Here is a 72,089-nt window from a genome sequence, read left to right on the forward strand (position 1 = left end):
AAATAAGTTGGAGTGAGCAAATCTCTAACATTTTGGTGCCGAAACCCGGGATCCTCATACCCACCATCTGACCGGCGAAGGAGGACGTGCTGCATTGTCGACAAGCCAGCGTCCATTAGGAGGACCTGGAAGAGAAAGTCCTGGGAAGAGAATTCTTCGCTGGGCCAGCATCTTAGGTCTGCCTTCGTCTGACAGAGGCGGATTGACGGGACCCGGCAGTGCAACGAACCAGGGGACAAGTAAGTTAAAGGCCTGAAGTTGTGTGATTGTGTTGTTGCTTGTGAAACGCGTAAAAAGGAAGAAGTGCACAGGAATAAGTTTTGTGGAAGGAGGGGGTGTTGTAGAGTCCCCCTCTGGATGAGGTGTCTCTTTTGGAGCAGTGGTTCTCAAACTGTTTTAAAATCTCAGTACCTCCGTGAATCATTATTTGACGACCACTGTTCTAGGGAGTACAACCTCGCGTTGGCAGGGCTGGGGACAAGGACTTTTGTCTTTAGTTCCCAGGGAAGGTGGGGGGTGTTGTAGAGTCCCCTCACTGGATGAAGCAGCTCCTTTTTTTAAAAAAAAAAGGAGGACTTCGCGTTGGCAGGGCTGGGGACAAGGACTTTTGTCTTTAGTTCCCAGGGAAGGTGGGGGGTGTTGTAGAGTCCCCTCACTGGATGAAGCAGCTCCTTTTTTTTTTAAAAGGAGGACTTCGCGTAGGCAGGGATAACTTGCGTGATTGAGTGTGTGACTGGTAGGATAAATTGACTAAGAAGCAGTTCTAGCGTTGATCCACGGCAATAAAACAGGCTAGTAATCTGTCGAAAGGTCAATTTAAACCTGCATTGAGGATCCTCAAAGAAAAAAAATTGAAAAAAAAATGTAAAACCTTAAACTACTGAAATTAAGATGGGAAAAAAGAACGGTAAATCTCTTGCTCTGCTCTTCTTTAAAACGAGAAGTTCATGGCAAGTAGATTTCTTAATTGTATGGAATACATGCTGAAGTGGTAGAAGTGCTAGAGTGTGGTTGAAATCTTCACAAAGAGATGAGAACGAATTCAAGAGACAAAAGCTAGAAAGATGAAAACTGATGCGGTCACAAGTGTTTGTCAGACCAGGAGACAATAAGGCCCCTGTGAGCAGGTGCAAGGCCGCAGCTCAAGCCGCGGCTCAAGCAAGGGGCAAGAGGAGTTTCCGGTCCTATGCAAATCATGTATCGAAATTTAAAAGATCTGAAACCTCTCCCATATGACAGCAAAACATGTCATTGTCAGGTTATCAAAAATCGTTTTAGATTGTTAGAGCCCCTGTCCACACAAGAAGTATGACAATGCTGTTTGTAGGCCCAATTACAAATGAATAGGGATCAAATTGTGTTACACTGAAGTTAAAATATGCAAATCAAGTGGTAAAGAAATGCAACTTGCTTCTAGAAGATAAATAAATAAAAGTAGAATGTGCTGTCCTCGTGTGCATGGGAGGGACCAGCTCATGATCGACCACAGGAAATGGCCAGCCTGTGACGAATCATTGGTGCTGGGAACTACATTTTGCATGCGAGAGCTGTGCATGTGTGTGCGTATATGTTAAAATGATGAACATTGGCTAAAGTTTTAGTATAAAAAAATTTGCTAGACTGTGGTCTATTCAATTTACACCGCAGAACAGAAACAATTTTGACAGATAAAAATGAAAGAAAAAGAGAGAAATCTGTTTGCGAACAGAAACTAATCCACACTAGTGCATGTTAGTGTCAAGCCCTCATGAGAAATTCGGAGTTAACAAAACAACAGAACATGCTTTCAGGAATTGGGAGAAGCTAAATTGTGAATTTAAGATTTTGCAATGCTACATTTAATAGGAATAATTGATTGGTTGTGTTATAAGATTATGCAAACTTTTAAATGCAAGCTAAATCTGAGAGATTGAGTTCTTCAAATTTAAAAACAAAGAAAAGAAATTCAGATTAATTTGCCAATTGTTTGTTTTAGTTAAGTTTTTTTGAATTGGTGGATTGTTCTACCAGGAAACCTGAGTTGAAAATGATATATGAATGTTGTGTGGTGAGCTTGGATGAATTGGGACCAATGTGATAGAAAGACTCCTTTTTGGAGACTGCGTGTGAGATGCAAATGAACATTGATGAATGATAGCCTGAATGAAAAGAAATTACAGGTTGAATGGTTGAAGTCGTTGGCGACTACTATAGAAAATTAGTAGAGCGACTTCGATGAAAGAGTGATTTTGAGCAGGTTGAATGTTAGAAAGAAACACATAGCTTTTGGATTGATAATTAACTAGAAGAAAAAAAACTGGAGAACCAGTAACACATGCAGAAGATGTGTGAACTGAGAAATTGAGAAGCGTTTTGGAAAGAAAGTCAACTTAAATGATGATGGAATCGTATGTAGTAAAGAACGCATTCTCCCAAAAAGTTTGTCAAGGTGTGAGGCATGGGCGTTGCCAAGCCTCAAAAAGGGGGGAGTGAGTAGGACAGATAGTGGAAGATAGTAATAATACAACACGTTATGACAATGAATTTTCGAATACATTTGGTGTTATATTGTGGTAATTTTTTTGTTCTGGTGTAGATAGGTTAGCAACACGAGAGATTTAGAGGTTCAAAAGAAAGACAGTTAAAAGAAAACATTTTTGATTTGGACAATTGCAGGCTAACAGGAACATGAGAACGATAAGAACTACGAGGTGGGATCCAATTTCATTGGGGAGATTGAGAATTCACAGCACCATACTCTAAGTCACATTTTTGAGCAAGCATGACAATAACATGTGAGAGGTCAAGACATACAGATCAGGGCTTGATGTGGAAAGCAGACCTCGATGAGTTGATTTTCAATAATGATACTGAAGACAACATACTGTCCGATTAAATTGGAACTATAGATAAAATGTAGCTCAAAAATAGGATGAGTTGCAGGATTTACGATATAAAACCGAGACCGCTGTTATTAGGAGAATTTGAAGTTTGGTAAATAAACGTTACCAGCAAATTGATGGAAGCAGCTACATTTGGAAATAGTCTTACAAGTTTGATGTCCCAGCCTGTCATTCTCAGTGTCAGAGTCCCTGAAACCCAATCCGAGACTTCGCCTGCAGCCGTGAACAACTACAAAATGGTGCCTGGCTCTGAAGCACCTTTGACCTTTGGCGAAGGACAAGAAAAGACTGCTGTTGTGCTTGGAGGAGGACAAGTACACTCCGGAGGACAGACAACATCCTCGGGGACGAGAAAAGACAGTGAAAAGCGGAGGAACTCACAATGATGAAAATTGACTCATTTGAACAATGGACTCATTCAAGAGTGATGGATGGGGTCGCTCTGAAGCAACAACAAAAGAACACCAACTTGAGAGGGTGAAGTGCGGCAAAAAGATATGGACTTGGAGTGTCCGACAACCAAATCGCACTCCTTGCTACGGCGTTCCCAAATTTGGTGAAGCTTGGTTCAAAGTGGAAGGGAGGTTCATTGTGCACTGAGTTTGACAGAACTGAGGAGATTTGATAAATAAATAAATAAAAATTTGAAAAATACGTAGGGCTACAGATTATAATCAGAGATTGAACAGATTTGGATAAAACAAATAGGCTAAAACGGTAGGAAACAAGAGCAAGATCTGATATTTTGGCTCATCAAGCTTAAAACGTAGAGGTCGAGTTATATAAATTCAATGACCCCCGCCTCCCCCGGGACGTGGGAAAAGCTCTGCCGGAGGTGGGAGTTGAAGCTCTTCCTGACAGGAGATTCTGCCAGACGTTCCCAGCAGACCCTCACAGAGTGTTTGGGTCTTCCAGGTCGGACCAGCATCTTCCCCCACCATCGGAGCCAACCCACCAACAGGTGGTGATCAGTTGACAGCTCCGCCCCTCTTTTCTCCCGAGTGTCCAAAACATGCGGCCGCAAATCTGATGACACAACTACAAAGTCCTGGTGCCATTGCCCACGTGAGCATTGAAGTCACCCAGTAGAACGATGGAGTCCCCAGAAGGAGCGCTCTCCAGCACTTCCTCCAGGGACTCCAAGAAGGGTGGGCATAGACACAAACAACAGTCAGGACCCGTCCCCCCACCTGAAGGCGGAGGGAAGCTACCCTCTCGTTCACCGGGGTGAACCCCAATGTGCAGACGCCCAGCCGGGGGGGCAATAAGTATACCCACCACATCTGCTCGACACATCTCACCGTGGGCAACTCCAGAGTGGAAGAGAGTCTAGCCCCTCTCGAGAGGGCTTCTACCGGAACCCAAACTGTGCGTGGAGGCTAGTCCGACTATATCTAGTCAGAATTTTTCTGCCTCGCACACCAGCTCGGGCTCCTTTCCAGCCAGAGAGGTGATATTCCATGTCCCAAGAGCTAGCTTCTGCAGCCGGGGATCAGACCGCCAAGGTCCCTGCCTTTGGCCACCGCCCAGCTCACACTGCACTCGACCCCTTTGGCCCCTCGCACAGGTGGTGAGCCCATGGGAAGGGGGACCAACGTTTCCTTTTCGGGTTGTGCCCGGCCGGGCCCCATGGGCGAAGGCCCGGCCACCAGACGCTCGCCTTCGAGCCCTGCCTCCAGGTGCAGCACAACCAACGTGTGGAAAAGATAATGCGCACGACATTTTTTCTCAAAAGCATGACTTGAAAGAAGGTCCAAACCAGACAAACAGCAGAGGATGGTTTTGATCTATCCACCTCTGGGTTATGGGCCCAGCACGCTCCCGCTGCGCCACTCTGCTGCTCAGTGCTAGCAATTCATCAAGTCCTCTAATCGGCTAACAAGCATTCGGTTCCAACTCGTAACTGGATTCTGACTGTCACTCATTACATTATGAACAAAGCTCAGTCGGGCAGCACTAACCTGGATGCTGGTGGAGAAACCAACTTTTTATCCACTTTCACATTTTATTAGAAATGTCAACAAAATTCAATGTTGAAACTGCAGTTGGTAGGTAGTGTCGCTGAAGCGCTGGATTTAGGCTCTCAGTCTCTACTAAGGCGTGCGTTCAAATCTTGTGTTAGTTCCGCTCTATTCTTCTGGCCTGACTCCTTTTGGCGCAGCCGTTGTACATATGATGACCCTGGAAAGTTCTTGGCAAATTCTCATTTGCCTTTCATGTTCATCGGGTCTACCATTTTAATAGGTATCTACACTGTGTATTTGGATAGAGACTGGTCAAAGGGGACACATATATGCCTCGTGAACTACTACATGCATTACTGCGGATGAAGAAGAGTGAACAAATAAGTCATCAGACAAGTTTGCCGATTTTTTAGTGCCCATTAGAGCAGCACTCTGTTCCGTACTGTAACCTGTTAGGTTTGTTCCCAGTTCTTTATCTTTAATGCTCGATATGCTAACAGTAATTACCAAGAGAAAGCCTTCACAGTTTAACTATTTAATGTATGCCAAAATGATTGATGCACAGCTGTGGAGCCCTTTCTGCGAGATGCAGAAGAAGGTTCCTCTCCCAGCGCCAAGGTTCCTGCTCTTATACTACTCTGGCCGCCTTCCTGCAAGGAGGCGACTGCCTAGCCTGTGTGATAATGTGTGACCTTGTCATCTTAACCGAGAGCGACTTCTACATATGTGCAAAGGGTTTCATAGAGTAGAGAAAGCTAATAAAGCAAGAGAAGTGTTACAGCGATATAATGGCATAGCTCAAGCTCCCTAGCTAATCACATGTGCCAAAGAGGCCTATTCTAACAAACCGTTGGTGAGAATGGGTAGACGGGGAAGCCTGTAAGCGAGTCCCTCACTCGCATACTCCATCGCTTCTCTGCCTTTTGGCTAAGATAAAGTGTAGTATCTGTTCTTGGGTTTGGGGGATTAAGAGAGCTGACCGTAGAAGAGAGAATTTTAACCATAAAAGTGGTGATTTTACCCTTGCTTTTACTAATCAGTTCTGTTTTCATCCCAGCAAGTAAGTTGCTTTTAGAATTGGACCGAGCCATTTTTTACTTCACCTGGAAATCCAAGTCAGAGGGACTGAAGAGGGACACCATGAAGAAAAAGAAAAAAAAACAGAGGAGAAGGAGTCCCGAACTTAAAACTCTTCCTCGGAAGCAGATATGTTGCCCTGCACCTGCGAAGCGCGCTCGTTACACCAAATGCATCGAAAAGCCAAGCAATGACACGATTCTGGATGGGCTCATACTGTCACGGTCGGGTGGTGGAGCATGGAGCAGGACGACCAAGTGCAGCTCGGACCAGGGTTTATTGAAGCAACTCAAAATACAGACTCGGTAAACTGACATGACTTAAACAATAACTTGACTGACTGACCGGGACGTGGAACAAGAAGACAGCAGGACATGACGGCACCAAGACAGGACGACACACCAAACGACAGGAACCAAAACCAATGACCAAAACCAATGACCAAAACCAATGATCCGACAGGGAGAGAGGGGCAGACAGGACTTTTATACACGACAGGTAACGAGAGGCAGGTGGGAACAATCACACTGATCATGGGCACACAGGAGGGGAGGGGCGAGCACACAGACAGAAACCAAGACAGACACATAGTGGAGCAGGGCGAGACGTGACACATACCTCCGGAAACTAAAGCTAATACCCATCGACCAATGAATTCCTGTGTCTTTTAACGCGCCACCTTCTTATTTCTTCACCAAAAAGTTTTTGAAGAACTTTAAATTAGAGCAAGAAAATAGTGACATTTTAACAAGTCACAGATCTATGATCTCTGTCGTACAGCGGGAAGTGGTTTGTCCAGTGCTCGGACCCGCATTCGGCGAGCCCACAACAGTTTGGCACAACGTCAACCACCCCGCCCTCTCGAAACAAACTTGTTGGGACCTGTCGTGGATGGTGGCCCATGATGGCCTCCCAGTCAGGTCCGTTATGCACTCCCGGGGCATATCAGCGCTCTCAACGTGCCCCCGACCTGGCTGTGGCGCCCAGGAGTCAGTGTGGCACCTGCTCAGGTAGTTCATGGCTGCCGTATACCTGTGGGCGACCTGCAGTTCCCGGCAAGGGAAGTGTTGAATGCAGACATCAACATCTCAACAGACCCTTCGCACCCAGGTTGCAGCCTGTTTGAACTACTCCCCTCCGGACGCCGTTATAGAGCTCTGTACACTAAAACCAGCAGACACAGAGACAGCTTCTTCCCCCAGGCTGTCGCTCTGATGAACTCACACCACTCTTAGAGTCTCAGAGTCATTACTGTGCAATAACATCCCGCTTTCCACACCTTTTTTGTTTACACTGTTTGTACTATGTGTCCTCTCTGCATCCATTGCAGCCTGGTCATCCTCGAAGAGGGACCCTCCCATCTGTGGTCTCTTCTCAAGGTTTCTCATTTCCCCTAGCTGGAGTTATGAGTTTTTCCTTGCCCTCTTGGGAGTTTAAGATCAGTTTAAGATCAGGGGATGTTTGAGAATATCTTTCATTTTTCACATGTTGTTGTTAGTCACCTAAATGTTGAACAGAGGCTGTGATTTACCGAAGTCAAATTCCTTGTTTGGCACGCTCAAACATGGCGAATAAAAGACTCTTGAATCTTGAATCTTGAACCTTGTACTCTATGGGGTGAGCCCGTTGAAAATCAAGCAAGAAGACTTTACAAAGCAGTGGCTCACTTTTGCTGCCATCAAAGACGCCAAGTGGACTTCCAGAAATTTGCTGGTAAGGAGGCACAGACAGACAAGGAAATGATGGAATTGGGCTAAAATGGTGCACGAAAACGGTGTGTATTCACCTTTATATTTTGCTTCATGTAGCCTTATCAAAATGAATAAAACTTCTCTCTGTATGTGCATTCACGTGTAACATTGAAGGAGGTAGATATTTTGTTTCAATATTTAAATAAATACCATCATTGTCTATTAAGACACTAAAGGTTGATGGAACATTTTTTGTAGGGCTGCTGTGTTTTAACAAGGAAAGACTCATGTGCTTATGGATGAAGACGACTTGTACTTGTGATTGTGCTTGTGAACAGTAAAGAGGAGTGCTTGTGCAATTGACAGGGTTGGTTATTGTTTTTTATTTAAAAACAATATTTTTTGCCAAATTACAATAGACTGGCATGTGCCAATTCAAATGGGTCCCACCAGAAGTTAAACTGCATTGATAAACGAAGCCCCTTCGTTAGTCATCACTTTACCGTGGAGGAGGGGTTTGCACGCCCCAATGATCCTAGCAGCCATCTTGTCTGGGGCTTCATGCCCCTGGTAGGGTCATCCATGGCAAACGGATCCTAGGTGAAGGGCCAGACAAAGCACGGCTCTCACAAGCCCCTTATGAAGAAAAACATAAATGGATTTTGTTTTCCCTCGCCCGGACGCGGGTCACCGGGCCCCACATCTGGAGCCAGGCGTGGAGGTGGGGCTCGAAGGCGAGCGTCTGGTGGCCAGGCCTTCGCCCACGGGGCCCGGCTGGGCACAGCCCGAAAAGGAAACATGGGTCCCCCTTCCCATGGGCTCACCACCTGCCGGAGGGGCCAAAGGGGTCGGGTGCAGTGCAAAATGGGCGGCGGAAAAAGGCAGGGACCTTGGCGGACCGATCCCTGGCTGCAGAAGCTGACTCTTGGGACATGGAATATCGCCTCTCTGACTGAAAAGGAGCCCGAGCTGGGCGTGGGAGGAGTTTGGCGAGGCCATGGAGAATGACTTCCGGATGGCTTCGAGGAAATTCTGGTCCACCATCCGGCGTCTCAGGAGGGGGAACCAGTGCACCGTCAACACTGTTTACACTGGAGATGACGTGCTGCTGACCTCGACACGGGACGTCGTGAGTCGGTGGGGAGAGTACTTTGAAGACCTCCTCAATTCCACCGACACGCCTTCCATTGTGGAAACAGGGCCTGGAGACTCTGAGGTGGACTCTCCAATCTCTGGGGTCGAACTCACTGAGGTAATCAAAAAAGTCCTCTGGGGCATGGCCCCGGGGGTGGATGAGATCCGCCCAGAGTTTTTAAAGGCTCTGGATGTTGTGGGACTATCATGGCTGACACGCCTCTACAGCATTGCGTGGACATCGGGGACGGTGCCTCTGGATTGGCAGACTGGGGTGGTGGTTCCCCTCTTTAAGACGGGAGACCGGAGGTTGTGTTCCAACTATAGGGGAATCACACTCCTCAGCCTCCCTGGTAAGGTCTATTCAGGGGTGCTGGAGATGATGGTCTGTCGGGAGGTCGAACCTCGGATTAAGGAGGAGCAGTGTGGCTTTTGTCCTGGCCATGGAACAGTGGACCAGCTCTACACCCTGGGCAGGATCCTCGAGGGGGCATGGGAGTTCGCCCAACCTGTCCACATGTGTTTTGTGGACTTGGAGAAGGGGTTCAATCGTGTCCTTCGGGAAGTTTTGTGGAGGGTGCTTCGGGAGTACGGGGTGCTGAGCCAACTGATAAGGGCGGTTTGGTCCCTGTATCACCAATACCAGAGTTTGGTCCGCATTTCTGGCAGTAAGTCAGATTCTTTCCCAGTGAGGGCTGGACTCTGCCAAGGCTGCCCTTTGTCACCGATTCTGTTCATAATGGTTATGGACAGAATTTCTACACGCAGCCAAGGCGTTGAGGGGGTCCAGTTCTGGGACCTCAGCATTGCGTCTCTGCTTTTTGCAGATGACGTGGTGCTGTTGGCTTCTTCAAGCCGTGATCTCCAGCTCTCACTGGGGTGGTTCGCAGCCGAGTGTGAAGTGGTCGGGATGAGGGTCAGCACCTCCAAATCCGAGGCCATGGTCCTCGGTCGGAAAAGGGTGGGATGCCCTCTCCGGATCGGGGATGAGATCCTGCCCCAAGTGGAGGAGTTCAAGTATCTTTGGGTCTTGTTCACGAGTGAGAGCAGGATGGAGCGCGAGATCGACAGGCGGTTTGGTGCAGCGTCGGCAGTAATGCGAACTCTGTACTAATCCGTCGTGGTGAAGAGAGAGCTGAGAAAAAAGGCAAAGCTCTCAATTTACCGGTCGATCTACGCTCCTACCCTCAACTATGGTCACGAGCTTTGGGTCGTGACCGAAAGAACGAGATCCAGAATACAAGCGGCCGAAATGAGTTTCCTCTGCAGGGTGTCCGGGCTCTCCCTTGAGAAGCTTGGTCATCCGGGAGGGACTCGGAGTAGAGCCGCTGCTCTTCTACGGTGAGAGGAGCCAGATGAGGTGGCTCAGGCATCTCATCAGGATGCCTCCTGGACGCCTCCCTTTGGAAGTGTTCCGGACATGTCCCACCGGTAGGAGACCTCGCGGGCGATCCAGGACGTGCTGGAAAGACTATGTCTCTCGGCTGGCCTGGGAACGCCTTGGGATTCCCCGGGTTGAGTTGGATGAAGTGGCTGGGGAGAGGGAAGCCTGGGAGTCCCTCCTAAAGCTGTCTCCCCCTCGACCCAACCCGGATAAGCGGAATAGGATGGATAAATGGATGGATGATAAACGAGGTTTTAAACGTGATTGTCTGTCTGCACTCGGCATAATTTCTCTGTTTATGTGAACATGTTCACACGTGCCGGTATAAATTATGTGAACGTATGATTGTTGCACGGAGTATGATATAGGCGGCTATCCGTTGCAATATTGATATTCTTTCGCAGAGCATCAACAAATTGAGATATACTCTTATTGTTCCTCTCCACGGAAATGGTATACTCTTTATTGTTCCTCTCCACAGAAATCTTTAGTAAAAGGCGAAAGATTTATTCGATCTGAAGAGAAACGAGTGATCTGAAAATCTGAGTCAAAACGGGCCACCCCACTGCTGGTCTCACTAAATTCACAGGCGGTCTCACACTCAAATTGCAGCAACCATTCCTTCTAATACAAACAATAGAAGTTGATGGATTTACTATACTTACAAGGACTCAAGCAAAATAGAATGTTTAAACGAGTATTTTGTGTTCATTAATGTCTCACTTACTTTAAACATTGTTGGCGCACAGGATTGTAGGTATCTGATCGAACACTGATGGCGCTCGTTCTTTCAATTATATTGGGCGTCTATTTTGATTATTGATGGTAAAAACAGTTGTATGTCTTGGTACGTGTACTTTTGGTCTGAGAGAACGGGAAATGATCCCATCCCTGTGTTTTATTTGAAAATTTGTAATTTCATAACTTTATTCAACACAAATCGGGAAACAAAATACGATCGTAATTTCTCAAATGATTTTTCAAACTTCGGAAATGCTCTATGTCTCCCTTGTGTCGCAAATAATTGAGGCTTTTGACGTTGCTGGCATGGTTTGGAGTGTAATTCACCTCCACTGCGTTGGTGGCGTTTGATATTTGACATTAGAAAATATTTCTGTCATTTTACTTTAGAAAGTAAAAGTTGTTTTCTAGAAATCCATACTTGTGATGTATGAGGAACAACAATCGGGCGCATTCTTAAAAAGACAGACCTACAGCCGACAAAAAGGTTTTGATACGTTCATATCATATGACGAGTCAGGAACGTGGTAATTACATATTATTTTGCATTTGCTAATTTGGTGAATACAGTTTAACGAGCAAATGCACAGTGTTAGAGATTCGCTCAGTCCAACTTATTTTGCAAGAACCACACGGGAGACGAGTAAGTCCCTTTAGACACCTGCAGGTGGAGAGTCCATTCGTCGCTGTGCGTACAGCGATGTTCGAATGGAGGTCTGACTCTCGCCTCCTGCAAGAGCATTTTTATTAAGAGAAACAGGGTGGGGGTAAGAGTGGACTGAATAGAGAAAGCCCTTGACCTCTAGTCAAAACATAGCAAGGGGTGTTTTACGACTTTGTGTAGGATGGGACACGCTAGGTGATTTATCACAGGTTGCATTCCAACATAAGCATAAAACTAATCTAGCTAGGTTATTTATTACAGGCTGCATTCCAACATAATCATACGATAAGAATAATCTGGAGAACCCTGACACACAGTTCCAGAGTACAGTTAATTACATAATCAAAAGCGTTCAGTGTGTCACAGCATCGCAGACTTAAACTCCATGTGCATACTACTGCGCTTAATTTTTGTTTTCATCAGAAAGACCAGAGGAGAGCGCGAACACAGTCCCCCACTACCAGAAATAATAGAGTCAAGATTCACACAGTAGGGGAATTTGCAGAGGTCAGCACAACCGTAGTGCAATGGCTGAGCCTCACATGGGGTGAACCACCTTCTTGATCATGGGCCGACGTCTTTACCGCACACGGCATTTTCAGTCACGGGCTTAATTGCTAAAAACGTGTGGCACACATACACACTCAGTGGATGAAACAGGATTCGTAGAACTGTTTAAGTCAAAGTCAAAGTCAAAGTCAGCTTTATTGTCAATTTGTCCACATGCCGAAGACATACAAAGAAACCGAAATTTCGTTCCCCCCTATCCCATGGTGACAAGACATGGCCCACAACAGACAAACAAGTAAACAAGTATAACAAAAGCGTGCTGAATAAATAATGAATAAATAACACAACAAATAAATAAATAAATAAGAGGAGCAAAAAAAGGAGCAAGTGTGCGTACAGCAGACATTCCAGAAAATAGCGCAACAGTGCCGCACGCTACGCAGAAGGGGGTAGCGAGTTCAGGGCCCTAACAGCCTGGAGAAAGAAGCTGTTGGCGAGTCTGGTGGTGCGGGAGCGCAGGCTCCTATACCTCTTCCCAGAGGGCAGAAGGTCAAACAAAGAGTGAGCCGGGTGACTCACATCTCTGGCAATCGAGGTTGCCTTGCGGGCGAGATGGGAGGTGTAAATGTCCTTCAGGGAGGGGAGCGAAGCACCAATAATCTTACCAGCCGTATTCACTATGCGCTGCAGGGCCTTCAAGTTCTGTTCAGTGCAGTTACCACCCCAGACAGCGATGCAACTGGTGAGGACGCTCTCAATGGTGCCACGGTAGAATGTAGACAGGACTGCCTGAGGAGCACATGCACGCCTGAGCTTCCGCAGGAAGTACAGGCGGCGCTGAGCTTTCTTTGCCAGTGACGAGGTGTTTGCGGACCAGGAGAGGTCCTCACTGATGTGCACCCCCAGGAACTTGGTGCAGCTCACCCACTCCACCACAGCACCGTCGATGATCAGCGGCAGGTGTGTTGTGTGACCCTTCCGGAAGTCAACAACGATTTCCTTGGTCTTATTGACGTTCAGCAGGAGGTTGTTGTCCCTGCACCACATGGTCAGAAGGTCAACTTCCGACCTGTACCGAGTCTCGTCGCCCTTCGTGATGAGACCCACCAGAGTCGTGTCGTCAGCAAACTTCACTATGCGGTTGTCGCTGTAGGTCGCAGTGCAGTCATGCGTCAGCAGGGTGAAGAGCAATGGACTAAGCACGCAGCCCTGGGGGCCCCCGTGCATGCATTGCCTTTTTTAACCTGAGAACCCTAAAACTGTATGAATTTGTATTTATTGAAAACGTCCAACATTACCACTGAATAATATTTTTTTTCCTGAACAAGTTTTGAAAATGACAAATATATCAAATAACAATAACATAAACAGTTCACCGCCACACAGCCCCAAGCACCGGCATCGACTTCCAGGCGTGTGGCAGCGTGGACTTCCATCCCTGGAGGTGGCACTTCCAGCCACAGAGGTCGAAGAGAGCTCCATAGAATAGGACCGGGTGTGCGTGAAACATATAATAGTTTTTCAAACCTTCTGTGTCACTCCAAATCATTAAATCCTTCAAACTAGTGGTAGAGTGTCCGCCCTGAGACTGGAAGGTTGTGGGTTCAAACCCCGGCCGGGTCATACCTATAAAAATGGGACCAATTGCCTCCCTGCTTGGCACTCAACATTAAGGGGTGGAATTGGGTGTTAGATCACCAAATGATTCCCGAGCGCGGCACCGCTGCTGCTCACTGCTCCCCTCTCCCCCAGGGGATGGATCAAAATCACACGGGGATGGGTTGAATGCAGAGGACAAATCTCACCACACCCAGATGTGTGTGTGATGATCATTGGGAAAAAAAAACTCTCCGTCCTCTGTGTCACTTACAAGCAAAGCCACTAAAGATGCCGGTAGTACATGGGGCCCTTCGTCATCTTCGTCATCCCGTGATCGAATCCTTTGTCCTTTAAGTAAACAACCGCCGCGCCGCTGATGTCACTTGCAGTTCAAACTACAGTAATCCCTTGCTACATCACGGTTCGTTTATCCATTTTTCGTTTTTTTTTTTATTTTGAAAATTTGTGACAAAAAATCACGTATAAGTTGCTCCTCAGTATAAGTCGCCCCCCCACCCAAACTATGAAAAGAAACGTGACTTATAGTCCAGAAAATACGGTAATGACAACACACAATACAACAAAACACAACACAACAATACTTACCTTTCCTTTAAAATCTTTTTCTCTACCTAACACAGACAGATAATGGGAGAATGTGTCACAATGTGAAGGAGATGTATTGGGTAATGCAGAAACAAAATAAAAACTATTATTTAATGTTAGACACATTATCCACTACTTTCCTCTTGACATTCATTAAATTGACAACGAAGGGACTTGAACCCCTTAATCTTCTGATCCAGTCAGTTAACTCCACTTGAATCTAGGCTGTAGATTTACTGTATATGCTCAAAAATCATTGCACTGCTATCACTTGTCAGAATTTCCTGTATGGCTATCTGGCCTAATGGATAAGATTTCAAATCTAAACAGGTATTCATGTCTAGTGTATCATCAAATTGAAAGAGGAAAATATGTCACGGTCGGGTGTGGAGCATGGAGCAGGACGACCAAGTGCAGCCCGGACCAGGGTCCACCGAAGCAACTCAAAATACAGACTCGGTAAACTGACATGACCTAAACAATAACTTGACTGACCAGGACGTGAAACAAGAAGACAGCAGGACACGACGGCACCAAGACAGCACGCCAACACCGAACGACAGCAACCAAAACCAAAACCAATGATCCGACAGGGAGAGAGGGGCAGACAGGACTTTTATACACGACAGGTAACGAGAGGCAGGTGGGAACAATCACACTGATCATGGGCACACAGGAGGGGAGGGGCGAGCACACAGACAGAAACCAAGACAGACACATAGTGGAGCAGTTGGGGGCGAGACGTGACAAAATATAGGTAAACTGTTTTTGTGCTGTTTTGATCTTTGTTGTGGTGACCCCAAATGTCAGTGACAAAAGCCAAAAGAAAGAGGCACATTTTTCATCTGATGTACAATTTTTAATTTGTTTCTCTTGACTCCAGTTGAGCAACCTGTGCTTGCTGATATTCACAATCCCTGCTTACTTTGCTGCCCTACCCCTTAAAAGAAGAAAAAGTTATTTTAGTCTGAGCAACCTGCTCCCTACTGAAAATAGGGTTTTCAACTAAGGTTTCCAACTAGGACTAGGGTTTCCAACTAGGGCTAGAGTTAGGGTTAGGGCTAGTTTGGACTAGGTATATAAAAAGTCTGCCCCACCTGAGGACCGAACTCTTGACCTTTAGATTGTGAGACTGGCATGCTAGCACCTGCATTAATGAGGCTGTGCATTTACAGTTTTACAATTCTTTTTTACTGTAAAATTGATCCAACCACCGGCCATTTCAATCAAACTGAACTTCACAGAAAGATAAAGTGACTTTTAGTCTGAGCATTCTGAAACTAGGGTTTCCAACTCGGGTTAGGGAAGCCAACTAAGGTTTCAAATTGTGGCCAGGGTTTCCAACTGGGGCTTCCAACGAGGATGAGGGTTTCCAATTCGGGCTAGAGTTAGGACTATATAAAAGTGTGCCCTGTGTGAGGGTCGAATTTACGACCTCCAGATTATGAGACTGACACACTACCACTTCCGCGAACGAGGCTATGCATTTGCAATTTGTGCAATTGTTTTTTACTGTAAAATTGATTCAACCACCGCCCATTTTGATCAAACTTAACTAGGCTAGGGCTAGGATTTCCAACTAGGACTAGGGTTTACAGGTAGGGCTAGATTTAGGGTTGGAATATATATAAATCATGCACCGTGTGAGGATCAAACTCTCGACTTTCAGATTACGACACTGACGCGCTACCGCCTGCGCCAACGAGAATTTGTGGCACCTGTCTTAAAATTCTATTTTACTGTAAAATTGATTCAACCACCGGCCATTTCCATCAAACTGAACTTCATCAAAAGAAAAAGGTACTTCTGTCTGACCATTCTCAAAGTTGGGTTTCCAACTGGGGCTAGGGTTTCCAACAAGGGCTCGAGTTAGGGTTAGGACTAAATAAGACATAGCCCCGTGTGAGGGTTGAACTCACGACTTTCAGTTTACTAGACTGACGCGCTACCGCCTGCGCTACCGAGGCCATGAATAGTTGGTTTTACAGAGCTATTTTACTGTAAAATTGATTCAACCACGCCATTTCAATTAAACTCAACTTCACAGACAGTAAACCTTATTCTATGTATTATTTATTATTCTTTTCTATACTGTCAGAAAGGTTTTGGTTTCTGATTTCTTTTTTGTTGTGCTGACTCCCCCCCAATCTCCATTTTCAGTGCAACAAAGTGACAAAAACCAAAAGAAAAAATGCTTTCTCTATTGCACACTAGAGCCAGCATTTCCAACTAGGGCTAGGGTTTCCAACTAGGGTTCCAACTCCGGGTAGGGTTTCAAACTAGGAATTCCAACTGGGGCAAGGGTTTCCAATTAGGGTTTCCAACTCGGGCTGGGGTTTCCAACTAGAGACAACATTGGACAGCTGCCACTTGTTGGGAACCTTTAAATGTTTAGTCTTATCAACGAATGTGTTTCAGAGGCCAGATTTAAAACGTGGCTTCTGGTTTTCATGAACCAAACCCATTAAAAAAAGTGAAAGAATGAAACAGTTCTTATTAGGAGAAGCCTGGTTAGCTCAGGTGGTAGAGCATGCAAGTCTTAATCTCAGGGTTGTGGGTTCTATCCCCATATTGGGCAGCCCACACTTGTCGGGAACCTTTGATTCTTTAGTCTTATCAATAGATGTGTTTCAGAGGCCACACTTAAAACATTTCTCTATTTCCCCTAACCCATTCAAAAAAAATGAAAAAATGAAACAATTCCAAGGTCGAAAAGCCTGGTTAGCTCAGTGGGGAGAACATGCGACTCTTAAACTCAGGGCCGTGGGTTCGGTTCCCACATTGGGCATCCTTGCTTGTTGGGAACCGTTAAACAGTCTTATCAAGGCCACACTGAAAACATGGAGTATTTCACATGGCGATGTGGCCTAATGGATAAGGCACCTGACTTCGGATCAGACGATCCCTTTCATAGTCAATTTAACGTGTCATGCTTTGAAATCAAAAACTTGACTTCAGTCTGAACCAACTCTTGACTGATTGATTGAACTTTATTCATCCCACAGCAGGGAAATTCACTTGTCACAGCAGCGCATATCAGTGCAATAATAATACGAGTGCAAGAATAAAACAAGTGCCAGAATTACAAAAAAGGGTAAATAACAGACAAGGATAAACACAAGTGCTGCTAGTAGAGACGAAACACATTCATTTTATCAGGCGGCATGCATGTTGTAAAGTCTGACAGCAGAGGGAATGAAGGACCTGAGGAACCGTTCCTTCCTACACCGAGGGTGCAAAAGTCTGCCGCTAAAGGAGCTGCTCAGGAACCGCACACTCTCATGGAGGTGGTGAGAGGTGTTGTCCATGATGGATTTAAGCTTAATCAACGTCCTCCTCTCACCCACAACCTCAATGGAGTCCAGGGGACAGCCCAGAACAGAGCTCGCTCTTCTGAGCATCTTATTCAGTCCCCCCCTGTCCCGGTCACTACTGCCCCCACCCCAGCAGACCACAGCGTAGATGATGGCCGAGGCCACCATAGAGTCATAGAAGGTCCGGAGGAGAGCCCTGCACACACCGAAGGACCTCAGTCTCCTCAGCAGATGGAGGCGACTCTGGCCCTTTTTGTACAGGATATGGGTGTGATCAGTCCAGTCCAGTCCAGTTTGTTGTTAAGGCGAACACCCAGGAATTTGTAGTTCTCCACTACCTCACTGTCCGATCCCTGGATGTTCATTGGAGTGAAGATGGGTGCTGTCCTCCCGAAGCTCACAATCAACCCCTTCGTCTTGCTGGTGTTGTTCACCTGATGCTGGTTGAGCTCACACCAGCTGACAAAGTCCTTGATGACCAACCTATATTCCAGATCGTTCCCCTCTGCGACATTTCAAACAATGGCCATGTCGTCGGAGAACTTCTGGATTTGGCAGTGTGCGGTGTCGTGGGTAAAGTCTGACGTGAACAGGGTGAAAAGGAAAGGAGCACCCTACCCTGGGGGACACCAGTGCTGCAGTGCACCACGTCGGACTCACTGCGATGTAACCTCACAAACTGCGGCCGGTCGGTGAGGAAGTCCGTTGTCCATGCAGTCAGGCACTGGTCCACACCCGCCTTCTCCATCTTCACCCTAAGCAGTGACGGCTGGATGGTGTTAAAAGCGCTGAAGAAAACAAAGAACATGATCTTCCCAGTGCTCCTGTTGTCCTCCAGGTGAAGCAGTGTTCTGTGCAGTAAATAAATCAATGCATTGTCCACCCCAACACCAGGCAGGTAAGCAAACTGCAGGGGGTCCAGCTGCGCTCCCACTAGTGAACGCAGGTGACCCAGGATGATCCTCTTCATAGTCTTCATCAGGTGGGAAGTCAAGGCAATAGGCCTGAAGTGGTTAGGCTCCTTGGGGCATGGCACCTTTGGTACAGGGACCACGCAGGAGGTCTTCCACAGTACTGGGACCTTGTTCAGGCTCAGGCTTAGGTTGAACAGGTACCTGACCACACCACTCAGCTGGTCCGCACAATCCCTGAGCAGTCTCGGCCAGATGCCGTCTGGGCCCGGGGTCTTCCCTGCTTTGATCTTTCTGAAGTGAACCTGAAGATCTGTAAAGAAGAGGGGGATGTCGGAAGACCGGGGTGATGGAGTGGAGACAGGAGACAGAAGAGTGACTCCGGGGGAGGGGGTTGGTGAGCTGGCGGGGGGGCTGGAGTGTCGAAGGTGGTAGAAAAAGATGCGGAGCGAGGTGAAGGGGTGGGGGGGAGGCGGAATCAAATCTGTTGAAGAACAGATTGAGTTCATGCACCTGTTGGATTTTGTCCACAATTTAGGGAGCGCACTATCTGCGCCTCACGGCAAAAGTCATTGCCAATCACCAGTTATCCAATTTACTCACTGTGTGCTCGTTTGATTTCTTCAGATTTAGGAAAATGCTAAGACACTGAAGCAGAAATTAGACTTACACAGGTTGGTTGAGTTCAATCACAATTCTTGTTCAGAAAGCTCTGTCTTCAGGAAAGTACAATACAGCGCTGGGCCTTTCAAGAGCGCAAAGTCTCCATTCAGAAAAGGCCACTTTCAAGGTTCTTTGGTCAGCTTATATTCAGTCGGCCAGTGTGGGCCGAGTTTGATGGGTGATGAGTCTTTGGGGTGGGGCAAGTTCACAGGAGAGTTTGATTCCATGGGAGTGGGTGCTGGTTCGGTGAGAGCTGGTTCCGTGGGGTTGGGTGCTGATTATGGGAGATTCGATTTGTGGGGGCTGTTGTTGTCCTTTCCGTCTTTCAGCCTTGACGATCGTCTTTGGCTTGGCTGTCTCCCTCTGGCACCTGCTGGTTTTATCTCCAAGTGACCTTCCTGTAAACATTCTTGCACATATACTGTTCCACCTCATCCATTCATCATTCTTTCAATTTTGTCATTTTGTACGGAATTATGTGAGCTTTTGGCTGTGACATCATCTACCTATTTATTAATGTTCCCTGACCATGCAAAGTTTGTACTCACCACTTACCATGTTTTTGTTTGTTTGTTCTTTTGATCTCCATGTACTTGCTTACGTCATCATATTCTTAGTTTAATCATGCTTTCAACCATATCTTTTCTTTGTTAGGCAAAATATTTCCCTCTGTCCAGAACGTTCAGTAGTAATCGAAAACTGGTGTCTAGAATTAGTCAAAACATAAGATACAATCAAGTACTGAACATTTTTAGACGACTTTGGCAGTGTCCGTGATTTAGAAAATCATCAGGCATGCATTGAACAGTTCCTTAAGGGTCATTAAGCTATTCAGGCAATATATCAAAAAACATTTGTTATTTCAAAGTGCTCAGAAATATATATATCAGATCATAAAGTTATAAAAACCTTTCTCATTACCACTTATCAAAAATGTCTAGTTATGTCTTCTTTATTGATTTGGTGTGTAGGTATAATTATATGTTTAAAATGTTTCTTTTATTTATTTAATATGTGAATATACTTGTCTGCTTATGTACTTTATTCAATGAGGTTTGAGCCAGGGCTGTGGACTCGGTCGGATTTTTGCACCGAGTCCGGCCTCTTGACCACCGAGTCCGAGTCCGGGTCCCAGTCCGGCTGTCAATTTTTTCCGTTAATTCATGTGACTGCTTCGTCTTTAGTCAAGGCTAATTTAGATCAAAATCTATCAGAACGAACGCAACTGCTTTCACACTGGCTGGTTCGGCTTATATAGGATCCCTTGCTGAGAGGGCGGACGTAAAAGTGAGGCGACGTTCCAATCGGACGTCGGATCGATAACATTTTCCCTGCCCCACCGGAGTTGTGCTAGTTCATAACGTAGATCACTCGAGGCATAGTCATAAATGTACGGTTGACAATTTAACCGATAGAAGTGGATACATTGGAACATAACCTACACTCTAATATATTATTTGACATGGTATTAAATGCGTGGCTTTACAAAAATGGTCATTGAAGCCCACCCTTAGCCCTGAGTGCCATTGGCATGAGGCAAAACGCTTGAAAACACTCTTGTCCAATTAAATAACCATTCTGAAACACGGGACATGTAAGATAATATTTTTTAATCATTAATTACACCATTATAGCTCAGACATTTATCTAAACACAAATAATTAGTGACGACCCCACAACTATCGAAACACATCAATGATATAAGCTGGGTGACATAATCGTCCTTGACATTGGTACATAATGTAAACATTAGCCTAAGTGCAACTCAACGTGGCCGCATTGATCGTAAGCAGGGCTGTGGACAGTATTCCTACTCGCATTCTGAGCAGCATGATGAAAATAAAATTGAACGTGATTTTTTTATTGTCGGACTCGGTGGACTCGGTCAAAATCAGCACCGAGTCTGAGTCCGAGTCCGGCAAAAATGACAGAGTCCGACCGAGTCCGAGTCCCCGAGTCAGAGTCCAAGTCCAGGAATATAGGTACGTTTTGTGTGCCAAATCTTCATTACAGCCAATAGCAGATTTCTGATTAAAGGTACAAAAAGAAAAGCAATGACTATATGTGTCCGCTGGTTCTTCTCTGCAACACAGGAAGTTTGCATTCACTACAGTTGTGCCCATCGGCAAAAGGCAGCCCCCAACTACCACATGAGTAGCCGACAGGCCTGTTCTAAAACAACTCACTGATGAGGACGTATTATTTTCAAGGAATGTTCTAGAAGTAATCGTTGTTAAAAAAAAAAACACATGATGGTGGTTCTTGGAGATCACTGTTTATATATACACACACAAATATATATATTGAGTCTAGGGAGACAAATACACCGCAAACTGTGGGTAGGTGTCAGGTGATGAGCCACAGAAAAAAATCACAGTTGCCACAGAAAGATGACAAGCCTCATTTTGAAGCAGATCTAAACATCAGGGATGAGAACGGCAAATGAAAAAAAAACACTGATATATTGATCAAAACCAGAGCACATTTCTTGGCTTGCTTATCCGAGTCGACAGCATAGACATGGAGACTTTCAAGGCAAGTTACCCCAAGTTGCGCAGCGGTCTGGGTTAGCTACAACAAACATACACCATAAAGGTCAAGCCAGGTGCCGTGCCATATTCAGTAAAAAAAACCAGGAGGATTCCACTACCACTGGTGGGTGAAGTCAAGAGAGAGCTCCAGCGCATGGAAGCTCTGGGCGTCATTAGTCGGGTGAAGGAGCCAACTGATTGGTGTGCCGGCATGGTGGTCGTGCCCCAAAAGGACAAAAGCAGCATTTGAAGACCTAAAGAAAGCTCTGTCCTCTCCTCCGGTGCTGGCTATGTATGACCCGGGCAGAGACACCAAAGTATCTGCTGATGCATCATCATATGGGTTGGGGGGCGTAATTCTTCAGAAATGAGGGGAAGGATGGAAGCCTGTGTCTTACGCATCACGGTCACTCACTCCAACTGAGCAACGATACACACAGGTGGAGAAGGAAGCTCTGGGCCTCACATGGGCCTCACATGGGCCTGTGAACGGTTTCGGGATTTCCTCATTGGAAAGGAGTTTTGCCTGGAGACCGACCATAAACCCCTTCTCATCCTGCTTGGAGCCCAAGCACTGGATCTTTTGCCACAGAGAATCCAGGGTTTCAGGATGAGGGTGATGCGCTACTCATACTCCATCGTGCACGTACCAGGAAAGTCGCTTTGGACAGCAGACACACTTTCACGTGCAACCTGTAAAATGACGCATGTCCACTGATGACCAGGAGCTGATGGAGAGCACAAACATATTTGTGGACTGTGTCACTGAGAGTCTACCTGTCAGCTCATCATATACAGAAAACCTGAAAGAGCAGTTGAAAGCCGACAGTGTCTGCTCGCGTGTCATGACCATGTGCATGGAAGGATGGCCAGCACATGCAAAACAGGAACCAGCGCTAAAAAATGACTGGCCGGAGCGAGCCACATTAACAGTGAAAGATGCTAAAGGACACACGACTGGTAATACCTTCCGCAATGAGGAACGACGTGCTGTTCAAATTACACGAAGGACACTTAGGTGTCCTGGAATGTAAATCACGTGCACGTCAATCTGTGTGGTGGCCGGGACTCAGCCAGCAAGTGAACAAAATGGTACTGAACTGCAGGACATGCATACAAGAGCGACACAACCCAAAAGAGGCACTCGTGCCATCAGGGTGCCCTGAAAGACCTTGGCAAAAGTTAGGAACAGACCTTTCTACACAAGAGGCAGAATAATCCTCTAAGGCAGTGGTTCTTAACCTTTTTGGAGGTACCGAACCCCATCAGGTCCATATGTGCATTCAACAAACCCCTCTTTGGGGGGCGAGTTAAACGAACCCCATCAGTTTCATGTGCACATTCACCGAACCCCTCTATATAGGGGGGATGACATACCAGCAAATCAGTGTGACTTCTGCTGTTGCCTTTGCAAGAACAGTTCAGATATGCGTTATCACGAATTTACACGATATTCAGGTGTGTTCAGCCATCCGTGGGCGGGGGGGGTGGGGGGGGGGTCGCGGGGCGGGGGCGGGGCAATGACATACCAGCTCTGCCGAACCCCTGAAGCCGACTCACCTAACCCCTAGGGTTCGATCGAACCCAGGTTAAGAACCACTGCTCTAAGGTCTGACGAGACAAAGGCAGTCTACCCTATGATCCCTGGAAAAAGGGAGATGTGGTATTATCGTATGTTGAAACTATAATATTATATAGTTTGTTATTGGAGGTCTCAAATAATGTTGACAGTTGGGGGCTCTGTGGTGCGCCAGGGGCATTGTACTGCTATGTAAGACATGAGTGGGGAGAAAATAAAAAGTTGCTGAATGAAGAAGTTGCATTCGCGTTCATCTCTACTCCGTATAAACACAACAGTCGTGGACTGCGTTCGCGCTCTCCCCTGGTCTTTTTGATTAAAACAAAAATCACACGCAGTCGTACGTACATGGAGTTTAGGTCTGCGGTGCTGTGACACACTGAATGCTTTTGAGCATGTTATTAACTGTACTATGGAACTGTGCATTTGCTTGCTAAACTGTATTAACCAAATTAGTCAATGCAAAATAATATGGAATTACCACGTTCCTGACTCGTCATATGATATGAACGTATCAAAACCTTTTTGTCGGCTGTAGGTCTGTCTTTTTAAGAATACGCCCGATTGTTGTTCCTCATACATCTCAGTATAGATTTCTAGAAAACAACATTTACTTTCTAAAGTAAATTGACAGATTTATATTCAAATGTCAAATATCGAACGCCACCATCACAGTGGAGGTAAATTACACTCCAAACCATGCCAGCAACGAGAAAAGCCTCAATTATTTGCGACACGAGAGATATAGAGCACTTCTGAAATTTGAGAAATCATTTGAGAAATTACGATCGTATTTTGTTCCCTGATTTGAATAAAGTTATGAAATCACACGTTTTCAAATAAAACACAGAGATGGGATCATTTCCCATTCTCTCATACCAAAAGTACACGTACCAAGACATACAACTGTTTTTACCTTCAATACTCATAATAGACGCCCAATCGATAGGTGACGCTGTTTGAAAGAAGGTTTGATCAGGTACCTACAATCCTGTGCGCCAAAGATGTTTAAAGTAAAAAAGACATTAATGAAAACAAAATACTTGTTTAAACCTTCTATTTAGGTTGAGTCCTTGTAAGTATAGTAAATCTATCAACGTCTATTGTTTGTATTAGAAGGACTGGTTGCTACAATTTGAGTGTGAGACCGCCTGTGAATTTGGTGAGACCAGCAGTGACGTGGCCCGTTTTGACCCAGATTATCAGATCTCTCTTTCTTTTCAGATGGAATAAATCTTTCGCCTTTTACTAAAGATTTCCGTGGGGAGGAACAATAAGAGTCTATCTCTACCCATTCTCACCAACGGTTTGTTAGAATAGGCCTCTTTGGCACCACTTTTATGGTTAAAATTCTCTCTTCTATGATCAGCTCTCTTAATCCCTCAAACCCAAGAACCGAGACTACACTTGATTTTAGCCAAAAGGCCGAGAAGCGATGGAGTATGCGAGTGACGGACTCACTTACAGGCTTCCCCGTCTACCCATTCTCAGCAACGGTTTGTTAGAATAGGCCTCTTTGGCACATGTGATTAGCTGGGTAGCTTGAGCTATGCCGTTATATCGCTGCAACCCTTCTCTTGCTTTATTAGCTTTCTCTTCTCTATGACACCCTTTGCACATATGTAGAAGTCGCTCAGAATTCGTTCATCACTAAAATGCAGTCCTCAGGTCCATGTCATATTCGCTACCAATCGGAATGTAACGGACAGATTTATATTCAAATGTCAAATCTCGAACGCCACCGTCGCAGTGGAGGTGAATTACACTCCAAATTCACCTCCACTGCAACGACAAAAGCCTCAATTATTTGCGACACGAGAGATATAGAGCACTTCTGAAATTTGAGAAATCATTTGAGAAATTACGATCGTATTTTCTTTCCCGATTTGTGTCGTTATGAAATCACATGTTTTCAAATAAAACACAGAGATGGGATCATTTCCCATTCTCTGATATCAAAAGTACACGTACCAAGACATACAACTGTTTTTACCTTCAATACTCAAAATAGACGCCCAATCGCTGTTTGAAAGAATGTGTTCGATCAGGTACCTACAATCCTGTGCGCCAACAATGTTTTAAGTAAAAAAGACATTAATGAACACAAAATACTCGTTCGTTTAAACCTTCTATTTAGGTTGAGGCCTTCTAAGTATAGTAAATCTATGAACGTCTATTGTTTGTATTAGAAGGAATGGTTGCTGCAATTTGAGTGTGAGACCCCCTGTGAATTTGGTGAGACCAGCAGTGGGGTGGCCCGTTTTCACCCAGATTATCAGCTCATTCTTTTTTCTCTTCAGATCGAATAAATCGTTCGCCTTTTACTAAAGATTTCCGTGGGGAGGAACAATAAGAGTCTATCTCTAGCCATTCTCACCAACGGTTTGTTAGAATAGGCCTCTTTGGCACATGTGTTTAGCTGGGTAGCTTGAGCTATGCCGTTATATCGCTGCAACCCTTCTCTTGCTTTATTAGCTTTCTCTTCTCTATGACACCCTTTGCACATATGTAGAATTCGCTCTCAGTTAAGACGACAAGGTCACACGTTATCATACAGATTAGGCAGAGTCGCCTCCTTGCAGGAAGGCGGCCCAGAGTAGTATAAGAGCAGGAACCTTGGCGCTGAGAGAGGGACCTTCTTTCGCATCTGGCAGAAAGGGCTCCACAGCTGTGCATCGATCATTCTGGCATACATTAAAGAGTTAAACTGTGAAGGCTGCCTCTTGGTAATTGCTGTTAGCATATTGAGCATTAAAGATAAAGAACCGGGAACAAACCTAGCAGGTTACAGTACGGAACAGAGTGCTGCTCTTCTGGGCACTAATAAATCGGCAAGCTTGTCTGCTGACTTATTTGTTCACTCTTCTTCACCCGCAGTAATGCATGTAGTTCACGACGCATATATGTGTCCCCTTTCAGCAGTCTCTATCCAAATACACAGTGTAGGTACCTATTAAAAGGGTAGTCCCGATGAACATGAAAGGCAAAGATTGATCATTCGCAAAGAACTTTCCATGGTCATCATATGTACGAAAGAGTTGGGCCAGAAGACTAGAGCGGAACTTATGCAGAAGTGCATGGACACCACCTTGTTGAAAGAATAAAACCAACACAATGCATGAATTCACGACAAATGATATACCAGCAAATCAGTAGTACTTCTGCTGTTGCCTTTGCGAGACCAGTTCAGATATGCGTTATCACGAATTTATAAATCATGTGTGTTCGGACCTCCGCAGTGGAGGGAGGCTCTGCTAAACCCCTGAGACCGACTCACCGAACCCCTAGAGTTTGACCGAATCCAGGTTAAGAACCACTGGTTCAGAGGCTGTTATTTCTGCAAAAGGAGGAACTACTAAATATTGATGTCATTTTTCTGTTGGGGTTTCCAAATGTATGCGCCTGCCTACTTTTGTTTAAATAATGATTGTCCACTGTCTGCAAATCCTATAAACTTCATTTCAATTCTCAAATATCACTGTGTTGATCACTGCCGTCATCGGCCATGCATGGATTCGGGCCATCTGATTGGTTCCTTTGCCCCCCCCCCCCCCCTCCCCCATACACACACAGGAATTGGTTAGGACTTGATTAGTAAGTGTTAGGAATCGTTTTGGCTGTCCGTTCAGAGCAAGGAACGAGCCACTAGCCCCACGGGAAGTTGTCATTTTCTGTAAGCTTGCGTGTATGTAAATTTGTCATGGTCCAACGTAAGACTGTTGAGGGTGAATAAAAAATAACTGCAACAAGTTCATTCGGCTATTAACCAGATTCAAACTGGGGTTGCAGCCGCCTCAATGCTATATTATGGCCAACATGCAGTTGCATGTTTAGGGTCTTTTCTCTAGGATCTTCAGCCACGACACTCAAGCAGACCATGAAAGATTGTTGATGTTAAAATGTTGGTGGAACTATCCAATAACTACGCAGATCCGATGATCCCTAAGTCTCGAGATGAGACAAAATTGGAAAGACTATTGGTTGACAGTGTCTGTGAGTTACTTCAACCCAATAGTTCACAGAAATTACACATAGCTAATGTTGACCACAAAATGGCATGTGAGCTGGCCAGGAGTCCTGGAATCTTCTGATCTGTAGACAGATGCGTTCGTTATCCATTGCTCCACGAGCCCCACGGGAATATGTGGCTTGTAAACTTTTGCAAAAATGAAAAAATAAAATAAAAAATGGGTGACATTATTTGAATACGCCATGATGCTTTATCCATTGCGCCACTCGCCCTACAAGTTAAGGCTATCGACCGCAAACGTGTGGAAAATCGTCATTGTCCAAAAGATGGCTGTTTAGAAAGGGACAAATTCCACACAGTAATTGGAGTGTGCCATGACCCGGATTCGAACCGGGGTTGCTGCGGCCACAACGCAGAGTACTAACCACTATACGATCATGGCCAACATGTGCATCTTATTAACGCTACTGCATACAGGCCATGATCGTGTAGTGGTTAATGTTCGATTCGAATCCGGGTTATGGTATAATCAAATGACCTTGTTGAATTTGTCTGCTGGTCACTGTTGCTAAACAGCCTTCCTTTGGACAATGACAGTTTTCCACACAAGTTTACAGTCGATACAGTCTTGTAGGGTGAGTGGCGCAATGGATGACACATGACGGCAGATTCAAGTGATGAGAATCGAAACAACAGATTCAAGAGACCCAAGGTAAATGAACACAACCCGTTTCGTTTCAATTGACAGCCCATGTGACATGCACCTCAGATGAAATGGGGCTAGTTGATCAACAGCAATGTTTTAACGAAGGGATCATCTGGGAGTTAAACCCCAGACCTCTCACACCCAAAGCAAGATTCATACCCCTAGACCACTGGTGTCAAACTCGAGGCCCGGGGGCCAGTTATGGCCCACCGTATCATTTTCTGTGGCCCGCAACGACAAATTGCGCATTAAATCTATGTCATACTAACATTGCAAATTGTCGGAACTTTTAAGAATCTTCTTAAAATTATTTTTGAAATATGTGAAAAGTTTCCACGAGTCTGATTTGAAAAAGCAATTATTTGTCAGTTTGTTTTGTAGCTTATACTGTATATAATATGAGGCGTTTATTTATTTGGGTTGACAGTCATAATGGCCCGTCGAGGGAAACTTTGACTACAATGTGGCCCGCGACAAAAATGAGTTTGACACCCATGCCCTAGACCAACGAGCCTCAAAGAAAGCTTGCAGACCATGTTACATTCTGTGTAACATTGGCCTGTCAAACACTCCACACAACGATAGACAACAGTGTTTCAAAGAAGAGCCCGTCCGGGAGTTTTACCCGGGTAATCAAAGAACCCTAGGCAAGAATCATTCCCCTGCACCAATGAGCCCCATACTAGACCAGCTGACCCCATTATATTCCGATTGGTAGCCCATGTGACATGGACCTGAAGACTGAATGTCAGTGATTTAAGTCAAGTCAACAAGTCCGATGTCAGCGGCGCGTTGCAGTTCAAATTTTGCTACAGGCCCATATAACAATATATAAACTATGTATGAAATAACAAAAATATAAACAACTATTTTATCGAACCATGCATGTCACTCCAAATCAATAAATCCATCAGAATCTTCGTCTTCCGTGTCACTTGAGAAAAAAAAAAAGAAAAAAAAATTGACGCCGGAAAGAATACGTGTGCCACGGACGTCAGACTAGATATATCAAATAAATGTAATATAAACATCAATTTTAACAAACCATCCGTGTCACTCCAAATCATTAAATCCACCGGAATATTCATCCTATGTGTAAAAAAAACCCCAAAATAAACAGCTGTCGATTCCGGACCTACGTGCGGCGCTGATGTCAGCCTCATTTTCAGTTGGCGGCTCCAATTATTCCACAGATCTACATATATAACTATATCGTAGCGTTACAGAAGTACCAGGCAAGACGTGGGTTTGGTAACAGGCCGGCTCTTTATTTCACAAATCAAGAGCTCAACATGTGAGCCAACACACGCAAGCGCCCAGGATCGCTCTTTCCGCCCCCCCCACGCCCTGCTGCCTTCACGGCCTCCCTAAAAAATCGGAAACTACTGAAGTCTAACAACATACACGTTGCTACTCTAAATAAACTACATATCAAATAACTATAAAATAAATAACAAGTTTATCGAATAATCTGTATAACTCCAAATCACTAAATCTCCCGACTTCGGAAGTCAGTAAATGGAACTCATTGTCAGTGAGGCTCCAATTATTCCACAGCCATAGTGCCCCCTCATGCGGTTAAAAAGTGAAAATAACATGTGAAGTGATCAACTATACTAGTAAATAAGTAAAGTGTTAATGATAAAGTAAAAATTTGTGAAAAAATTCACATATAAGTCGCTCCTGAGTAAAAGTCGCCCTCCCACCCAAAGTATGAAAAAAAAACTCGACTTATAGTCCGAAACATACGGTGTATAAATGTGTTATTTATTTATATAAAGGCCGGTCCACGAAAATATTTCTGACACGTAACCGGTCCGTGGCACAAAAGAGGTTGGGGACCACTGATTTAGTAGAAGGTGGCTACAGATGAAAGTTTCAGTTCAATTTGAAAAACTTACAGGTCACTCAAGTTCAGACGCACGCACAACCAATGCAGCTATATAATAACTCTGCTGCAAACATAGGTTAACGCACTTGGGTTGAAAAGCGAACCCCGGTCTTTCACGCAACAAGCAGAGATACTATTCACGATACTAACGAGGAACATGCCCTGTGTTGGGGCAAGATGCACTGCTTGGCGGAAGAAAGGAAAGGGAGGGGACAGAAAGGAGAACGCTCACGGAACACATGCGCATATACCTATTATGTGGATTTTAACCATCTGTAAAGGTTTCTAAAACAGTACTGAAATGGGACAATCTGCTGGTCTGGTTCATATATGCCTGCCTTCAAGTTTAGAGGGCACTACCTTTAGGGGGAGCATTGAAGGTTAGGGTTAAATGTGAGGGGGTTACCGTTAGCGAGTTAGCAGGTTAGGGGTTAATTATTAGGGTTTGGTTATTATTAGGGTTTTAGAGTTAGCGTTAGGGCTTGAAGTTAGGGAATTAGGAGCATTAGGCCAACCAGATTCCATTTATTCCATTAATCACTGACATTCAGTCTTCAGGTCCATGTCACATGGGCTACCAATCGGAATGTAACGGGGTCAGCTGGTCGACTATGGGGCTCATTGGTACAGGGGAATGATTCTTGCATGATTCTTGCTTTGGGTGCATGATTGCCTGGGTTTAGCTCCCGGACAAGCTCCTCTTGCAAACACTGTTGTCTATCATTATGTGGAGCGTTTGACAGGCCAACGTTACACGGAATGTAACATGGTCCGCAAGCCCTCATTCTTGTTCGTTGGTCTAAGGGTATGATTCTCGCTTTGGGTGTGGGAGGTCCTGGGTTCAACTCCCAGACGAACCCTTCTTTAAAACATTGCTGTTGATCAACTAGCCCAATTTAATCTTGGGGGCTAGCCCGAATCCATACACGGTGGATGGCGACAGTGATATTTGAGAAGTGAAAAGAAGTTTATTGGATTTGCAGACAGTGTGCAATCATTATTTCAACAAAGGTAGGCAGGTACATAAATTTAGTAGATCCTCCTTTTGCAGAAATAACAGCCTCTAGACCAGTGGTTCTTAACCTGGGTTCGGTCAAACCCTGGGGGTTCGGTGAGTGGTTTTCAGGGGTTCGACAGAGCCTCCACTGCAGAGGTCCGAACACACTTGATTTATATATCCACATATCTGAACTGGTCTCGCAAAGGCAAAAGCAGAAGTCACACTGATTTGCTGGTATGTCATTTGTTGTGAATTCATGCATTGTGTTTGTTTTATTCTTTGAACAAGGTGATGTTTATGCACGGCTCATTTTGTGCACCAGTAAAAACATCTCTGTCTTGAAAAAAAAAAAAAAAATCACTAAAGAGGGGTTTGGTGAATGCGCATATGAAACTGCTGGGGTTTGGTACCGCCAACAAGGTTAAGAAACACTGCTCTAGATACTTCCTAAAGCTTCTATAGCTGCTTCTAATGTGAGTGTGGATTCTGGTTGAAGGTATATTGGACCATTCTTCTTGACAAATCTGTAACTCCCATGAACTTCATTTCACTTTTCAAATATCTTTGTCTCTGTCCGTTATATGATATATTTAACTGATATTGCTGATCTGAACAGCCAATGATTTATAAAGGAAAATCTTGAAATTGATTTTGCATACGAATGAAACTTTTGCATATGACCGTGTATGACCAAAAGGTTGAGGTCCAACCGAGACTTGAGCTGGGATCACTGGTTTCAGAGTTGAGTGTTCAAGGAACCCTCAGGTGTATAGAAGCATAGGCTTTCATGGGGCAGCACACAAGCAACCATTTCACAATTTCTACCCAGCTATATGACAATATATTTGAGGTCCCACCAAGACTTGAACTCAGAATGCTGGATTCAGTGTCCAGAGTACTTACCATTACACTATGGAACCCTGGCAGTGACAGAAGGAGGGGCATCATTTTTCTAAGCACAATGCACTCTCTAAGGCGCTCATTTTACTAAACTGACAAAATTAGTGGAAGCAGTGATTACACACTCATAGTGCTGTACACAATGTACTGGATTGGAATTTCCAAATTTTTGTTCCAGACAAATGACTACAAATTGTAAGTTCCACCAAGACCTGAGCTTGTATTGCTAGATTCAGAGTGCTCACAATCACACCATGCCAACATTATACGGTAATCTAGAAGAGCATTAGCTTTCGAACCATCCAAGATCTAAAGTAAGTTCCACCAGTTGACATTGTAACTCAGAGAACATGTGATTACTTTATCAAATACTATTTGACCAATTATTTGAGGTACCACTGAAACTTAAAACTCGGATCACTGGATTCAGAGTCCAGAGTGCTAACCATTACACCATGGAATAGACACACACACACGTACTCACACTTACACACACGCGCGCACGCACGCGCGCGCACGCACGCGCGCACACACACACACACACACACACACACACACAGGACAGTGACTCTCATAAACATAGATACAAAATAGTCAGGTGACGCTTTCCCGCCTTTTCCGGACAGTATAATAGCTTGACCTGGAGATGGGGGATGTTGTTACATCTGCTGAAGTGCCGTGTGCATTGACCGCCATTAAACAATTCCAAGATCTTGCCAATAAAGAACAAACCGTTACTCCACATCTTAGTTTTCCTGACCCAGCAATAGACATCATCAACAACATGCAACAGCTGTTGGTGGAATCGAACCCGCACTTTCCTAACTGTGAAGTGGACGTGCTAACCAGTGTACCACCAAGCCGCCAAAGAGCATATAAATATTACTATGTAGAGTCAAATACAAGCCAGATTCCAGATTCAAAACCACCCTTCGACGAGGATGGGAATCCATGCGTGCAGAGCACAGCGGATTATCAATCCATCACCTTAAACTCTCGGCCGCCTCTTCTTGGACAATTTGTGTTGACACATCACATTATGTACGTTGTGCCAAGATACTTTCGATGTGAAGATATTGAAAATCCGGCGAGGATGTGATATGAAATGATGAGTGGAGACCACAATCGGGTAGCAACACATCGCCTGAATATCTCAGCCACTGCATCTCATGCATGAGTTGTATGGGCGACATGATATGGTATGTACGGTGTGGTATAACCCGCAAGGTAATATGATACGATACTTTAGATGTGAAATGATGAAGAGGTAAGCCACAAAAGAAGTGACACTGTCAACAAAGAAAAACGTTTTTTCAATGTTGTCTCACCCCAAATCTTTGGGATTATCGGATCTGCGCAGTTGGATAATTCCACCAACATTTTGACATCAACATTCTTTCATGGTCTGCCTAGGTGTCCTGGTTGAAGATCCTAAAGGTTTTGAACTCATTTTATGCTTCCACATATAAGCCATGATCGTATAGTGATAAGTACTCTGCGTTGCGGCCCCAGCAACTCCGGTTGAATCATGTTTGCAAAAGTATTACACACAAGCTTGGAAGGTACAACCTATTCCTGGGCAATGGACACAATGGATAATGCATCTGACTACGGAACAGAAGATTCTAGTTTCAATTCCTCGCTACCTTATATGGCACATTTTGGTCAACATTAGCTATGTGCACTTGAAACTTATGCATTGAAGTGACTTAAGGACACTGTCAAGTTTTTCCAATGTTGTCTCATCTCAAGTCTTTGGAAGTCTGATAGTTCCACCAACATTTTAACATCAACATTCTTTCATTGTATGCCTGGGTGTCCTGGCTGCAGATCCTAAAAAAAGACCCTAAACTCATTGTATGCTATTGCATGATCGTGTAGCGTTGTGGCCGCAGCATCCCCGGAACATATCTGGGTCACGGCCTAATTAAATTACCTTGCTGAATTTGTCCATTGTTCATTGTTGCCAAACAGTCTTCTGTTAAACACAAGCTTCCAGACATTACGTCCACCTATGTTTTAATATCCACTTTATTTCATCTTTTTTTAGGCCTGGCTGCCACGAGGCAGCGGTAGACATACAATTATGACCCTGAAAGAATACGCGCAAACTGGCCATGATCCATCCATCCATTTTCTGAACCGCTTAGTCCCCACGGGGGTCGCGGGCGTGCTGGAGCCTATCCCAGCCGTCATCGGGCAGTAGGCGGGGGACACCCTGAACTGGTTGCCAGCCAATCGCAGGGCACACAGAGACAGACAACCAATCGCACTCACACTCACACCTAGGGACAATTTGGAGTCTTCAATCGGCCTACCAAGCATGTTTTTGGAATGTGGGAGGAAACCGGAGTGCCCGGAGAAAACCCACGCCATGATATTTATCAAAATTCGTTAATCACCGAAATGCAGTCCTCAGGTCAATGTCATATTCGCTACCAATCGGAATGTAACGGCGTCAGCTAATTTGATACAGGGCTCGTTGGTCGAGGGGCATGATTCTCGCTTAGGGTAGGAGAGGTCTCGGATTCAACTATCGAATGAGGCCTACTTTGAAACACAGCTGTCTCCCGTTCTCTGCCATTTTCGACAGGCCAATGTCACATGCGCATCATTTACAGGCTGCATTTGTGTGACACGTGATGTTTCGGGTGGTAGCTACACTGAATACAACATGAAGGCCCTGCAGCGCATAGTGAACACGGCTGGTAAGATTAATGGTGCTTCATTCCCCTCCCTGAAGGACATTTACACCTCCCATCTCACCCGCAAGGCAACCACGATTGTGAGTGGTGTGAGTCACCCCGTTCACTCATTGTTTGATCTTCTGCCCTCTGGGAAGAGGTACAGGAGCCTGCGCTCCCGCACCACCAGACTCACCAACAGCTTCATACTTCAGGCCGTTAGGATCCTGAACTCTCTCCCCCCTTCTGCGTAGCGTCCTGTATTTTTGCGCTATATTCTGACTGTCTGCTGTATGCACACTTGCTCCAATTTTGCTCCTCGTATTTATTATATTATTTGCTTATTTATTATTTATTCATCTGTCAGGCGCGGAGCAGGGAGAGGACTCGAATGCAGAGTTTCCAAAGTCCAAAGATGTGTTTATTTTCTCCAATGGCAGTAGTAACAAAAAGCGCCTCAATATGAGGGAAAAAAGGGGGAAACTAAGGCGCCTCGAACCGAGAGAGAAAAAGGGGAAATCAAAGCGCCTCGAACCGAGGGAAAGACTATAACGAAGATAACTATGTAACCAAGTTAACATAGGTGATCAAAGTCGTTCAAAGAAGGCTTCTACGTGGAACTCGAGGGTTTCGTGATCGCTAGTGTTCTGAGCAAGGCAAGACGCACTGGCACTGGACACAGGGAAAGGCGCGGGTTATATGGACACAGGAGGGGAACACAAGTGAAGACAGTTGGTCATTGGCGCAGGTGCACACACTTGGAATCAGGGAGTCACGTGACCGGACGCACAGGGGAAGGACACACCGACTGGAACGAGAGGAAAATTACACAATAAAACAGGAAGTGACCAGGACGACACATGACAGCATGACATCATCACTCTTATTTATTCATTGTTTACTTGTATGTATATTGTGTACTATGTCTTGTCACCGTGGAATAGTGGGAACGTAATTTCGATCTCTTTGTGTGTCTTGACATGTGAAGAAATTGACAATAAAGCAGACTTTGACTTTTGACTTTGAATTTAGACACGGCTAAGAACTACCAAATGGAATGTATCAGACTCAGCATGGTTCCATCTGAATTAGTGAAAGAAGCCAATTTTCACCCAGTCTCAAATCAGGTACCACAACATAATTGCAGCGCAAAATCGTTTTAATGTGTCATGGACTTTGCATAGGAACCAACAATGACAAGAAATAGTAGAAGAAGCTTTTTCCACCCAGTCTCAAACTGGGGATCGTTCACGTGTTAGGCCAGTGGTCGGCAACCCAAAATGTTCAAAAAGCCATGTTGACCCACCCCCCCAAAAAAAAACATACCTGTCTAGAGCGGCAAAAATCTAAAAACTTTTTATAAGGCAATATAGACTGTCAATACATGACCTGTATGCCTACTATTAAAATTATTAAGTAGGCTACAAATACAAAGCAACAAAGCGACGCAAGACGTTGCCTCTGGATACCCAGCAGACTTTGTTGAGCAGCAGGAGATCGGCATATTCGCTCTCAACTTCATCTAGCAATTCACGGAACTGGTGGTGGTTTAATGCTTTTGCGATTGTTTTCTTCACAATTTGGATGACAAGGTTCATTACCTCCATACAATCTGGTGGGAATGTTTACGCACACAGCGCCTCTTGGTGCACTATGCAATGGAATGCAAACAAATTTCGATCCAATGCTTTCTGTCGTAAGGTCACAAACTTTTGCGACCCTCTCAAACTTGGTGTGCCGTCTGTAGGGTCTGAAATCAGATGGCCAGTGTGTATCGCTGTCATTTAAACACTGCAGCACAGCCTCGCAGATGTCCTCCCCCCGTGTTTGGCCTTTTAGTGGTATCAATTTCTTCTTCAAGATTCAAGATTCAAGAGTTTTTTATTCGCCATGTTTGAGCGTGCCAAACAAGGAATTTGACTTCGGTAAATCACAGCCTCTGTTCAACAATTAGGTGACTAACAACAACACTCAGGACATGTGAAAAATGAAAGATATTCTCAAACATCCCCTGATCCTAAACTGATCTTAAACTCCCAAGAGGGCAAGGAAAAACTCAAAACTCCAGCTAGGGGAAATGAGAAACCTTGAGAAGAGACCACAGATGGGAGGGTCCCTCTTCTAGGATGACCAGGCTGCAATGGATGCAGAGAGGACACATAGTACAAACAGTGTAGACAAAAAGGTGTGGAAAGCGGGATGTTATTGCACAGTAATGACTCTGAGACTCTAAGAGTGGTGTGAGTTCATCAGAGCGACAGCCTGGGGGAAGAAGCTGTCTCTGTGTCTGCTGGTTTTAGTGTACAGAGCTCTATAACGGCATCCGGAGGGGAGTAGTTCAAACAGGCTGCAACCTGGGTGCGAAGGGTCTGTTGAGATGTTACTTGCACGTTTCCTGGTCCTGGACAGGTACAAGTCTCGGATAGATGGGAGGTTGATTCCAATTATCTTTTCTGCAGTCCTTATTGTCCGTTGCAGTCTGTGCTTGTCTTGTTTGTAGGCCGATCCAAACCAGACTGTTGGGTTGACAACATTTATCTGAAATCAATCTCGGAGACTGTAGGTCTTTCTTGGCTTAGCGTTTTCTCCTGCGCAGAAGGGCGGATCCCGGACACAGCAAGTGTGGCTGAGATTCGCGCTTTGCTCTGAGTTTTGCCGACCTTTTTATTGAGAAAGAAACAATTGGGCAAGTGTACATGATCGGGTAGGTTCACAGGCAGGAAATACATTCCAAAGTTATATCTCATTACCACAGAACAAAGGGGATACTCTCGTGGACGGAGCAGTATTGGACGTCTCATGACTATTAGCTTAACAAAAACGTAGTCTTTAGTGGCCCTGGGAATACATCCCGGTGTCGTACTCATGACATTTGCATCTATCACTCATACAACAACAAACAAATTTAGTATGTGTAAGTGAACAGGCAATCAGCGAATATTAACGGTAAACCCTTCATTTCTGGATGTTCTTCCCAAGTGAATATTTCGTACATTCGTACCGGACCTTTACTGTAAAATTGCCAATTAAATGCCTAAAAATTCAGTCATTTGTACTGCTGAGCATGTTCATGGGTGAGCATGGGGAAAGAAGCAGCCTCAGTAGGTCCTTAAATAATCTTGTCCTAATCCATCGTTCTGATCGAGCACCTGGGTAAAGATACTCAAAAGTCTTCCTCCAACAGTCCACTCCACTACATTATTTTCACTTTGCCATGTTAAGGCATTTGTTTTCCGAGTCCTATCACATTTGTCATCGCGTTCACTGTCACTTGGTGTGAGTCTCATGCAGTGTTATTCTTAACTGTCAAAAGTTTTCATGGCTGTTATTCCTTGATCTTATCAAACTTTTTGTTTTGACACCAGAATTTCCCTATGAGGTGTGATTAACTTCTACTTTATTAATTACCTCCATTGAATAATCTAATCACCTTTTGACTGCATCCTAGTAGATCCTAATGCCCTATTTTTCCTTCTCCGAACTGTTAATGACTAAATGTCTAATTGTTAAGCTGGATGGGCTAAATGTGATTCTACTCTTATTTCTTACAATTTTAGCCTATCTGTTTCATCCAAATTTATCCTCTGACTATGATACTTCTTCTTTCTTCGTAACACTACACAATTTGTTCCTTATTTGTTTATCTTTTAGCAAGACTCCTCAGTTGTGTCAAACTCAGTGCCCAAGCAAGCTTCCATCCACTCTGACCCAAGCTCCACCAAGTTTGATAACGTCTTGATGCATCTTTCAGGTCTTGTGTGTCTTTCGCCGCACCTCATTGTCAGGTTGTTATCTTTGGTTGTAGTCTCAGAGTCAACTCATCCCTCACTCTTGGATGAGTCCATTTTCAACTGAGTCCATTCTCATCTTGTGAGTCCATTCACTCTTTGTACTCCGCCGCCGAGGATGTCGTTCTCCTCCAGAAGCGTTGTGCTCCCCCCAAAGCACAAATTTAGTCCTTCTTTGCTCTTGCAAAGGTCAAAGGTGCCTTAGAGCCATGCACCATTTTTCTTGATGTTCTCAGCTGTCGGTGGAGTCTCGGGATCGAGTTTCAGAGTCACTGATGGATACTGAAAAAACAGACTGGGGTACCAAACTTAATTATCATCTTCCAATTTGACATAAATTCCATAGTGCCTTCTGTTAATCAAACTTCAAATTCTACTATTATCAATAATCTAATCTACCTGAGAAGGACAGCGCCTTTCCTTCATGAGCGCTCGGATGTATTGTGATGGACCTCATTTGAACCATTTTAAATTGACAGATTACCCTAAACTTAAATTGCAAGTCTTAACTGTGATTTCTCTCAATTATACTGTAATTTCCAGAAACTCCTCCTATTTCCAGGCTACTATCTATCTTTTGTTTTCCTAACTTTGATTTTATGCCATTCTCTCTATTACCTTTCCACCTTTCCTGATTTGAGCCTTCAATTTCTGATCTAGTTTCCAAATTTTGCCTAGTATCATCTCTATTTTGACCTCAGTATTAATGGTGTTATGCTCACTTTACAGATATTACTGAACTGTCCTGAATTTATAATTCACTGCCAGTACATCGAAGGCCATTTCTCAGCTGTTCACTTTTTCCATGTTCCTGTTAGGCTCCACTATTCGAATCTTCGAATTTTCATATAGAGTTTCTTTTAGGTTCCTGTGTGGATCATGTTTCACACAAACAGGGCATGCTTAAAATTTTTTTTTTTTTTTTTTTTTTAAGAATCTAAACCAAAGGTAACTAATAGGTAACTAATAACTCATCTCCCCCCTGTTGTCACATAAGTGACACAACAGGCGTTGCCTTAAAAGTCATTTTGGCAAAACAGTTTTGTTATTGACATCGTCAATAGCACCTTATCCATTATCACACCCTTTGTTGTTTGAACTAATATCATTTTCAACCTTGTCAATCCTTCTTCTACTTTTGGTGTCCACGCGAATGTATCTTTGACTGCTAACGGCTGTCCATGAGCCACTCCTGTTAGTGGCTTAGCAATTTCAGCATAGCATGGAGCCCAAACTCTGCAGTAATGACAAAAAAAAACATCAGTTGTTCTTCGTGACAGGTCGTGGTGTGTCTAATATAACCTGTTCCCTGCTCTCCCTTTCGCTGAGAGTAAACCAAGATAGTTTGCTTCTGGTTTTTACCCATCCTAACTTCTGTTACTTGACTTCACTTCCTCTCTGGCCTAAATGTTGCATGAGGAGAAAGGAATCTCATCCTTACACTTCCTTTGTTTCAAAAGCAATTATCATCATTGTAGACGAAAACTTGAATTTTTCTCTATATGGAGCCCTTTGAGACTGTTTGTGATTTAGGGCTATACAAATAAACTTGACTTGACTTTTAGATGAAAGCCTAAAACGAGCCATTCAATTCATGATAATCAGTCAACCACTGTGAAATAAGCCCTATTTTCTTTTCTTAGCATTAAATATGCTCAAAATCATTCTTTCTTCAAAGTTGTTCTACTACTTTTCACATAGTAGTCTCCAACAACGTCAACCAGTCAAGCTGTATCTTTTTTTTTCTTTTTAAGTCAAATCTTGTCATTCATTCCTGCTCATTTGCATCTCACACACGCGCACACACACACAGGCACGCACGCATGCACTGTTCTCACTCTCCTCAAGCTCTCTTCAAGCTGTCCACACAGTCATACTACATCATTTTTAATTCACAGTCCTCATTTGAATCTGTCCTATCTCAAGGTTCTTGGTAAAACAACCCACTCATTCCGATTTTGACATATTCCAAAAATTCACTCAAGAGATGCTTGCATTCAATTAATTCCATAAGCTTTTCATTTCCACAAAATTTGCAAATTTAGGGCAATTTTCCTTCCACTCATTCTTAAAGGCAAATTCTACATTTCACCTTTACATTGTCCCAGTTTGAAATTCACATCATTCAGCCCATTTAAATCACACTGGGAAAGTTTTTAAACATTCCCGAAATTGCAAAATTAAAAAATTCATATTTTCACGTTAACTTATTACTTCTTTGTATGGCATGCTCAAACTTGGCGAATAAAAGATTGATTAAAATTTCTGCAAAATTTTACAAAATTCATATTTCACCTCTAAGTTCTACATGTTTCAACTGATTCAATTCTGCTCGAACATCATTCTGTTGCATCTCCTAAGTATTTATTCATTTTTTATTATGGATATTCATATTTATTTAGTATTTACCCCAATTTCTCCAAAAAGTGCATTTTCCAGTTTTAATGTCTCCTTTTTTATTTTATTTTTTCTTGCAGTGCAAATCGAATAGACCCCAGTCTAGTAACTTTCCTTGCACACTATTTTAGCCAATTTCAAAATTTTAACACATAGACACATAAACACACAGAGAACACAAGGACAACACAAAGGCCCACAACAAAACACAGTGCACAAACAACATCAACAAACAATGCTGCGCAAACGTCTTCCTCTATTTGATGTTTTGGTTTTACTATTTTTATTTATTTTTTCTCACATTACTGGCCTTTCAATAAGGTTTGACAACTGTATCATTCGCATACATCAGCGTCATTTATACTTTGGGGAAATTTAACAGCCTTGGTCATGCTTCTTGTTTGTACAGGAGTTCTTATTGACTGACCATAATATATTTTGCTATCATATGGGGGGGGGTTCAGGTCTTTTAAATTAGATGCATGTTTTGCATAGGAGCAGAAGGAGCTTCTGCCTCAGGCTCCTCTTCTTGAGCCACGCCTAACAGTGCGCCTACGCACTATAGCTTCATTGTCTGACAATCATACTTGCAGCCTCAAGTTTGGTAACTTATTTAACGTATACTTCTCATCCCCTGATACATTGTCAGTAACACTTTGACGGCCCCCCCATTGTAATCAATTTAGTTCAACATTTAAATCATAGGGATTTCTAAAGATGGAATGTTTCTTTAGTGCAATAACAACTTTCTGTGGTAATTCCTGCTTTGACCAGTTTTCTGGTGAGGAATTCCACAGAAATTTGCCATTTCTTCCCACCATGTTACATGCAGCACAATAGCGAGTGATACGTGCTACCATTCACACACATTCACACCGCGGAATTTTCTTAACACAACGAGGTGTATTTCCGTCTACAAGTTCCATCTGTAGACCGAATTCCTATCACTTGGAATTCACAACAAGGACTCCGCCGTCCTTACCCAGGTACCCTTTTTCTGGGGATTAAAATACCCCAACCACGCAGCCAACAAAAAGGTCTCACCGAGTCTCCGAGAGATTTCTTTTGAAGTTTCCGTCAATCCTCGCTGCCGAGAGGTGCTGAACCGGACGCCGGCCTGGTGGATGAACATTGTTCCCCAGGGCTTTCCTTCAGGCGTCCTGTGACCTCTGCCGTGCACGGATTCGGCGTCTTCAACACTCTTCGGATCAGCGAGCAGATTTTCAGGAAATCCCGGACGAGCCCCCAAAAATGTTGGGTTGACAACATTTATCTGAAATCAATCTCGGAGACTGTAGGTCTTTCTTGGCTTAGCGTTTTCTCCTGCGCAGAAGGGCGGATCCCGGACACAGCAAGTGTGGCTGAGATTCGCGCTTTGCTCTGAGTTTTGCCGACCTTTTTATTGAGAAAGAAACAATTGGGCAAGTGTACATGATCGGGTAGGTTCACAGGCAGGAAATACATTCCAAAGTTATATCTCATTACCACAGAACAAAGGGGATACTCTCGTGGACGGAGCAGTATTGGACGTCTCATGACTATTAGCTTAACAAAAACGTAGTCTTTAGTGGCCCTGGGAATACATCCCGGTGTCGTACTCATGACTTCAACTTAAATGAGACCTCTGTCTGCTTCAGCCATCCCATGACAATCTCATGATCTGAACATGTCTAGCTAACTATGGGGCTTATTGTATAGCGTGGCTAATGACTCCAGTCATTAGCCGGCCATATGCCCCCAAGTCATTTTCACGAGGCCAGATTCTTGCACACAAAAGTAGTTACATAGAATCCAATGATAAAAAGTATATCATTTCCATCACAGACAGTGATGGAGGTGCAGAGGACAGACTGGATGATGGCAGTGTAGGCGTCGCACTCGGGCAAGACAAAAAGAGCTAGGGAGAACAAGGCACTAACAAAAAGCGTCGCTCTGTGGCGAGACAGAAAAGAGGAATCTTACTAGGACTTAGGACGGCAAGGAATCGCTGGTGGTCGGGACGAGGCAAGACACACTGGCACAAGACAAGGGGAAGACACGGACTAAATACACACAAAAGGGCTGGGACACAGGTGCTGACAATTAGCGTCAACCACACAGGTGCACACAATTGGGATCAGGGAATACAAGACAACAGAAACAGAGGAAGGGACCACGAACTGAAACTGAAGGGATGACAAAATAAAACAGGAAGTGAAGTTACGACACCGACAAGACAGAAATCCGGAAAATAAACGTGACCGCATGACATTCCGCGCTTTATTATCTACCGGGCTGCAACAAAACTTGCAGCAGTAGTAGAGTTTGGAGATGCAATCCTCTTCTTGAAACAGTTTTTTCGTTCCTCAAATTGCACCTTTCCTCTCAGTTCCAACTGGGTGATCAGAAGCAAATTTAGCATGCTTTAGCTGAAAATGTCACTCCAAATTGCTCTTTTTGTCATATTTGACAACTTCTCATTGCAAATCAAATATTCAGGCAATCCTTCAGCATTGGCAATGAAAGCAAATGGTTGAGTCCATTCTTTCTTAAACCCTCTGTTCTTATCAGCAATCTTTCTCTTTTTGCCTTTAGAATCCATGGCCCGTCACTCAAACACCTGTTTGTTTACAACTCGCCTGTGCTGTGTCGCTTGGTATGACGCAATTTTGCGCCATTCTGATATTCAGTATTTTTAATATATTCACAACTACATACATTTTCTACAGAATAAGAATGTTTGTGTCATGATTACCATCTAAAAACCATATTTAAAAAACACAAAAAACAAAAAAAACCCATATTTTTCCATTTTCATGCATTTTTGCAAAAGCTCCAGGTAGCAGCTAGGATTGTGCTAAAGCGCTGCATGAGGCTCTGATAAGATGCACTCACTGAATGTCTTCTTGGTTGGATTAACTGGAGGCAGCTCTGGAGTGGGTCTGCAATCAGCTAGCCAAGCCAAGAAGTAAAGAGTTGGCTTGACAGTTGAAGGAAAAAAAAAATGCAAACACAGATTAGAGCCTGGTTCGTCCGACATGTGGTCAGGTGACCATTGTAGCGGAGTGTCGCACACCTGGCTGTTGCTGACTCAGAGACCTTCTGGCTCCTGCTTGCCGAAGTGTCCCTGGCACACTTTGCAAAGCAGACAGCACTGACAAATATATTTAGAAAATGTTGTTTCCACTCAGTCTCAAAGAGGGGGTGTTTCCAGCTGAGAAGAACACGATGACTACTACGCTATGGAAACTGCTGTGACGTCTAAAGCATTTTGAGAAGCCCGGCAAAAGTTCAACAAAAGTGAGTGAAGAAAAAAGCAGGCACTTGTGAACTTTTTGATTTGCTTTTCAAAAGTGTGCCAGCAAAAACTATTTTTTCATACAAAGAAATAAACTCCGCGTCGGGGAGATGAAGCCCGATTTGCCAAGCCGATATTGAATACCGTAATTTCCGGTGTATAAGCTACACCGGTGAATAAGCCGCACCAGCTAAAATTCGGGGATAATTTATTTTTTTTCTTACATAAGCCGCACGTGCACACGAGTTTTTTACAAAGAAAGACAGTACACAGAAATCCTTTTTGAAGTTTCAATAACATGCTTTAACATGTCTTTCTAAACATTGCCTGTGACGCAGCAGTAGTATCGCAGCAACACGGGAGTGTGCACCTGAGTTATCAACAAAGAAATACTGGACACAGAAAGCTTTTTTAAAGTTTTAATAACATACCTTAACATTTCTTTCCAAACACTGCCTGTGACGCAGCAGTAATACCGCAGCAACACGGAAGTAACACAGCACTAATAGGGTTTGATTAAATAAAACATACCGGTAAAAGTCACTGAGACGCGGCGGTAACACAGCAGCAACACGGTAGCAGAGCACTAACAGGGCTGGTTAAAGTAAAAGTAAAAAAAAGAGCTTCATCGTCTTCATCTTCCTCCTGTGCACTGAAACCGTCGAAGTCTTCCTCCTCAATTTCCGATTGGAATAGCGTTAGATATCCTTCGCCACACACTTTCTCAATATCTCTTTCATCGTCGTTTTTATCCATTTCTTCTGGCATTTTCCATGATGAGGGTCTGTTCATGCTCATCTTATTCATGCACGAAGCGCTAAATTACATTAAACTTGCGAGCGACACGAGTAGACGGGACCACGAAATAAAGAAAAGGGTGCCGCAACACAATGTCATCAACATCGACTGCCTTTAGCTTAAAAGCGGCATCATATGCATTTCTTTTTTCCCCCATAATGACGGTTTGTGTATAAAAGCTTCCTTTCAGTAATGTCCGTCTTGATCGCGTTCTGCGTGATGCGCGAAATGTTGTGAACACAAACCAGCACGTCTTCTTCGGCGCATTATCTCTTCTTCGCCCGTCTCGCTCTTGCTTCCTGCGAGAGCGCCCCCTGGAGGCCGGAGGCCGTAACAATCCATAAGTACGCCGCGCCGCCATTTAAGCCTCAGGGTTCAAAGTAACCTTCTGAATAAAATGCATTAAAAGTTCACATTCATTACAACTTGTTTTTGGTGAGCATAATTGAATTTAAATGCTGATTGATTGGGTTTTAATACAATGCAGATGGTCCAAACAGCGCCACTGCTTTGTGTAATCTCTGAGTCACATGGCAGAGTAAGAGAAAGGGTTTAGAGCACAGGTGTCAAACTCAAGGCCCGGGGGGCAGGTACGGCCCGCCACATCATTCTATGTGGCCCACGAAGACAAATTGTGCATCAAATTCGTGTGTCATTACTAGAATTGCAAATTGTCTTCACTTTTAATAATATCTTTTTTTTTAAAAATTTGACCAGTTTTTACTAATCTGATTTGAAAACGAGTCATCTGTCAGTTTGTTTTGTAGCTTTTACTATATATAATAGTGTTAAGAGTAAAAGTGATCAAGTCGTCACAAAAATCACGAATTTTTTTTTATATAGGCCGCACCTGACTATAAGCCGCAGGGTTCAACATTTTGGAAAAAAGTCGCAGCTTATACACCGGAAATTACGGTAGTTTCACTAAAGGGTACCTGATTTGAGACTGGGTGAAAACCATTCGCACTTTTGTTGAAATTTTGCCAAGCTCTTCAAAAGGCTATACATGTAGTGTAGTTTCCATGGTGTAGTGGTTGTCATGCGGTCGCGTTTATTTTTCCGGTTTTCTGTCTCGTCGGTGTCGTAACTTTACTTCCTGTTTTATTTTGTTATCCCTTCCGTTTCAGTTCGTGTTTCCTTCCTCGGTGTTTGGTTGTCTTGTCTTCCCTGATCCCGATTGTGTGCACCTGAGTAGTTGACACTAATTGTCAGCACCTGTGTCCCCGCCCTTTTGTGTGTATTTAGTCCGTGTCTTCCCCTTGTCTTGTGCCAGTGTGTCTTGCCTCGTCCCGACCACCAGCGATTCTTTGACGTCCGAGCTCTCAGTAAGACTCCTCCTTTTTGTCTCGCCACAGAGCGACGCTTTTTGTTAGTGCCTTGATCCCCATAGCCTTTTTGTCTCGCCACCGAGCGACGCTTTTTGTTAGTGCCGTGATCCCCATAGCCTTTTTGTCTCGCCCCAGTGCGACGCTTTTGTTTGTACTTTTTGCCACGTGTTTTCCCTCGCAAGAGGCGTTTTGAGTTGTACTTTTGATCAGTGTGTGTGCTGGAATAAATCAGAGAAAGAAACGACTCTGCATCCGAGTCCTCCGCCTTGTTCCCAGCCTGACGGTACACACTGGCCAGACATGGACTCGGCAGAGTCGGAGCACCTGTGCGCCGCAGTGCGCTCCCATGCCTCACAGCTCGCCCAGCACCAGAGGCAAGTGGGCGACTTGGGTGAAGAAATCCGAGGACTCGCTAAGAGTCAAGAAGACTTCAGAGGAGCGGTCGCCACCCAAGTAGCAAAGCTGGGTCAGCAAATGCAGGACGTGCTCTCGCTCTTAAACGCGGGACCAGCAGCGACCTCCAGTACACCCGCTGCTTCCCCAGTTACTCCCCTTGCAATAGCTCCCATGACCGGCGGTGCCAGACTGGCTCCTCCAGAGCGCTACTCCGGTGAACCCGGCCTTAGCCGGGCCTTTATTACTGAATGCGAGATGCACTTTGAGAGGTCCCCAGCAGATTTCCCCACCGAGCGCTCCAAGGTGGCCTACATGGTATCATACCTGACGGGAAGGGCCCGCACGTGGGCCACCGCGGAATGGGCCAGGGATTCCATCTCCTGTCGCTCTCGTCCCGCTTTTATCGAGGCTCTGCGAACGGTGTTCGACCCAATCTCCGCTGACCGAGAAAAGGCTCGCCAACTCTGTCAGATAGTCCAGGGACAAGAGACCGTCGGAGACTACGCCATCCGTTTCCGCACGCTGGCCGCGGAGTGCGGTTGGAACGCGACGGCACTGTATGACATCTTCCTCCGGGGCCTCTCTGGATCCATACAGGATCAGCTAATCCCCCTAGATCTTCCCACCGACCTCGACGCCCTCATCACTCTGGCTATCCGCACCGACAACCGGCTGCAAGAGTGGAGGAAGCACCGAAGCAGGAACACCCCCGCCTTCGTCCCAGTAGCCGGTCCTTCCGTCCTAGACGCTAACCACTCCAGGCCGGACGGGGATCGGCAGCGCCAGGAGCCAGAACCGATGCAGTTGAGCAGAGCTAAGTTAACAGAGGAGGAGAAGTTACGGCGACGCCGGGAAGGAAGATGCTACTACTGCGGTGAGCTCGGACACCTCCTTCTCTCTTGTCCGGTGAGGAGGACCCTGAAGGTAAGCGCCTTCTCTGCGGCTCTGTCCCCGGGGCGAGTGCTCCCCAAGGGCAGGATTACACAGCTGGGAAAAGAAATAGAACTTGAAGTGCTAATAGACTCAGGAGCGGATGAAAGCTTGATAGACTGGGCATTTGCTCGCCGATGGGGGGGTAAAGACTGACCTGCTGAACACTCCCGTGAAAGCTAAGGCACTCAATGGACAGGCACTTTTTGAGGTAACTCACATAACAGAACCTGTTTCGCTGTCGATTGGGCCCCACCAGGAGAATATACGGCTACATGTCGTGACCTCTCCAATGAACCCTCTCATTCTCGGGTATCCATGGCTTCAACGCCACAACCCCGCTATAGACTGGGGATCAGGGGAAATAACGGGATGGGGGCCCGACTGTCATGATTCCTGTATCAAGTCTAACCCGCGCGCTGTGCCTCCTGCTCTAGACGCGCAAACCCCAGACTTAACCGGGGTCCCTGCGTGTTACCACCAATGGGCCGAGGTATTCAGCAAGGCCAAGGCTACCTCCCTACCTCCCCACCGTCCGTATGATTGCGCCATTGAACTCCTGCCGGGTTCAACTATACCCAAGGGGAGGCTTTATTCTCTTTCGGGACCTGAAAAGCAAGCCTTGAACGAATATATAGACTCCTCCCTGCAAGCAGGACTGATTCGACCATCATCGTCGCCTGCGGGGGCGGGGTTCTTTTTCGTGGGCAAGAAGGACGGCACCCTACGTCCCTGTATTGACTATAGTCCCCTCAATCAGATCACAATCAAGAACCGGTATCCGCTCCCACTGATGTCGACCGTGTTCGACCAATTACAGCAAGCCCGGGTGTTCACAAAGTTAGATCTGCGCAACGCATACCATCTAGTGCGCATCCGGGAAGGGGACGAATGGAAGACAGGGTTCAACACCCATCGAGGACACTTTGAATACCTAGTCATGCCATTTGGCCTCACCAATGCTCCCGCTGTGTTTCAGGCCATGATAAATGATGTTTTGAGAGACTGTTTGGACCGTTTTGTGTACGTATATTTGGATGATATTTTGATTTATTCCCCGGATCTGAAGACCCATAGGTTTCACGTCGAGACGGTGCTGCGACGACTCCTTGCACACCAACTGTACGTAAAGGCCGAGAAAAGTGAATTCCACAAGAACACCGTATCTTTTCTCGGTTTCATCGTAGCCCCGGGCAAAGTTGAGATGGACCCGGCGAAAGTTAGCGCGGTAACGGAATGGCCTACCCCTGACTCACGCAGAAAGGTGCAGCAATTCCTGGGCTTTGCCAATTTTTATCGGCGGTTCATCAAGGGCTTCAGTGCCACGGCGGCTCCCTTGCACGCGCTCACGTCTCCTAAGGTTCCCTTCCGCTGGTCGGCGGAGGCGGAGGCGGCCTTCCAGGAGCTGAAGAACCGCTTCAGCACCGCTCCCATCCTCACGCTTCCCGACCCGTCACGACAGTTTGTGGTGGAGGTGGACGCCTCCAATCGAGGAGTAGGAGTAAGAGCGACAACAAGCTCCATCCGTGCGCGTTCCTGTCTCGACGGCTGACGCCCGCCGAACAGAATTACGATGTGGGAGATCGCGAACTGTTGGCAGTAAAACTGGCATTGGAAGAATGGAGACATTGGTTGGAGGGAGCACAGCAGCCTTTTTTGGTCTGGACAGACCATAAGAATTTAGAATACATAAAGTCAGCTAAGAGATTGAATTCCCGCCAAGCCCGCTGGTCACTATTTTTCAATCGTTTTAACTTTTCTCTGTCTTACAGACCGGGAACCAAAAACACCAAGCCTGACGCCCTCTCCCGTGTCTACAACTCAGATCCAGAAATTAAGAAGCCCGAATCCATTCTGCCTCCTCATTGCCTGGTGAGAGCAGTGACCTGGCCAATCGAAGGCCGGGTACAGCGGGCCATTGGTAACAAGCCACCCACTAGTGGTTGCCCGGAGAACAGACTTTTTGTCCCCGATCAATTACGATCCCAAGTCGTCCATTGGGCTCACACCTCCAGACTCTCCTGTCATCCGGGCATGCGCAGAACCCTGTTTGTCATCCAGCAGCGATTCTGGTGGCCCTCCATGAGGGCAGACGTCAAAGAATACGTTGTAGCCTGTCCCGTCTGCGCCCGGAATAAGAACTCCCACGGCGCCCGTATGGGGTTGCTGCATCCCCTACCCATTCCTTCGCGTCCGTGGGCAGAGATATCCATGGACTTCGTCACCGGGCTTCCGGCCTCGCATGGGCGAACCACCATACTCACGGTGGTAGACAGATTCTCAAAGATGGCTCACTTTATCGCCTTGCCCAAGCTCCCGTCCGCTAAACGAACGGCCACAGTGATGATGGACCACATATTCCGGGTTCATGGGTTCCCGAAAGACATTGTTTCCGATAGGGGGCCCCAATTCATATCCAGGTTTTGGAGGGAGTTTTGCAGGCTCATAGGGGCAACCGTGAGTCTCACGTCAGGCTATCATCCGGAGGCAAACGGGCAGACGGAACGCATCAACCAGCAGTTGGAGACAAGTCTTCGCTGCCTGGTCTCCCAGAACCCCTCCTCGTGGAGCAAGAACCTCACCTGGGTGGAGTATGCCCACAACTCCCTGCCCACCACGGCTACAGGTATGTCCCCATTCAAGTGTGTGTATGGCTACCAGCCCCCAGTCTTCCCTGACAGTGAGCCGGAGGTGACGGTGACCTCGGCCCACGCCTTGGTGCGCCGCTGTCGTCGCGTCTGGTCGGCGGCACGGGCCACGCTGGTCCGACAGGGGGACCGGGTCAAGCGGATGGCTGACCGGAGGAGACGTCCGACGCCCGTGTACCAGCGAGGTCAACGTGTCTGGCTGTCCGCCAAGGATCTTCCCCACCGGGGGGACTCCAGGAAACTGGCGCCTCGCTTCGTGGGTCCGTTCCCCATCGCCAAGGTCGTGCACCCGGCCGCAGTGCGTCTCCGCTTGCCCAGGTCCCTTGCAGTCCACCCCACCTTTCACGTTGGGAAGGTCAAGCCGGTTGTGGACAGTCCATTGGTGCCAGATCCTGCGCCGCCTCCGCCTCCGCGGACTGTGGGAGGTGGGACGGCCTACACCGTGAAAGAACTATTGGACGTGCGCAGAAGAGGCCGGGGCTGGCAGTACCTGGTAGACTGGGAGGGTTATGGGCCGGAGGAGCGGCAATGGGTGCCGCCTAGTTATATTTTGGACCCGGGACTGTTTGAGGACTTTTATGCAGCTCACCCTGAGGCTCCTGGGCCGTTTGGGATCCGGCCCTAGGGGGGGCGGGGGTTATGTCATGCGGTCACGTTTATTTTCCCGGTTTTCTTTCTCGTCGGTGTCGTAACTTTACTTCCTGTTTTATTTTGTCATCCCTTCCGTTTCAGTTCGTGTTTCCTTCCTCGGTGTTTGGTTGTCTTGTCTTCCCTGATCCCGATTGTGTGCACCTGTGTAGTTGACACTAATTGTCAGCACCTGTGTCCCCGCCCTTTTGTGTGTATTTAGTCCGTGTCTTCCCCTTGTCTTGTGCCAGTGTATCTTGCCTCGTCCCGACCACCAGCGATTCTTTGACGTCCGAGCTCTCAGTAAGACTCCTCCTTGTTGTCTCGCCACAGAGCGACACTTTTTGTTAGTGCCTTGATCCCCATAGCCTTTTTGTCTCGCCACCGAGCGACGCTTTTTGTTAGTGCCGTGATCCCCATAGCCTTTTTGTCTCGCCCCAGTGCGACGCTTTTGTTTGTACTTTTTGCCACGTGTTTTCCCTCGCAAGAGGCGTTTTGAATTGTACTTTTGATCAGTGTGTGTGCTGGAATAAATCAGAGAAAGAAACGACTCTGCATCCGAGTCCTCCGCCTTGTTCCCAGCCTGACAGTGGTTGTCACATTCGCCTCACACCCTGAAGGTCCCTGGATTGAAACTGGATGGAAACAAGTCTGATGATCCTTTTGATTTGCTCTTCAAAACTGTGCAACAAAAGAAATTTTCAAACACAAAGAAATAGACTCCGCGTCAGGGAATTGAACCTCAGTTTGCCGAGCCGAGCCCGTGAATACTGTTAGAGATTCGCTCACTCCAACTTATTTTGCAAGAACCACACGGGAGACAAGTAAGTCCTTTTAGACACCTGCAGGTGGAGAGTCCATTCGTCGCTGTGCGTGCAGCGATGTTCGAATGGAGGTCTTAACTCTCCACCCTGCAAGGGCATATTTATTAAGAGAAACAGAGTGGGGGTATGAGTAGGCTGAATAGAAAGCCCTTGTCCTCTAGTCAAAACATATCAGGGGATGTTTTACGACCTTGTGGAGGATGGGACGAGATAGGCTATTTATTACCGGTTGCATTCCAACATAATCATATGATAAGGATAATCTGAAAAACCCTAACATCTCCCTCCTGTTTTATCATATGATTATGCCACCCCAAACAACAAAGACAAGTAAAAAAAACATATATACATGTATAATGAAGAAAGAAGAATAGTAAAAATAAAAAAAACAACAAACAATGATAGCAACACTTTCCAGTGAAGATTAGGTATTACCTTAATACCCCAGATCAAACTTATTGTGTAAGCGAAAAACCTGCTGGCCAGATGTTATTAGCAGGAAAAATTCTCACACGGTCCCTCTGCCTTAGGCGACCAGAATGCTATCAATAAAAAAATTAAATAAAAAGAAAAACACAGAAACAGTACATCATTGTATCCATTACTTGCAAAGCAATTTTGATGGTCAAATCAACAAGTTTCCGTAAAACATGCTCAACAGAACAGCATCTACGCAATCCACGTCTCGTTATTATTATCACATCTGTCACGTCAAAGAAGTTGTATATGTGCTCGCGTTGTCGTCAGCTGATGATGTTCTAGTCTGTAGGTGTGGTCTGTCACTCACACTGGCGCACACACTCACGTCCAGTTGGCAGGCAGCATCGGACAACTCTGGTGACCACAAAACCACGATCCGTTCTGAACAGGCACGTGCACTCACAGGATGCTGGTGAGGCAGTGCTTCTGAACTTCTGGATGAAGTAGGTCCCGTCCGATGGTGCAGCCATGTTGGTAGTAGAGCCCTTACACCTTGAAAACGGCTCTCTCATCCTGGCACACAGCGGTGGTGTCCAAAACTCCCATCCAGTTTCCTCCTGGAGAGCAGTCGTCGTTAATGCATTTGTGGGTCCTGTTACCTTGGATGTAACATGTGTAATTCACTCCAGCTGGTCTCTCTGTGTAGGCCACTTGTGGTATTGTTCATCCTCTAACAGTCACATTGAGATTTGCCCAGAAGTGTTCATCATAGTCTGCAAGTCCATTGTGGGATGGGTCGGCATCAGTGATTGTGACAGCTCGGTGTTGATATCCATCTCCTCCCATGGATGCCATACGTTTCGCTTCAGTGACATTCATTGGTCTGGCCTCCAAGTGACCTTGTGTGGAGGAAGAGGGGAGTTTCGAATACACATAACACCCGTCCCATGTGTGAGCTCTCACAGTGACCTTTACATACTGGTACCAAGTGTTGGTTTTGTATGGCTTCAAAATTCTCATCGTGTGACCATCGTTTTCCATGGTCAATATTGTCACTTGGTCTGTTCAGATGAGTCCATAGACCATAGCACGCTCCAACCACAACGCAGCAGAGGATCGATCTGGCATATGGCTCCCCATTGCTACTGGTTAGCAGAGACACCGGGACATCCCCTCGCCTAGCGGAGTGGGGATCGTTGTTCGCTTCACCATCATTGAGACGCCCCACTACTCCGAATTAGGGGTCCAGCACTCTCTGCAACTTGCAGTGGCTGAGGTGAATCCAACTGGGCCGTACAGCGATCGTCACTGCTGTAGTCAGCAAGACTTGGAATGGTCCCCCCCCCGCCGTGGCTGGCCCAGTTCTTTCTTTTGATGACCTTGATGTAGACCCAGTCTCCTGGATTGATGGGGTTGTCGACCTGTGAGGAGTAAAGATCAAGCGGCAGTAAATTTGTCTTTGACACAGTTTGAGCATCCTGATCATATAATCTGCCAAGAACTGCTCTTCATCTGTTGTTTGCAACTCTCGTAGTCAATTGCAGTGCCCATTTAACTGGCAAATAGGAGTGTTTGCGGGAAGAGTTTGAACACCTCCTAATGATTCCCTTTAACCAAAGACTACTTATGACAGGGGCGTTCCCATTTATTGCCTCCTGGTTTAAAAGAGATTGTCTTACCCATGTCTTCTTTCTCCTCACACGCCCGCACCCACACAGGGTGTGCGCGCACACACACACACACACACACACACACACACACATCTGCACGCACACATACAAAAAACGGCATACAAAGTTCAGACGAACGACAAAAGACTCACAATTTTACAGAGATTACGCACAAACACAGAGCACACAGACAAAGGGATTCTAATCCATCTCTCATGTAGCTTCTTTTGATAGAATCTCCTATCGGTAACTGTATAGCAGACGTTTTAGCATGTAATCCCATACTCTGCTCTCTCGCTTCTACTTTTTCATGTCGGTGCAGTCGTAGGTGGCCCCTATTGCAGTCATTGTCTTGTTAACTGTCACCTTGTGACTCCTATGCATGATTGTGTGAATGTCAAAATTGAAAATACCTAACTTTCTGACCATTCAACCTCCACTGTGGTACAAAAAACCTTACTATTGTATTGGGTAGGTACATTGAGCAACCTAGCTTCCTCCTGACTGCCAAATGTCCTGTTCTAAAATTTATATAACTCGACCTCTACGTCATAAGCTTGATGAGCCAAAATATCAGATCTTGCTCTTGTTTCCCACCGTTTTAGCCTATTTGTTTTATCCAAATCCGTTCAATCTCTGATAATAATGTTTTTCTCTGTAGCCCTACGTATTTTTCATTTTTTTTATTTATTTATCAAATCTCCTCAGTTCTGTCAAACTCAGTGCACAATGAACCTCCCTTCCACTTTGAACCAAGCTTCACCAAATTTGGTAACACCGTAGCAAGGAGTGCGATTTGGTCGTCGGACACTCCAAGTCCATATCTTTTTGCCGCACTTCACCCTCTCAAGTTGGTGTTCTTTTGTTGTTGCTTCAGAGCGACCCCATCCATCACTCTTGAATGAGTCCATTGTTCAAATGAGTCAATTTTCATCATTGTGAGTTCCTCCACTTTTCACTGTCTTTTCCGTCCCCGAGGATGTTGTATTTCCTCCGGAGTGTACTTGTCCTCCTCCAAGCACAACAGCAGTCTTTTCTTGTCCTTCACCAAAGGTCAAAGGTGCTTCAGAGCCAGGCACCATTTTGTAGTTGTTCACGGCTGCAGGCGAAGTCTCTGATTGGGTTTCAGGGACTGTTAGAGATTTGCTCACTCCAACTTATTTTGCAAGAACCACACGGGAGACAAGTAAGTCCTTTTAGACACCTGCAGGTGGAGAGTCCATTCGTCGCTGTGCGTACAGCGATGTTCGAATAGAGCTCTGAACTCTCCTTACTGCAAGAGGATATTTATTAAGAGAAACAGAGTGGGGGTATGAGTGGGCTGAATAGAAAGCTCTTGTCCTCTAGTCTAAACATCTCAGGGGATGTTTTACGATCTTGTGATAAGGAGGACAAGGTAAGGTATTTATTACCTGTTGCATTCCAACATAATCCTATGATAAGGATACTCTGTAAAACCCTAACATCTCTCTCCTGTTTTATCATATGATTATGCCACCCTAAACAACAAAGACAAGTAAAAAAAACATACATATATGCATAATGAAGAAAGAAGAATAGCAGAAATAAGAAAAACAACAAACAACGATAGCAACACTTTCCAGTGAAGATTAGGTATTACCTTAATACCCCAGATCAAACTTATTGTGTAAGCGAAAAACCTGCTGGCCAGATGTTATTAGCAGGAAAATTCTCACACGGTCCCTCTGCCTTAGGCGACCAGAATGCTATCAATAAAAAAAATAAGATAAAAAGAAAAACACAGAAACAGTACATCATTGTATCCATCACTTGCGAAGCATATTTGATGGTCAAATCATCAAGTTTCCGTAACACATGCTCAACAGAACAGCATCTACGCAATCCACGTCTCATTATCATTATCACATCTGTCACGTCTAAGAAGTTTTATATGTGCTAGTGTTTCCGTCAGCTGATGATGTTCTAGTCTGTAGGTGTGTTCTGTCACACACACTGGCGCACAGGCTCGTGTCCAGTTGGCAGGCAGCATCGGACAACTCCTGTGACCACAAAACCACGATCCGTTCTGAAAAGGCACGTGCACTCATAGGATGCAGGTGAGGCAGTGCCTCTGAACTTCTGGATGAAGTAGGTCCCGTCCGATGGTGCAGCCATGTTGGTAGTAGAGCCCTTACACCTTGAAAACGGCTCTCTCATCCTGGCACACAGCGATGAGGTCCAAAGCTCCCATCCAGTTTCCTCCTGGAGAGCAGTCGTCGTTAATGCATTTGTGGGTCCTGTTACCTTGGATGTAACATGTGTAATTCATCCAGCTGGTCTCTCTGTGTAGGCCACTTGTGGTATTGTTCATCCTCTAACAGTCACATTGAGATTTGCCCAGAAGTGTTCATCATAGGCACCGTCTGCAAGTCCAGAGTGGGATGGGTCGGCATCACTGATTGTGACAGCTCGGTGTTGATATCCAACTCCTCCCATGGATGCCATACGTTTCGCTTCCGTGACATTCATTGCTCTGGCCTCCAAGTGACCTTGTGTGGAGGAAGAGGGGAGTTTCGAACACACATAACACCCCTCCCGTGTGTGAGCTCTCACAGTGACCTTTACATACCGGTACCAAGTGTTGGTTTCGTATGGCTTCAAAGTTCTCATCGTGTGACCATCGTTTTCCATGGTCAACATTGTCATTTGGTCTGTTCAGATGAGTCCATAGACCATAGCACGCTCCAACCACAACGCAGCAGAGGATCCATCTGGCATACGGATCCCCATTGCTACTAGGATAGCAGAGTCACCGGGACATCCCCTCGCCTAGCGGAGTGGGGATCGTTGTCCGCATCATTGAGACGCCCCACCACTCCGAATTAGGGGTCCAGCACTCTCTGCAACTTGCAGTGGCTGAGGTGAATCCAGCTGGCCACTCAGCAAACTTGGAATGGTCCCTCCCGTCGTGGCTCGCCCAGGTCCTTCGTTTGATGACCTTTATGTAGACCCAGTCTCCTAGATTGATGGGGTTGTCAACCTGTGAGGAGGAAAGATCAGGCGGCAGTAAATTTGTCTTTGACACAGTTTGAGCGTCCTGATCATATAATCTGCCAAGGACTGCTCTTCATCTGTTGTTTGCAACTCTCGTAGTCAATTGTAGTGCCCATTGTAGTGCAAATAGGAGTGTTTGCGGGAAGAGTTAGAACACTTCCTAATGATTCCCTCTAACCAAAGACTACTTATGATAGGGGCTTTCCCATTTATTGCCTCCTGGTTTAAAAGATATTGTCTTACCCATGCCTTCTTTCTCCTCACACGCTCGCACCCACACAGGGTGTGCGCACACACACACACACACACATCTGCACGCACACATACACGAAACGGCATACAAAGTTCAGACGAACGACAACAGACTCACAATTTTACAGAGATTACGCACAAACACAGAACACTCAGACAAAGGGATTCTAATCCATCTCTCATGTAGCTTCTTTTGATAGAATCTCCTATCGGTAACTGTATAGCAGACGTTTTAGCATATAATCCCATACTGCTCCCTCGCTTCTACTTTTTCATGTCGGTGCAGTCGTAGGTGGCCCCTATTGCAGTCATTGTCTTGTTAACTGTCGCCTTGTGACTCCTATGCATGATTGTGTGAATGTCAAAAATTGAACGTACCTAACTTTCTGACCATCCAACCTCCACTGTGGTACAAAAAACCTTACTATTGTATTGAGTAGGTACATTGAGCAACCTAGCTTCCTCCTGACTGCCAAATGTCCTGTTCTAAAATTTATATAACTCGACCTCTACGTCTTAAGCTTGATGAGCCAAAATATAAGATCTTGCTCTTGTTTCCTACCGTTTTAGCCTATTTGTTTTATCCAAATCCGTTCAATCTCTTATTATAATGCTTTTCTCTGTAGCCATACGTATTTTTCAAATTTTTATTTATTTATTTATCAAATCTCCTCAGTTCTGTAAAACTCAGTGCACAATGAACCTCCCTTCCACTTTGAACCAAGCTTCACCAAATTTGGTAACGCCGTAGCAAGGAGTGCGATTTGGTTGTCGGACACTCCAAGTCCATATCCTTTTGCCGCACTTCACCCTCTCAAGTTGGTGTTCTTTTGTTGTTGCTTCAGAGAGAGCCCATCCATCACTCTTGAATCAGTCCATTGTTCAAATGAGTAAATTTTTATCATCGTGAGTTCCTCCGCTTTTCACTGTCTTTTCTCGTCCCCGAGGATGTTGTCTGTCCTCCGGAGTGTACTTGTCCCCCGCCAAGCACAACAGCAGTCTTTTCTTGTCCTTAGCCAAAGGTCAAAGGTGGTTCAGAGCCAGGCACCATTTTGTAGTTGTTCACGGCTGCAGGCGAAGTCTCGGATTGGGTTTCAGGGACCCTGACACTGAGAATGACAGGCTGGGACATCAAACTTGTAAGACTATCTCCAAATGTAGCTGCTTCCATCAATTTGCTGGTAACGTTTGTTTACCAAACTTCAAATTCTTCTAATAACAGCGGTCTCGTTTTTATATCGTGAATCCTGCAACTCATCCTATTTTTGAGCTACATTTTATCTATAGTTCCAATTTAATCGGACAGTATGTTCTCTTCAGTATCATTATTGAAAATCAACTCATCGAGGTCTGCGTTCCACATCAAGCCCTGATCTGTATGTCTTGACCTCTCGCATGTTATTGTCATGCTTGCTCAAAAATGGGACTTAGAGTATGGTGCTGTGAATTCTCAATCACCCCAATGAAATTGTATCCCACCTCGTAGTTCTTATCGTTCTGATGTTCCTGTTAGCCTGCAATTGTCCAAATCAAAAATGTTTTCTTTTAACTGTCTTTCTTTTGAACCTCTAAATCTCTCGTGTTGCGAACCTATCAACACCAGAACAAAAAAATTACCACAGTATAACACCAAATGTATTCGAAAATTCATTGTCATAAAGTCTTGTATTATTACTATCTTCCACTATCTGTCCTACTCACTCCCTCCTTTTGAGGCTTGGCAACGCCCATGCCTCACACCTTGACAAACTTTTTGGGAGAATGCGTTCTTTCCTACATACGATTCCATCATCATTTAATTTGACTTTCTATCCAAAACGCTTCTCAATTTCTCAGTTCACACATCTTCTACATGTGTTACTGGTTCTCCAGTTTTTTTTCTAGTTAATTATCAATCCAAAAGCTTCTGTTTCTTTCTAACATTCAACCGGCTCAAAATCACTCTTTCATCAAAGTCGCTCTACTAATTTTCCATAGTAGTCGCCAACGACTTCAACCATTCAACCTTTCATTCAGGCAATCATTAATCAATGCTCATCATATGCATCTCACACAGTCTCCAAAAAGGAGTCTTCCTATCACATTGGTCCCAATTCATCCAAGCTCACCACACAACATTCATATATCATTTTCAACTCAGGTTTCCTGGTAGAACAATCCACCAATTCTGTAATTGTAAGTAATCAGAATTTTTTCTTTGTTTTTAAATTTGAAGAACTCAAACTCTCAGATTTAGCTTGCATTTAGAATTATGTATAATCTTATAACACAACTAATCAATTATTCCTATTAAATGTAGCATTGCAAAATCTTAAATTCACAATTTAGCTTCTTCCAACTCCTGAAAGCATGTTCTGTCATTTTTTTTTCTTTTTCGAGTTCCTCATGTGGGTTCGACACTTAACATGCACTAGTGTGGATTGGTTTCTGCTCGCAAACAGATTTCTCTCTTTTCCTCTCATTTTTATCTGTCAAAATTGTTTCTGTTCTGCGGTGTAAATTGAATAGACAACAGTCTAGCAAATTTCTTTATACTAAAAGTTTAGCCAATCTTCATCAATTTGGGACTTTAACTTTAACTTTAACACATACGCACACACATGCACAGCTCTCGCGTGCGGAAGGTAGGTCTCAGCAACAATGATTCATCACAGGCTGGCCATTTCCTGTGGTCGATCATGAGCTGGTCCCTCCCATGCACACGAGGACAGCACATTCTAATTTTATTCATTTATCTTCTAGAAGCAAGTTGCATTTCTTTACCACTTGATTTGCATATTTTAACTTTAGTGTAACACAAATTGATCTCTAGTCATTTGTAATTTGCCACCTTACTATTATTATTATTATTATTATTATTATTATTATTATTATTATTATTATTATTATTATTAAACTCCTCTTGCCCCTCGCTTGAGCCGCGGCTTGAGCTGCGGCCTTGCACCTGCTCACAGGGGCCTTATTGTCTTGGTCTGACAAACACTTATGACCTCATCAGTTTTCATCTTTCTAGCTTTTGTCTCTTGAATTCGTTCTCATCTCTTTGTGAAGATCTCACCCACACTCTAGCACTTCTACCACTTCAGCATGTATTGCATACAATTAAGAAATCTACTTGCCATGAACTTCTCATCTCAAAGAAGAGCAGAGCAAGAGATTTACCGTTCTTATTTCCCATCTTAATTTTAGTAGTTTAAGGTTTTACAATTTTTTTTCAAATTTTTTTTCTTTGAGGATCCTCAATGCAGGTTTAAATTGACCTTTCAACAGATTACTAGCCTGTTTTATTGCCGTGGATCAACGCTAGAACTGCTTTTTAGTCAATTTATCCTACCAGTCACACACTCAATCACACAAACTCCAGCGCTTTTTTTTTTAGGCCTCATAGCTCGGACAAACCAAAGCCGTACCTCATAGCTCGGACAAACCAAAGCCGTATCTCATAGCTGGGACAAACCAAAGCCGTATCTCATAGCTCGGACAAACCAAAGCCGTATCTCTCGTGCACCTTTTTTACGCGTTTAACAAACAACAACACAATCACACAACTTCAGGCCTTTAACTTACTTGCCCCCTTGGTTCGTTGCACTGCCGGGTCCCGTCAATCCACCTCTGTCAGACGAAGGCAGACCTAAGATGCTGGCCCAGCGAAGAATTCTCTTCCCAGGACTTTCTTCTCCAGGTCCTCCTAATGGACGCTGGCTTGTCGACAATGCAGCACGTCCTCCTTTGTCAGCCAGATAGCGGGTATGATGGATCCCGGGTTTCAGCACCAAAATGTTAGATATTTGCTCACTCCAACTTATTTTGCAAGAACCACACGGGAGACAAGTAAGTCCTTTTAGACACCTGCAGGTGGAGAGTCCATTCGTCGCTGTGCGTACAGCGATGTTCGAATAGAGCTCTGAACTCTCCTTCCTGCAAGAGGATATATATTAAGAGAAACAGAGTGTGGGTATGAGTGGGCTGAATAGAAAGCCCTTGTCCTCTAGTCTAAATGTCTCAGGGGATGTTTTACGATCTTGTGATAAGGAGGACAAGGTAAGGTATTTATTACTTGTTGCATTCCAACATAATCCTATGATAAGGATACTCTGTAAAACCCTAACAGGGACCCTGACACTGAGAATGACAGGCTGGGACATCAAACTTGTAAGACTATCTCCAAATGTAGCTGCTTCCATCAATTTGCTGGTAACGTTTGTTTACCAAACTTCAAATTCTTCTAATAACAGCGGTCTCGTTTTTATATTGTAAATCCTGCAACTCATCCTATTTTTGAGCTACATTTTATCAAGAGTTCCAATTTAATCGGACAGTATGTTGTCTTCAGTATCATTATTGAAAATCAACTCATCGAGGTCTGCGTTCCACATCAAGCCCTGATATATGTCTTTACCTCTTAAATGTTATTACCTGTGTCATGCTTGCTCAAAAATGTGACTTAGAATATGGTGCTGTAAGTTCTCAATCTCCCCAATGAAATTGGATCCCACCTCGTAGTTCTTATCGTTCTCATGTTCCTGTTAGCCTGCAATTGTCCAAATCAAAAATGTTTTCTTTTAACTGTCTTTCTTTTGAACCTCTAAATCTCTCGTGTTGCTAACCTATCTACACCAGAAAACCATTTAAAAAAGGGTCTTAAAGAAAGGACCAACAGATTACTCCCAATACGGATCTCCTCATTATTTACGAGAAAGCACTCCTTTCCTCACTTGGGTGGGCGCACACGGGGCTGCTGGACAATCTATGACCCCACAGTCAGCCTCCCCAACTCTACACGGTGCATATCTTGTCAGTTGTTAATGGAAACCAGATGTGTCTCGTGCCAATTAGTCTACGTTCATGGACCAAGGCCCAAACAATTCCTCACGAACCTGACCCAAAACATGACCTGGTCACACTTACGCTTACTAGTGAGATATACATTGCATGATACCAGAACAAAAAACTTACCACAGTATAACACCAAATGTATTCGAAAATTCATTGTCATAAAGTGTTGTAATATTACTATCTTCCACTATCTGTCCTACTCACTCCCTCCTTCTGATGCTTGGCAACGCCCATGCCTCACACCTTGACAAACTTTCTGGGAGAATGTGTTCTTTACTACATACGATTCCATCATCATTTAATTTGACTTTCTTTCCAAAACGCTTCTTAATTTCTCAGTTCACACATCTTCTACATGTGTTACTGGTTCTCCAGTTTTTTCTCTAGTTAATTATCAATCCAAAAGCTACGTTTTCTTTTTAGCATTCAACCTGCTCAAAATCACTCTGTCATCAAAGTCGCTCTACTAATTTCCCATAGTAATCGCCAACGACTTCAACCATTCAACTTTTCATTCAGGCAATCATTCATCAATGCTCATCATATGCATCTCACACAGTCTCCAAAAAGGACTTATACTATCACATTGGTCCCAATTCATCCAAGCTCACCACACAACATTCATATATCATTTTCAACTCAAGTTTCCTGGTAGAACAATCCACCAATTCAAAAAAACTTAACTAAAACAAACAACTGGCAAATTAATCTGAATTTTTTCTTTGTTTTTAAATTTGAAGAACTCAATCTCTCAGATTTAGCTTGCATTTAGAATTTTGTATAATCTTATAACACAACCAATCAATTATTCCTATTAAATGAAGCATTGCAAAATCTTAAATTCACAATTTAGCTTCTTCTAATTCCTGAAAGCATGTTCTGTCGTTTTTTTTTGTTGTTTTTTTTCCTTTGAGGATCCTCAATGCAGGTTTAAATTGACCTTTCAACAAATTACTAGCCTGTTTTATTGCCGTGGATCAATGCTAGAACTGCCATTTAGTCAGTTTATCCTACCAGTCACACACTCAATCACACAAACTCCAGCGCTTTTTTAGGCCTATCCAGGGATGGGTGTAAAACCCTCCCAAACAGCTTTGGAAAAACGGACAAAAGAAAAAATCTACGCCCTTCTTCAATTAAGAAAAAGAAGCTGTTTTTCTTAGTCCGTTTCTTCCACTGGGACTTGAACCCAAGCTGTTCTTTGGCTTGGAAAAACATACAAAGAAAAATCTACGCCCTTCTTTGATTAACAAAAAAGAAGCTCTGTGTTTCTTAGCACGTTCCTTCCACTGGGACTCTAACCCAAGCCAGATCCCTCAGCTCGGAAGAACAGACAAAGAAGAATCTACGCACCTCTTCGATGAACAAAAAAGAAGCTCTGCTTTTCTTAGCCTGTTCATTCCACTGGGACTTGAACCCAAGATGGCTCTCGTGCACCTCTACATTTTACGCGTTTCACAACAACACAATCACACAACTTCAGGCCTTTAACTTACTTATCCCCTGGTTCGTTGCACTGCCGGGTCCCGTCAATCCACCTCTGTCAGACGAAGGCAGACCTAAGATGCTGGCCCAGCGAAGAATTCTCTTCCCAGGACTTTCTTCTCCAGGTCCTCCTAATGGACGCTGGCTTGTCGACAATGCAGCACGTCCTTCTTCATCAGACAGATAGCGGGTATGAGGGATCCCGGGTTTCGGCACCAAAATGTTAAAGATTCGCTCACTGCAGGTGGAGAGTCCATTCGTCGCTGTGCGTACAGCGATGTTCGAATGGAGGTCTGAACTCTCCACCCTGCAAGGGCATATTTATTAAGAGAAACAGAGTGGGGGTATGAGTAGGCTGAATAGAAAGCCCTTGTCCTCTAGTCAAAACATATCAGGGGATGTTTTACGACCTTGTGGAGGATGGGACAAGGTAGGTTATTTATTACCGGTTGCATTCCAACATAATCATACGATAAGGATAATCTGAAAAACCCTAACAAATACTATAGCTAAAACGGCCTGTTGCGTTTTGTTCAAGATGTCCATCGTTAAGCAAGGAAAACAAAAATGTGCAGTAACAGTTTTTGTAACAGATGTTAGGTTGTTTAATGGCAGTCAGTGCACAAGGCACTTCAGCAGATGAAACAACGTCACACTCCAGATCAGAAGGCTTTATACTGACCAAAAGCAGGAACTTGGAAGGGAATGGGAGGGAAGGATAAGGTGTGTTCTGTTATCACCTGAATGTCCTGTTATTTACTGAATGTTTTGTGACTATGTGTCATGGAACTTAACTGAGCTCTGTGTGCCGTGCCTGTGCTCACTGCCTATGTGTAAGTGAAAGTCACAAAGCTCTGTGTGCTGTGTCTGTGCTCTGATTGAGCAACTATGTTTGGGTAAATTATTTACACATTGATTGATATGATGAAGTATATATGTTTTGTCAAACGCACCTCTTTCTATAAGGTGCCCCCGGCTACCCGGTAACGGGTTTGTCTTAGCCGGGTTCGGAGAAAGTAATGCGTGGTCAAAGCGGAAACATCTGCTGAAGGACAGCAGGTGTACGAGCGGGGGAAAATTGTCCAAACCCTATACAGCGTGGGAAAACTGACCAAATTCTATAGGGCGTGGGAAACTAGGCGGTCTTACCCTATAGAGAGGATATAGGTACCAGACAAGTCTATAAAAAGTCCTGCAGAGGCAGCTACGAGGCTTTTCCCCCCAAAGAGCGCTCATACGTGAAGAAGCCCGAAGGAGTTTCAAGATTTTTTCCAGAGTCCCGGGATCTTTGTGTGAGACGCAGGATCGCTGGTCTGAAATTAACTTGGATTTACTCCAAAGAATTGAACTGGACAACTTTACAGGAGAAACTAGGTGAGAGAAAACGACTTTTATGTATTTTAGCGAGAGTGGGGAATAGTCATCGGGCCACCGGCTCCCTCGAGGCCAGCCTGTTTCTCTAATTTGGATTTTAGAAGTAAGATCGGATTGATCACTCGACTTTGCTTCCACCAAAAATAGCACGCAGCTGGTGTCTACCTTTTCCCTCTTTCATGAACTGTGTTTTGCAATCGAATTGTTCTGGGATTGAATTATTTTATTAACACGGGTATCAGTGAGTGAAATTGTTCGGTTTCTGGAGTAATTGAGATTTGTAATTCTATTTCATGTTTCTTCAATAAATGTGTTTTGTATATTATTTACTTCGTTGTGCGCTGATTTGTACTGAATGTGCAATCGATGGTTTGGGGTTGATTTGACGATTTGATTAATGTACGGGGGTTTATTATGGTATAACATAGGACCGTAATAAATAAAAGTAACATCAGACAATTTTAGAGAATTGAATAACTTTCGTAGTTATTTGAGACACGAGTGAATTTCAATCCGTTTGAAAGTTTGCTTCGTCTGAATAAATTAACGGAAGTGTTTAAATCGGATTATTGGGTTGGTGTAGAACTGAAAGTAATTTAATTATTTGAAGGGCGCAGGCCCGTTTCCCCTTTTGACGGGCCGCGTAAAAAGTAACTCCGAACATATTAGAGAATTAAATAACTTTCGTAGATATTTAAGGGAAGAGTGAATTTCGTTAAAAGTGAATTCGTTTGAAAATTTACTTCCTCTAAATAAAATAACGACGATGGTTAAAATGGATTATTAGAGTTGGTGAAGGATAAAAGTATTTTGATTGCCCGTCGGGCGCGGCCCAGTTCCTAAATTTGTCGGGCCGCGTCAAAAGTTAAACAGGACACGATCGAAAAATAGACTTGCCTTCCAAATTAATTACGGGGCAAATCTAAATACAGTAAGACATTTTTATTCGTTTTAAGAAAGTTGTTACTCTATTTAAAGCAATCAAGTGGGGTGAAGCACTCTGACAGTTAAGTGCAAAATCTACATATAAGGAGTTAGAATTAATAATATAAAGTGCATTAATTTTCTTCTTAAATGCTATTATTGTCACACTTTTATTAATTCGATTCTCTTTCGAATAAAAAAGTTGGTCGGCTCGCTGCATGAGCGACCAAGTGGAACGGACCCATATCAACATTTACTTCGGCAAAACTAGTGCTTGGGTGCGCTATACAAACGAATCCCTGAGGTCTTAACAAAGACATCTAAAAATATCCGTAACATAATAAGAACTTCAAACATTAGCGGGGAGCCATCAATACGATGCGGTCACTTCGAAGTCTTGCCTCGAATTGAGTTACTCGGCTCGAGCTTCGGGTGACTTGAGAGGGATTGGCGTCGTACAGAAATTAGATTGATTCCGGTGGAGTTAATTTAACTCGGGTGGTTAGATTACGGACGAATCTCCGAACCCGGCTAAGACAAACCCGTGACCGGGTAGCCGGGGGCACCTTATGGAAAGAGGTGCATTTGACACATCTTATCAGCGTGATTGGGGTGCAATGACTTCATAAGTGCCACCTTAATTTATTTGGCTTCATACTGTCCGCTTCATACATTGTAAGGTACAGTAAACACACCGGTGTCTTTCCTCGTCTCCCATCGTAGTCACACTGAAGCCGAGCGCTACGTACGCTTCGTCATAGTATTGCCTTGCCTTAGCTTTCGTGTGACTCTCAATTCTCGTATCTCCGTCTCTTTCTGCCGTTTTTTTCAACCCTCTTAAATATTTTTCCATGGTGTCCCACTGCACTTTTTATCACCTGCTTTGTGCTGTGAGTGCTTATGTTCCAAGCACTCTACGTGCGCTCTACACTGTCGAGCAGTGGTCACCAACATGGTGCCCACGGGCACCAGGTCGCCCGTGAGGACCGCATGAGTCGCCCGCAGGACTGCTCTAAAATGATCTCAAATAGCAACACTTGTCAGTGAACTGCATCTATTTATTTTACAATCAAACCTCGGTTTTCGAACGTCCCGGTTCTCGAACAAATCGGAATTCGAAAAAAAAAAAATTGAGATTCTTTTGCTTCGGTTGTCGAAAAAAATTCGGAGGTCGAACCTCGCGAGATGAGCCGGGAGGACCCGAGAAAACTCGACCGTGTGGCCCGGATGCCGACTGACTTCGTTGTTATTGTATTTTCGTTACTTTGAGTAATATATAACCCCTAATCATGCCTCCAAAGAAAGCAAGTGGGAGCGGTAAAGCCATCCTAAAACACAAAGACGCTCTTAAAGCAACGCGACAGCGAGCGCCTGGCGCGCTGCGGTTGCGCGATTGGACCAAATTAAGCTCCCTGCGCACTGAGGTCCACTTAAATTTTGGAAAGTCCATCAGAACTTCAAAAATATTTTCTAAATTTCAGCGACGGCTCTGTCACATTATTGCAACAAGCGCGGTGCAGTTGCGCGGTGGGCGACGCTCTACGGTTGCGCCTTCGGCGGTGCGTTGCAGTTGCGCGATCAGACAAATATGCGCAAATGAAAAAATGCTTTAAACAAAGGCGTGGGTTTTTGTCTTGAAACGAAATTTATTTTTTTCCATTATTTTTGATGGGAAAAATAGATTCGGAATTTGACCGATTCGCTATTCGAACCGCCTTCTGGAACGGATTGTTGTCAAAAACCAAGGTTTGACTGTATTTTTGCTATTCTTGTTAAAATCACACTTACATGTGAACTGGAAATGACAATAATAACACATGGTGAAAGCCAAATTGAACAAATTGGCTATTTCAGAAGTGTGCTTCAAACTGGTAGCCCTTTGCCATAATCAGTACCCAGGAAGTAGCTCTCGGTTTAAGAAAGGCTGGTGACCCCTGCGCTAGGCCAACGAGCCACGTAGTAAATTAGCTGACTCCGTTACATTCCGATTGGTAGCGAATATGACATGGACCTGAGGACTGCATTTTAGTGATTAATGAATTCAGATTGATATAGCCAGTTTGGGCGTGTCCTTTCAGGATCATAATTTTGTGTCTACCGCTGCCTCGTGGAAGACAGGCCTAAAAAAAGATGGGAACACTTGCGGGAGTTTCACCAAGATGAATTTGGACGAACTTTATGAAATAATGTTGATGTTAAAACATAGGTGGACGTGTCTGGAAGTCTGTGTTCAACAGAAGGCTGTTTGGCAACAGTGAACAACGGACAAATTCAGCAAGGTAATTTACTTACGCCATGACCCAGATTCGTTCCGGTGATGCTACGGCCACAACGCTATACGATCATGACCAATATGCAATCGCATACAATAAGTTTAGGGTCTTTTCTTTAGGATCTTCAGCCAAGACACCCAGGCAGACCATGAAAGAATGTTGATGTTAAAATGTTGGTGGAACTATTCAACTGTGCAGATCCGATGATCCCAAAGATTTGGGGTGAGACAACATTGAAAAAACGTTTTTCTTTGTTTACAGTGTCACTTATTTTGTGGCTTACCTTTTCTTCATTACACAGCCAAAGTATCGTATCATTTTACCTTGCGGCATATACTACACCGTACATACCATATCATGTCGCCTATTCAACTCATGCATGAGATGCGATGGCTGAGATATTTAGGCGATGGGTTGCTACTCCATTGTGCTCTCCACTCATCATTTCATATCACATCCTCGTCGGATTTTCACAAGCTTCACATCCATAGTATCTTGGCACAACGTACGTAACATGACTTGTCAAAACAAGATGAGGTGGCTGAGAGGTTAAGGTGATGGATTGCTAATCCATTGTGCTCTGCACGCATGGGTTCAAATCCCATTCTCATCGAAGGTTTGCTTTAAATTGTTTTGGAGTGGTACAACTGTTTTCCAACATCCCGGTTCTCGAACAAATCGTTATTTGAACAAAAAATTCCGGAATTTTTTGCTTCGGATGTGGGACAAAATTCGGTTGTCGAACCTCGCGAGATGAACCGAGAGGACCCGCATGCCAAGATTCAAGATTCAAGAGTTTTTTATTCGCCATGTTTGAGCGTGCCAAACAAGGAATTTGACTTCGGTAAATCACAGCCTCTGTTCAACATTTGGATGACTAACAACAACACTCAGGACATGTGAAGAACGAAAGATATTCTCAAACACCAACTGATCTTAAACTCCCAAGAGGGCAAGGAAAAACTCAAAACTCCATCTAGGGGAAATGAGAAACCTTGAGAAGAGACCACCGATGGGAGGGTCCCTCATCTAGGATGACCAGGCTGCAATGGATGCAGAGAGGACACATAGTACAAACAGTGTAGACAAAAAAAGTGTGGCAAGCGGGATGTTATTGCACAGTAATGACTCTGAGACTCTAAGAGTGGTGTGAGTTCATCAGAGCGACAGCCTGGGGGAAGAAGCTGTCTCTGTGTCTGCTGGTTTTAGTGTACAGAGCTCTATAACGGCGTCCGGAGGGGAGTAGTTCAAACAGGCTGCAACCTGGGTGCGAAGGGTCTGTTGAGATGTTACTTGCACGTTTCCTGGTCCTGGACAGGTACAAGTCTTGGATAGATGGGAGGTTGATTCCAATTATCTTTTCTGCAGAATTGACTCAGTTTGTTATTAACGTATTTGCTGGTGTATAAGTCGACTCGGTGAATAAGTCGACCCCCTAAAATTCGACGGAAATTTACGATTTTATGATATATCCTTTGTATAAGTCGAGCTCAATTGTTGCATTATATTAAACTTCAAAATTCAATCAGAAATATGCGAAATTTATTGACGAAATGTGTTCAAATTTGCGAGTTTGTAGCGAGCGATCTATACGCCATTTTAAATTTACTTCATGACCCTGTGATTTTACGCGCCGAGAGAGACTAACAACAATGAACACTCTTAGAAACTGGTTTATTTTTAGTTAAGAAACAACAAATTATAATTATAAAGTGATTGCCGGTACATCGAGTTCAAAATTCGTCTTCATCGTCGCTATTTCCGAAAAGCTCGTTCCATTCGTTTTCGTTTAGTTTGTCGTCATAAAGGGCATCTTCTTGGTCTTCTCTATCCTCAGTTTCCTCCTCCTCCTCCCAGATAAGGTCGTCTTCTGTCCCATCGAGAGCGTTTGGCGAATATTTTCTAAGTGCCAACGGCTCTTGCGCCATAAAGAGTTCGCCTCGGCTGGTTCCCCATGTCGGCCAGAACAAGTGAAAATTCGGCCTCTTCCCCTGGAAGTCTGGCCAAGTTTGGCAAATATTTTCAAAGTGCGAACGACTCAACCGCCTTAAAGTGTCCGCCTCGGCTGGTTCCCCGTGTCGGCCACCACAAGTGAAAATTTGGCCTCTTCCCCTGCAAGTCCGGCCAAGTTTGGCGAATATTTTCAAAGTGCGAACGACTCAACCGCCGTAAAGTGTCCGTCTCGGCTGGTCCCCCGTGTCGGCCACCACAAGTGAAAATTCGGCCTCTTCCCCTGGAAGTCCGGCCAAGTTTGGCGAATATTTTCTAAGTGCCAACGACTCAACCGCCGTAAAGTGTCCGCCTCGGCTGGTTCCCCATGTCGGCCACCACAAGTGAAAATTCGGCCTCTTCCCCTGGAAGTCTGGCCAAGTTTGGCAAATATTTTCAAAGTGCGAACGACTCAACCGCCGTAAAGTGTCCGCCTCGGCTGGTTCCCTGTGTCGGCCACCACAAGTGAAAATTCGGCCTCTTCCCCTGCAAGTCCGGCCAAGTTTGGCGAATATTTTCTAAGTGCCAACGACTCAACCGCCGTAATGTGTCCGCCTCGGCTGGTTCCTCCGGTCGGCCAGAACAAGTGAAAATTCGGTCTCTTCCCCTGGAAGTCTGGCCAAGTTTGCCGAATATTTTCAAAGTGCCAATGACATTCATTTAGACATGGCGATTGAATGTTTACGTACCGGTAGTTATTGTCGTTGCTTGACGCGCGATGACTCGCACATTCGCTCAATACCCAGTACTTCCCCCTAGCAGTCATCGTCGCTGCCTGGCTTTCGATGTCCATTATTGAGGTGAGAATATTTGAAATTGTTGCTGAGGATGCGTGTTAATGCAACAAACGCTTTATAATGATTCAGTTTCTCGCTGTTTGATGAGCCTGACGGACGCACACCCACGCACAATGAGATGCATGAGAAACGGCCTTGGTTACCATCACATTTGAAGTGATGAATACGAAGTTAAATTTTATGACTCGGTGTATAAGTCGAGGTCGATTTTTTTCAGTCGATTTTGGATCGAAAAAGGTCGACTAATACACCGGCAAATACGGTACATTCTCGTTACTCTGAGGATTGCATCAACTCTAATCATGCCTCCAAAGGAAGCAAGTGGGAGCAGTAAAAACATCCCAAAACACAAAGACGCTCCTAAAGCAATGCGACAGTGAGCGCCCGGTGAGTTGCAGTTGCGTGATCCGACCAAATTAAGCTCCCTGCGCACTGAGGTCCACTTAAATTTTGGAAAGTACATCAGGACTTTCAAACTATATTCTAAATTTTAGTGACAGCTCTGTCACAATAATGCGACCATCAGTTGTGCAGTCGGCGACACGCTGCAGTTACGTGATCGGACAAAAATGTGCGAATGAAAAAATGCTTAAAAAGGGCGTTTTTTTTTTTTTTCTTGGAATGGATTTTTGTTTTTTTCATTATTTGTAATGAGAGAACATGATTCGGAATTCGAACGATTCACTTCTCGAACAGCCTTCTGGAACGGATTGTGCTCGAAAACCAAGGCTCCCCTGTATCTGTAATCTGGTTTGTATTTGACTCAATATAGTAATATTTATATTCTTTGGCGGCTCGTTGGTGAATTGGTTAGCATATCCGCTTCACAGTTAAGAAAGTGCGGGTTCGATTCCACCAACGGCTGTTGCGTGTTGATGATGTCCGTTGTTGGGTCAGGAAAACTAAGATGTGGGGTAACGGTTGGTTCTTTATTGGCAAATCTTGGGTTGTTTAATGGCGGTCAGTACACATGGAACTTCAGCAGATGTAACTCACCCCCATCTCCAGGTCAGAAGGTTTTATACTGTCCGGAAAAGGCGGGAAAGCGTCACCTGATCATTTGGTATCGATGTGTATTGGAGAGTCACTGCTGTGTGTGTGTGTGTGTGTGTGTGTGTGTGTGTGTGTGTGTGTGTGTGTGTGTGTGTGTGTGTGTGTGTGTTTGTGTGTGTATTTGTGTGCGTGTATGCGTGTACGTGTGTGTACGTGTGTGTATGTGTATGCGTATGTGTGTGTCGTTGTAAGGCGGACGTAGTTGAGAGCGTGGGCGTGGATTGTATATATAAAACACGCGCCCTATGATGCGGTGCGCCCTATGTGTGTTAAACCCAGTCATGGCACACATAACTGAGACTGCGCCTTTCATTACGGTGCACGTTTTAATCGTGAAAATGCGGTAACTCGTCAGCGTTGGTTTACTGCAATTTGACGACAAACCGCAAAACTATTGGGCATGGAAAGTATCATTTATTGGCGCAACTAAAGACTTAAATTTATCAGAAACAGAGGAGTTCGACCTACTAACAAGGTGGCTAGGTCCAAGATCTGCAGAACAGACAAAAAGGGTTCATGCACTACCCGCTGGAGGCGTAAAGATGATTTGGGAACGGTTTGAAGAGTGTCACCGTTTCTCAGAAGCA

General features: G+C 44.8%; 4 non-coding genes and 3 pseudogenes across 4 annotated transcripts; 3 read left to right on the forward strand and 4 right to left on the reverse strand.

Moving 5' to 3' along the window:
- Nucleotides 1-5,753: 5,753 nt before the first annotated feature.
- LOC125976478 (U2 spliceosomal RNA) lies at nucleotides 5,754-5,961 on the forward strand (annotated as a pseudogene).
- Nucleotides 5,962-10,580: 4,619 nt separating this feature from the next.
- On the reverse strand, nucleotides 10,581-10,665 carry LOC125976511 (U5 spliceosomal RNA; annotated as a pseudogene).
- A 1,302-nt stretch (nucleotides 10,666-11,967) lies between these two features.
- Nucleotides 11,968-12,119, reverse strand: LOC125976429 (U1 spliceosomal RNA; annotated as a pseudogene).
- A 4,027-nt stretch (nucleotides 12,120-16,146) lies between these two features.
- Nucleotides 16,147-16,219, reverse strand: trnat-agu (transfer RNA threonine (anticodon AGU)). The gene has a single exon. It is a non-coding gene; the product is annotated as a tRNA-Thr (tRNA).
- An 8,237-nt stretch (nucleotides 16,220-24,456) lies between these two features.
- On the forward strand, nucleotides 24,457-24,566 carry LOC125976516 (U5 spliceosomal RNA). Its single transcript, XR_007484391.1, has one exon. It is a non-coding gene; the product is annotated as a U5 spliceosomal RNA (small nuclear RNA).
- Nucleotides 24,567-25,530: 964 nt separating this feature from the next.
- On the forward strand, nucleotides 25,531-25,642 carry LOC125976520 (U5 spliceosomal RNA). Its single transcript, XR_007484394.1, has one exon. It is a non-coding gene; the product is annotated as a U5 spliceosomal RNA (small nuclear RNA).
- Nucleotides 25,643-27,590: 1,948 nt separating this feature from the next.
- Nucleotides 27,591-27,662, reverse strand: trnah-gug (transfer RNA histidin (anticodon GUG)). The gene has a single exon. It is a non-coding gene; the product is annotated as a tRNA-His (tRNA).
- Nucleotides 27,663-72,089: the final 44,427 nt, after the last annotated feature.

Source organism: Syngnathus scovelli, chromosome 10 (genome assembly GCF_024217435.2).
Source record: "Syngnathus scovelli strain Florida chromosome 10, RoL_Ssco_1.2, whole genome shotgun sequence".
Classification (NCBI taxonomy): Eukaryota; Metazoa; Chordata; class Actinopteri; order Syngnathiformes; family Syngnathidae; genus Syngnathus; species Syngnathus scovelli.